At 38.0% G+C, this 72089-nt stretch overlaps 2 protein-coding genes and 2 long non-coding RNA genes across 4 annotated transcripts; all 4 read left to right on the top strand.

Annotated features, from left to right (window-relative positions):
• Positions 1-4145: 4145 nt before the first annotated feature.
• Positions 4146-8359, top strand: LOC140329419 (adhesion G-protein coupled receptor F3-like). The gene is made up of 4 exons (XM_072409674.1): positions 4146-5550; positions 6995-7036; positions 8209-8267; positions 8356-8359. The coding sequence occupies exons 1-4, from the start codon at positions 4168-4170 to the stop codon at positions 8357-8359; spliced, it is 1488 nt and encodes a 495-aa protein (XP_072265775.1). The 5' UTR covers positions 4146-4167.
• A 3929-nt stretch (positions 8360-12288) lies between these two features.
• LOC140329410 (adhesion G-protein coupled receptor F1-like) lies at positions 12289-26794 on the top strand. The gene is made up of 6 exons (XM_072409661.1): positions 12289-12312; positions 13832-13888; positions 20033-20296; positions 22797-22967; positions 25111-26484; positions 26771-26794. The coding sequence occupies exons 1-6, from the start codon at positions 12289-12291 to the stop codon at positions 26792-26794; spliced, it is 1914 nt and encodes a 637-aa protein (XP_072265762.1).
• A 309-nt stretch (positions 26795-27103) lies between these two features.
• On the top strand, positions 27104-29741 carry LOC140330025 (uncharacterized). The gene is made up of 3 exons (XR_011920574.1): positions 27104-27152; positions 28979-29032; positions 29692-29741. It is a non-coding gene; the product is annotated as an uncharacterized lncRNA (long non-coding RNA).
• A 22459-nt stretch (positions 29742-52200) lies between these two features.
• On the top strand, positions 52201-53444 carry LOC140330172 (uncharacterized). The gene is made up of 3 exons (XR_011920656.1): positions 52201-52312; positions 53184-53226; positions 53352-53444. It is a non-coding gene; the product is annotated as an uncharacterized lncRNA (long non-coding RNA).
• Positions 53445-72089: the final 18645 nt, after the last annotated feature.

The following is a 72089-nucleotide window of genomic DNA, read 5'->3' as shown; positions in this document are numbered from 1 at the left end:
TGCCCCCCATGGGCCTAAACAGAATCTTATGGATATGTGTAGAAATATGTAGGAAGGTACAGCTCTTTTTTAAAGTTGACCTGAACTTACAGGGGAAGATTTGCTATGTTACATCTAGAATGTTAATTGTACCTAAGGCATATCATAAAACAATGGGCCTGATATATTAAAGCTCTCCAAGGATGGAGAGGATGCACTTTCATCAGCGGAGCTGGGTGATCCGAAAAATGTGGTAAAACTTTATTTAATATTACAGTGGCATAGGATAGGCAAGGATGTCTACCCATACCAAATAGTAGCAGTTAAAGAAGTTAGTTTCCAATCGAGGTGAAATATAATGACCCAATATAGATACTGTATATTGGAGGGCAGTTACTGGAGTTGGTATAGATGCCCAGTTGTATCAAATATGGTGGCAAAAAGGAGAGAGTCATTCCTAGAAAGGGTGAAATAGATATGGGTATGTAAGTTATATTAAACCATTCAGTTTAGCCTTTCAGATCGTATCATCTCAAACTATATGTATAATATAAAGTTGGGAATCACCATTTCTTTTTCATGTAAATTTGGCAATGGTCCAGTTCTGAACTAAAATATTTTCATGTTTTACATTAGTTATGCAGAGTGTTAGGTTATAAATATACTATACAGCTAAAAGCTTGTGGACTCCTGATTATCACAACTATATATGTTTGTTGAACATTCAGTTTTAAACCTATGAGCATTAATATGAACCCCCCTGCCATCTATTTGTGAATATAAATGTTTCAACACTTCTGTGAGGGTTTCTATCAAAGTATGTTTCATGTCTGTGTCAAATATGCCAAACAGCGCATTTGTGAGGTCAGGTTGGAGAAGTAGACCTGGCTCACAACAGGCATTCTAATTCATGTCAAGGTGTTCAGTGGGGTTGAGGTCAGAGCTCTGCTAAGGACACTTAAGCTCCTCCACATCAGACTCATCAAACCTTTACATTATTGTGCTTAAACAGGAAAGAACCATGTCTAAACACAAGGTTTGATGAGCACAGTATTAAATATGTTTGTGTTCTGATTCAATAACAATGCCCTTTGCTGGAAACACCAGAAACGCAATAATTTGTAGGAGTGTCCCCACACCTTTGGCCATATAATTATTGTGATGGTTGGATGTCAGCAATTCTTACCATATAGCTTAATTACAAAGAGTGCATTGTCTTCAATCCCTTTTGTATGTTGTCATAACTTTTCTTTTATTAGGTGTTAGCGCAACTTTGCAGGAGTTAGCAGAAAAAGCCACTAATGTAAGTTGCATCTTTTTTTTTTCTTCATCCAAAACACTTAGCTTTAGCATTGTGGTTAGAACAGGGTATTATTTCGGTGGTTGGCTAACATTAAAAGAAAACTGTCAACCATTGGCCTCCTATCTCATTATCTCTTTGGTGAGCACAGATCCAGGCTAACCGAAAAAATGTTTAAGCTTTAAATAATGAGGGTCACGTCACCAGTGCCGGGGACTTCCATCAGTGTTGAAAAAAATTTGCATTTCAACTGTAAAAGCTAAATTTCAGTCTTGTATTGATATGGGTTTCTCAAAATGTACATTTAGAAGCTGCATCAAGTCAAATAAAGCCTGCCTCATATCTTGGCTGGAGAACATCTAATATCACCACTAGTAATATCCTTTCCTCTCCAGCCTGAATGTCCCTGACCAGCCCCTTTCATTCATTAGATTTTTTAGTTCTTTCAGCCTTAGGCTTAGCAACACATGTGAGTGGAATATATAGAACAAACAGAAAAGAAAGGGTTTTTGGCAAACAAGAATGTATTGTAATCAGTGATACAGCTCATAAAAAACAATACATTGCATAACAGTACTCGTGAGCCACCATACAAGTTGTGGTCCCGTGCAGTACTGTTTGGGCCCTGGAGGTCCTTATACATAAGTCATCTTCCGTTGTGGGCGTGTACATATCTGTATCTTGTATTGTTGCAGAAAAGTATCAGTTCATGGAAATTGAACGTAAATTTGAGGGTATAGTCATTTTTGTGAAGTGATTGCAACATAGTTACAAGAATATCTTGAGGACCTGTCCAAATATTTAAAATATTGTCAATGTAACAACGCCATAGAAGTATATGGTTAGAGTATTGTTGAAATTCAGGTTTGGAGAGGAAATATTCCTCCCAATGGCCCAGGTAAAGGGTTGCATATGATGGGGCACACTTCGTCCCCATAGCGACACCTTAGGATTGCAAGTAGGTACAGTTGTTGAAAATAAAAAATTACGGGTGAGAATAAACTTGGAGTTTTAGGATAAATTGGTTGTATGAAAAAAGAGATACATCCTCTGTATATAGGAAGGCAGCTATGGTTTCCAATCCCCTGGAGTGGGGCATGTTGTCGTACAGGGCTTCAACATCTGCAGTATCCAGAGGTGTATTTGGAGGGACAGACATATCATGTAGTATTTGAAGTAATTGAATAGTGTCTCTTAGGTAGAATGGTAATTGGGTGACAAGTAGTCTAAGGTAAGTATCCACTTGATCACTTGCCCTGGATGATATAGTCAATCCCTGCCACAATTGGGCTTCCTGGAGACTATAACTGCATGCATATAAATTCGCTGATGTACCGTTATCCCTGAGAAAGCCAATAGGTGAAACGCGTCGGGTTAAAAGCTGTCACCATGAACTGATACTTTTCAGCAGCAATAACAGATACAGATATATACATGCACACAACGGTAGATGACATATGTAAAGCGCCCTCCAGGGCCCAATCAGTACTGCACGGGACCAGAACTTGTATGGTGGCTCACCAGTACTGTTATGTGATGTATTGTTATTTATGAGCTGTATCACTGATTACAATACATTCTTGTTTGCCAAAAACCCTTTCTTTTCTGTTTGTTCTATATATTTTATTTATTACTAAAGGGTTGGCACACTGTTCCCAAGGACACACAATTTATTTCAGCTTGAACCCTCCACTCACTCTCCTACTTTCCAACACATGTGAGTGTCATTACAGCTTGTTGTCCTTAGAAAGCTAAATGAAGAATCCTGCTGGCTCCTTCCACACCAGCCATGATCTTCCTACATAGTACAGATTTAGTGAAAATGTCACAGGATCTAAAAAATGAATTTCATTAGTATTCATAAGGGAGGGGAAGGAATAGCTATAGGTATAAGGTATAGAAAAACCAGGGAAGGAAAAGTATTAGCATATTATTTTTCATCTTTATAACCTATATGACTTGTGTTACTTTAGAAATCTGCAGGACCTGATATTGTAGAATCTCTTGCCAATCTCATCACCAAAGACACACAGGCTGTGTTCAGCGAGAATGACGTAGAGTTGGCCCTAAATATTCTTGGCAATATTACAAATAATGTCATGCAATCAAATAAGTCGTTTGATGTGAGCACAGTAAATGTGAGTATATTATTTTACCTACTAGTTAAAAGTAACTAAATTTGATATGGTTTTTCACTTTAGCAGCCCTCTGTATAGCAGAGCTCAAAATCAGTGAAGGAGAAAGCAACACAAAGGCTGGAGGAGATACACTTTCATTGCTGAAGCTGGGTGATCCAGCAACATGTGATGGTCCTGGTCCACATTTGAAAACATTTGCTAACAAATAGCAAATGACTTTTAAGAATTTCATTCCAGGTTCACTGATGAAAGAGTATCTTCTCCAGTCTTGGAGAACTTTAAAAAATCAGGCCCAATGAGTTAGTCAAGTGTGCTGCAATACCCATGTGCTAACTAGGGCAATGCCAATAAAAGTAGAGGGCAAACTGACAGAGCTTATTAGCCTTCTGCTTCTTATTTCACTGTCATCCACAATCGTTTGGGTAAGGTGAGGGACAACACTGTAAGTAACTTAACTACAATTGAAAACAAAGTTCTACACCGTCAGACACGGCTGTCCTGTATGGCCCAGGATAGGGTGAACAGAAACACCAGTTTTTGGCACAGCATACATGTATTGTATAGCTTTTATCCACACATTTAGCTATTTGTCCGCTGTTCAGTTTTAAAGGGGAACAAGAATTATGATTTAGATGCACACAAGTTTTATTTGCATACAAGTGTGTCACATTCTACTATTCTTTTATACTTTTTATACTTTTACTGTAAACAGTTTTGAAAACAGTACATTTATTTTCAAGAAGTTAAAGGATGGTCAGAAAATGTTACAAGTATTTCACCAACTTTAATTTCTTGCAGCAAACTATTTCAGTAGCCGGTACGATATCCAAATCCATCGGCGCACCTGGTGCTCAAATACGACTGCTACAAACCGTCGAGAACGTCTTTCAAGGAATGAAGTCGACAGAAAAATCATTCAAAACTGTCATAAATGATATTGACTTTACCTGCAATGCCTACTATCCTAATAATGTCAAAAAGGATGATGATGTAAAGCTTTTGTCAGGGGCCACCGTCACCCTGTCCACAGACAGCTTGGCTAAGTCTTCTGGAAATGTCATTAACATACTTTCCATGGTCTATGAACCAAAGCCTGGTAGTTTTAATGCTTCCTTAGACAGTTCTGAGAGCTCCGCTTATTTTTTGACCAGTCCGATATGGACAAATGTTGTATTAGTAAATAACAAGAGTGAACACTCTCTAAATGTTTTTATGAAATTCAAATGTAACAACAAAACATGTGATGAGACTGCAGTGTGTGTGTTTTGGAATTTTGATTTGAACAAGTGGTCAACAGAGGGTTGTAAAACTATATTAGTTAATGGGAGTACCCACTGTGACTGTAATCACTTGACCTCATTTTCTGTCCTAATGGCGGACTCTCTGCCAGCAGACAACCACAGCAATCAACTATTGGATACAATCACAAAGACTCTGCTCCCGATCTCCATAGGGTCTCTTCTAAATTGCATTGCCATACAAATCATTCTTCTTAGGCAAGCCAAGAGTTCCATTGCTTTGTATAGACACATTTGCATTATGCATATAGCCGTGTTTCTGATAATCAGCAATATCTCTTTCATGGCATCCAGTCTTTTTGACGTCACCGCTTATCGCTTTTTGTGCAACGTACTCACATTTGTTACTCATTTTTCCTTGCTGGCCTTCTTTTCCTGGACATTAGTGCAAGGTATATTTTTGGTGTGTCAGTTACTCTTTGTCTTCCATCACTTTACCAAGAAAGAATTTTTGTTCCTCACTGTTGTATTTGGATATTTATGTCCATCTTCTATAGCCGGAGTCACTTTTGTGAAGTACTATCCTAATAGGTACCTGAAGAGTAATGCCTGCTGGTTGGACAGCAGATATGGTGCTACTCTTTTCTTCATTGTCCCAGCCATCATAATTATGGGAGGAAATATTATAATCCTAATTATTGTGATTGCAAAAGTCCTGACCCCATCAGTCTCTGAAGGGAAGAGTGAGAATGATGAAGTGGTCAAGAAGCTCATGAAAGCTGTTTTGTTTTGCACACCACAGTTTGGATTGACTTGGGCAATTGGGATTCCTATGTACGTATACCCACAAGCTACTGCCTTGCACTACATGTTTGCCCTGCTCAACCCTCTTCAGGTAATTGTATAGAATGATTTGTTTTTTTCATAAAAATATGTAGGATTTTGTACAACAACCTATAAACAGATCCTGAACCTGCATTCCAAGTGCCTGTGAAAATGGTTAGAACTGTTTGTTAATCTCCATACGTGGATTAGTGTATTGCATTCTTTTATTACCTTTGCAATTAGTGGGGAGATCAGAAAACTCCAGAAGCACAAAGCTAATAGGATCATGATCCCATTAACTATCTTAAATGTCTAGTTCACATTCTTTTGGCCGTAAAGTGTAGTTCTGCACTAAAATGTGCGTGTGAGAACTGGTGGAATCATAAAACCTGGCTTAAAAATTTGAGCAAAAAATAACCTTTTTAAACTTTATTGATTTAAAATGTAAAACTCTAATTAACGCATTTTTTCTGTTTTGGATAGAGAAGGATAGGTTAAAACAGGGGTCGGCAAACTCCGGCCTTTAGGCTAGATACGGCCTAGCCAGTAGTTTGTTCCGGCCTAACGCCCCCTGGCCGATCCGTCTCTGGAGCCGCTGGTTGCCGGCCGGATATGCCAGGAGGCAGTAAGAACTACCGGAGCCGCCGGAGCTCTGGTGCCGCCTTCTTGCTGTTGCTCCCCTATTTACCGCGGCCAACGGTAATATTTCAGTCACCGCAGTAAATAGGGAAAGCTCCTTGAAGGGAAATCGCTCTCCTTCGCAATGCATACTGAGGAGAGGGATTTCACTTCAGAGGGCGTTCCCTGGTGGTGGGTGGAGACATTAGGGCGTGACTCAGAGTCCAGCCTACTGTGCTCCCGCCCACCCCTGAAATGGCCTAGTGACCATAAAAGTTTGCCCATCCCTGGGTTAAAACTTCTTATCAAGTCATTCCCTGCTGCCTGTGTTGTGCTGATCCAGATACATTTTGCCTTACATGGACTTCATTGTAGACCTCGCTGATTAAGTCTATGTAGATTTAAATAACTTGCAGATTGAATCTGCATCAGATAGGATGTTAAAAGCTTAATAAAGCTACTTGAAAGAAGTAGAGGAAAAATTGCAGCGTACAGACCAATGCTTTCAATTTTCTAAAGTTAAGGATTTTGTCAATATAGACCAAACCTTTTGGGCCCAAAAGAACATACCATTCTTTCTGGTTGATATTTACATCATATAGTAGATGTGATTCTTCTAATTTCATTGGCATTCAATTCTAAGTCATTTTGTTTTAGCAAGACACAGTGATAGCACACTCTGGCCAAGTGTCCTTGTTTTATTAGAACAAACATGTGGGTTAGGTGACTTTATTTAATTTTTGACATGCTTGTTTTAGGTCTATACTTACAACACCAAGCAAGTCAATGTGGCAGCTCCCATATTTTTATCCTTGATAAAGCTGTTTTAACAGATGTATCAAAGTATTTTTAAATTAAACTAACATATATTATATCCTATTATTTATATTCCATAGGGATTTTTCCTTCTTCTCTTTGGGTGTCTTTTGGATAAAAAGGTTAGTACTGACTTCAAAATCAAATCTTTTCTTCATGACAAAAAAAGGTGGTTGGTCCACTGGTTATCATTTGCTTTCATATCATGATAGGGTAGGACCTGACCATGAATAAACAATAGTTTTCAGTGAACATTTTCTGTATTACCAGAAAGTATTTGTGAGTAGTAGGTGTTGGGCCCTCAAAAACACTGATGTATCAAAAAAATATATGCTTTAAAAGGACATAGATGGTTCTGGCACTTTAAAGGTCCTGATATTTAGGTGTGCTCTATTTGGATTTAAGAACGTTGTTTAATATTCTTGTTTATAAATATGTCTGATATCTACAGCATGTTCTATGCATGTAAGATTAGTCATTTAATAAATGGTCAAAATTAACAATAGTGGGAATGGAATGGGGAAGGGCAATAACAATTAAGGGAGATGAGGAGGAAAAGAAAAGAGAAGAGAAAGTGAGACGACCAAAAAATTGTGCATAGGACAGAAGGAATGGATAAAAAAAGTGGGAAGGATAGGGAAAGAGAAGAACTTATGGAGGACTGAAGGAGAGAAGGCGAGAGGACAAGATGAATAGAAAGTGAACGAAAGAAGAAAGGAGGACAAGAAGGCAGGAGGAAATAAGAGCTGATAATTAGGGAAAAAAATTGGAGGGCAAAGGGGAAAAAATGGTATAGGACTGGAGACAGGAGAAAGGGAAAAATGGAGAGGGGAAGAGAAGAGAGAAAAGACTTGTATATGGAAAGCAGAAGACAAAATGAAAGAAGGGAACGTGTGATGAGAGGAAGAGAGAAAAGGAGTGGAGAAATATGATGGAGGAAGAGGAGAGGAGAAAGCACAGGAGATAAGGAGAGAGGAGTAGAAACACTAAAAAAATGAAGATTTGGTGCGGAGAGTAAAGGAGAAAGAAATAATAGAGGGAAAGAGTAAAAATGAGGAGAGAAGGGTGTAGTGGAGGAGATGACAGGAAAAAGTAGAACAAAGGATTTTACAGGAAAAGACAGGAGGAAGAGAAAACAAGTGGATTGAAGGAGAAGAATGAAGAGAGGAGAAGAGGGTGTAGGCAAGGAAATAATTAATAATTCAAAATATAAATTTTAGACTGATAATTTAGATATATTAAAAAATATAGAGAAATATTACAACTAAACATTTTGTTCTGGTTTACACCCCAGGTAATAGATACTCTAAAGGAAGTCTTCTTGAAAAAGCCTTCCCCAAAAAATCTGCCAAGGTAAATCGGTTTAAAAAAAATTTGGTGTGTTTTATGAAAGGTTTGAAATGAAGTGGTATGAAACTAACCTTCTTTTTAATCTTTTTAGGTGAAAAAGAAAAGAGCCACACAACCTGAAGCTTGTTACATATGGTACAGTATATAATGCTTACAATGACTCATACAGCTTTAAAGAAGATCCTTCATCAAGAAAAACATATAGGTTCAAAATACTCTCTCCTGAATATACTATTTGCTTGCTTTTCTAGCACTTAGTAAAAATGTACTTTCTACACTGATAGACATATGGATAGTCATAACAATATGGTACAGCTTAAGAGCCATTGTAAGGAGACATGGTATTGTTCACCACTGAATGGGATCGTTTTTTCCCACGGACCATCAAGAGGCATAAGGCCTTATTTATTTAAGCTCTCAAAGGCAGGAGAAGATAAACTTTCATCAGTGAACCTGGGTGATCTAGCAAACCTGGAATAGATTTCTAAATCTTCATTTGAAATTTAAGTAAGGGGTGCTTTTCCCTGATCACCAATAAAAAGGAAACTTCTGTAAGAAACGCTAATATAATGCAACATTTGTTATTCTTTTCCCTATTCTACTTACTGTTCATGTTAATTGGCCATTCAGTAATTATTACCACATTTTTCTGACACCTGAAATTTTTATGGCCTAATTGAATACTTGCGTAACAATTTTACTAACAAACATCTTTATTATTTCTAGGGATATTTTTTGAACTATTGCCAGAAGTTACCCAAGATGAAGATCCTGTTTTTGTGTTACTTTAGGGTGGAAATTAGATGCTTTATTTTAAATATGTAATACATGATATATAGACTGATCTTTGACACTTCAGCTTGGGGCCCTCTGGATAGCACAAGCAACAAACCTAGTAAACCTCTTGACATATCCAGACAGTTTATGGGGCAACTACCCATGTACCAAGTACCCTCCCTGAATCCAACCACTGACCTAAATAAAGTTTTTAGAAAGTTCTCACTGCTGGCACCTCTATGGTCCATCTTCCTATCATCTGATCAGTTGGGAATTTCAATTCTCTGACTTCACAGAGAGGCCACTTTGAAAGCATTTCTATAGTCATAGATGAGAACAGGTGGCCATATTCAAAGGCCACCAAATAAATAACCACCAGGACTTTTTTGACACTTAAGAGTCACATTTTTTGTGATTCATCTTCCATCTGTATAATTTATTTGTAACATCTCTTCTATTTTTTGACTTTATGTTCCTCTGGAGCCTTCCTCCTTTTGCATGTTATGTTATTGTCAATGTAATGTCCATATGTTGTTAATAACTACATATCTTATTATGCTTCAATAAATAAAAAACTACTAACTACTTAGCACTTTCAGAAATGTTTTTATTCACCTAACTTATTTGTAGTGATAGTTAAATGTAAGGTTTGATTCTCAAATTTTGCCGAACTCAAATCTAGCATTAAATACATAGGTGTAGCATACGGCTCATTCAGTCCAGCAGGAGGACCATGACAGGTACAATTTATATTGTACATATCTATACCATGGGTGCTAAAATTAACTTTTGCATGCTCAACACAGAGTTTCAAAAAAATTTTTTTAATTTTCTACTGTTTTAAACACATTTGGCAATTGTCTCTCTACAAAGAACAAACCCTACAGAGAACAGAAGTTTGTAGTAGAGTATAACATGTAAAACTTGTCTACATCAAGGTTAAGCTTTGTTTATCTTACATATAAATCCACTGTTTGTACCTCATGATTCTGCCAATGTTGCAGATGTAGCCAAATTTCCTTCTTTGGGTTGCCAATGCCAAGTGTCTTGGCCCTTTAACCCCGTCTACAAACTTTGTGGTCACATCCATCATTATAGGTCATTACCCAAAAGATGCTCTTGCATGCCTCCCAGCCTCCCTGCATGATCCTGCCCACTGTCTAGAAGAGGAGGAGCAATGGTACCTGTGGTCATGTGGCCATCATTAAAACATCAAAAGGGAGTTATAGGTGTTTGTGAAACAGATGAGAAACATGAGAAACAGATCCTTACATTGCTTGCCTTAATGAGACCTGTTCATTATTTACTAATACAAACAGGGTGGGCTGGAGACCTGGGTATATCACTGGAAATAAGGATGAGGGCCTACCAGAAAGTTTTTGTGTTATAGTGGCATTTTTTTCAGGGCCAGGGGCCAACCAAAAGTCTCATTTGTGGCATATGACTGGGAACCACCAGTGTTTTTTCCTGATCCTCCTATTGACTGGACCAACCCTGAATACAAATGACACTGGCACTGAGCATGTCAAAGGGAGAGGTCATTGATAGCCCATTAAAAACTTTCCTATGCTGTCTCATGAATTAAACATATGTTCCTGATCTAACAGTTCTAATTAGAAAAGTGCCAGTCTGTCCAATCTTGGGTAACCATCTTGACCAAAGCCAAGATGTTTGTGCTTGCATGGGTTACAACAGGACACACTTTACAAGAGTGGCCACTTTCTGGCCCTTTTGGACACGTTTGCCACCTTTCTACCAGGAACTCCCCTCTGTGCCATGCTCTCTACCTGTTTCCTGAAACAAACAGCACTGACCTAGTCCCAATATATTATTATAACACTAACCTCTGGCAATGCATTCCCAACATAACATTTGTAATATGCAGATAAAATCTAAGGCACCATGAGAGCAAAATTCTGGTGATTGTATTGGTATTTAGACAACTTAATGGCCACTGTGGGCAACATCAGAAATGATGGCAATACATGGGCAACAAATGGTTGTTGTAGGCAATATATCAATACATCAATCAAGGCAATACAACAAATAGGCAATTGTGATTTCACAAGGTTATAAAATATGTAATTGTGACAATACACCAGTAGTGGTAGCACTATATGAGCAACAAATGGGTAGAAATACACAGACACAAATAAAATGAAAAGAATTGTAAGGTAAAACAGTATTTCAGAAGTGTATTTAGTTCTTCCCCTGTATTGTTAATTTGTTGAATAGAAAGCTTATTAATTAAATTTAATTAAAATAAAAGTTTATTAATTAAAGCTCATTAATAAAACAAAAAAGAGTGATCTTGCCATATTAAAATAGAGTTGTAGAGTATAGCATTATTGCGTCGGTATGAACAAATATATCAAACGGGTATATTTTATAATAATAAGGATACTCATTGGATAAAAATAAGGCAGAATAGAGAAATCAAATCAAATATTCAATTAACTTTTAATTGTTGCATACAAAAAAAGGCCAAGTACCTACTTCCAGTTAAAATATAGCATAAACTTCTATCACAACTTCTATCACAATTAAAATTTGGTTAAGAAATAAAATAATATTTCACTAATATACTTGGAGGGATTTAAAGAAGGAACAATCTGTGTTCCTCAGTTTTGCTATTGACATCATATTGACAAGCAATATCTGAATTTGCCAAATCACAGCTAAAATAAATGAAAAACATATAAACGATAATTTCATTTAAAAGAAAGTCAAACTAGAGCAATTTGAATAAAAAACAACCCTTAGCCAATGATGAAGAGTTTTGTCCTTTCCAACACCCTCCCTGCAGTACCTCTTGTCTGCCACAAGATGCCCCCAGTCTTGTAGGCTGAATGACACACAGCATCGCTCAACTATCAAAACTAGGGACATATGGAGTGTGCAGGGTATATTGGATCTGCAAAGGTACCCTAAACTCACAGCATAATGGTGCTGATGCTATCACGTTTATGCCGCATCAAGGTTTGCAAATTGCCAGAAGAAGATTGGAGGCCATTCACACTGCAATAATTTGCAGTGTGTTAAGAGAGGCCATTGTTTAAAGAGGAACTAAAGTTAACCTTTAAAAAGGCAGGGCAATATTGCTTCTGTCTCTTCTGCAAAAAGCATTCTTCTCTGCATAATTGCTCTCTATCCGTCAAATCACTAAGCTGTATATGCAGTTACGATGAGTTACGTTATCTTGGCCCGGTCAATCAAGATGGCTGAGGATCGTAAAGAAAAATAGAAGATGGTAGCGCCTGGGACGGGACAGGTGAGTATAAATAGGGTTTAGTTCCACTTTTTCTACACCAAATTACTTCAAAAACAAGCAAAGAAAAAAAAAAGCAGCATTTTTGGCAGTGTATAGCAGGGCACCGTATATCACAGCTCTGCAGTGAAACTGTTTGAGGATAAATAGCACCACATCACAGCAATGTGTATTTAGTGTGAACTGGCCTGACAAGAAGTATCAAGGGTGGGGGTGCACTGGGGCGGAAACTGGAGTTGGGATTTATATTCAGTCCTGGATAAGGCTTCATGCTGCCATATCATCATGGATGTCTGACAGTCTTCTGAAACTCAACCTGGATAAAACAGAACTTATCATCATCCCCCCTCACATTCCAAATCTCCCCCTGACATATTTCTAACTGTTAACTGCCCTCCCCACAGGCATGTTGTTTTGGTGTCACCTTCGATTCTGCCCTCTCATTTACCCCCCATATTCAGAACATTTTCAGTTCCTGTCACTTTCACTTACACAACATCTCCAAACTCCGCCCCTACCTGTCCCCTGAGACCACAAAACTCCTTGTACACACTCTCATCATCACTTGTCTGGACTACTGTTACATCCTCCTCTCTGGTATTCCACTAACCCAACTCTCTCCTCTACAATCTATTATGAATGCTGCAGCCAGACTCATCCATCCTTCCCTCCGCATCTCTTCCACTGCATCTCTTTGCAGGTCTCTACAATGGCTTCCATTTCATCTTAGAATCATATTTAAGCTCCTGTGCTTTGCCTTCAAATACCTACACAGTTCTTGTCCCACTTACCTTTCTGACCTGGTGAAGAAACCCCCCCCCCCCCAGCTGCTCTCTTCACTCCTCCAATAACCTACTAATGACTTCCTCACTTATAACTTCATCATACACACGGCTCCAAGACTTCTCTAGAGCCGCCCCAACTCACTGGAATGGTCTTCCTATTCGGCTTGCTCCTACTTCCTGCTCATTTAAAAAAGCCCTTAACACCAATCTCTTACAAGTCACTTACCCATCTTCTTCTGTCTCTAAAACCCTCACTACTCACCCACCATTTCAAATCCCCCCTTCTGTATGCTGCTTCCCCACCTCCTAGATTGTAAGCTCTTTGGGGCCGGGTCCTTTCCTCCTCCTGTATCACTGTATCTGTCTGTCATTTGCAACCCCTATTTAATCTACAGCGCTGCGTAATATGTTGGCACCATATAAATTCTGTTTATTATATTTATTATTAATAATAATATGACAAAATGGTGTGTCATTTGTCTATATTAAATCAATTGTTTTCATTGCTGCTGGTGCTGTGAACATTTGCATAATGTCAATTTAAGAAACGTCCCCTATACAAGGACTGACGATGTATTATGCTAATGGTTTTGTGTTCAGAAACAATCATTAAAATTTGCATTCACTTTTTACTATAGCAGCATTTGGTGCTGTATGCAGCCTGGTCTGTCAGTCTGTACACGGCCAGGGTGATGGACTGGATCAAGACGACCCTTTATTGCCTTATTCTGATTCAGGTCGTCTTCTACATCAGTGCTGATGACTATGAGAACTTTCATGGAGAAGATTATGTTGTGAGTAGAAAAACAACTTTATAATTACTTTATTGGGAGAAATCAGTACAATTTTTTTAACATAAAATACAATGTATTCATAGCCAAGTCATGTAATATTAGAACGTGTGTCAGGTTTTAATTGATGCTTCCCCACTGGAAAGCTCCCTCTAAACATTAAGGCTGATAATGCAATAAATGGAAAAGGCTTTGTGCACCCATGTAAACTGCATTTCCAATGTACTTACCTCTTGCTCTCCTGATCTTTATAACTTCTGCAAACTACATTTCTAAAGTACTTCACTCCTGCTCTCCCAGTCGTTACACCCAACCACCTCTCTGCTCCCTTTGGAGCTCCCCACACCTTTTTTTTCCTAAATGTGCATACACTCATTTTCTACAGTTCAGAGCACAGTTCCAACCTCTCCTCTTCTTCCGCCAATGGTGGGTCAATTGGTGCAGGAAGTGGAAATATATACGTATGACATGATATGGTCCTTTTCTCTGAAGCATACTCTGGTGAGTCCGCAGTGGGCAGGATCTTTGACCCACTGAGCTCACAAGAATTGGACTTAGTGATATTGGACATCATTCAACCCAGAAAATAGAAAAATAGTGTTGGATTGCAGAGGAAAATATCTGCAGGGTAGTGCTGAAGGTAGGGATGAGTATTTCAGCCAGAGCTGTTCTTTTTTTTTTAGGCATGGAGCAAACAAAATATATATAGTGTAGTTACGCTTTACCAATTTCAAGCCCTAATGAAGTGAGCTTTGCAGAACCGTGAAGTGAGTTGGCTCTTCAATAGCTACTGTGAACAATAAATATAAAACAGAAAGTAATGGAATAAAAATTTTACAGCTGTTACCAGAATAGGAGTTGGAGACAAACCTAATGGAACCAGACCAAATGTTTAAACTGATGTTTGCTGATCTACATGATTGTACCAGTTAGCGTTAGGTTAGGGTTAGTGACCACTGCATGATTGTACTGGGTTAGTGACCACTGCATAGTTGTACTGGGTTAGTTACCACTGCATGGCTGTATTGGGTTAGTGACTGCTGCATGGTTGTACTGGGTTAGTGATCACTGCATGGTTGTACTGGATTAGTGACCACTGCATGGCTGTACTGGGTTAGTGACTGCTGCATGGCTGTACTGGGTTAGTGACCACTGCATGGTTGTACTGGGTTAGTGACTACTGCATGGCTGTACTCTGTACTGGGTTAGTGACCACTGCATGGTTATACTGAGCTACCGTAGTGATCACTGCATAGTTGTACTGGGTTAGTGACCACTGCATAGTTGTACTTGGTTAGTAACTGCTGCATGGTTGTACTGGGTTAGTGACCACTGCATGGTTATACTAGGTTAGTGACCACTGCATGGTTATACTGAGCTAGTGATCACTGCATAGTTGTACTGGGTGACCACTGGATCAGCAGGACAACTCGGCAAGTAATATTTATAGTTGGAGGTATAGGGACATGTAGCCCCTTTATTTCTCTTTTCACTGGTTCCCTTCAAGCAGCACCAACCCATGCAATATTCGTCTTCGTCTTCATAATGGACATAGGTTGGTGGAATTTGCACGTTTCAGAGGGGATTCTATAAAAACAGCTGAATACTCAGATAAAATACAGATATGGTAGGTCTTTTACCTGCCAAAGGATTTCCACAAATTTAGTTCTGGGAATAACAAAGTTCTGTCACACAGACAGGTAAATGACACCATTTGCTGATAAGAAATACAGTGGGTTTTATCTCTTTACCCCCTACTTTCTGGACAGTTATTGTGACTGATACATTTAAAGAACAGTAAAGAACAATGAGGTCAACACTTAGCTCCATCCAGTTTCATATCAACACATTTGCATGCCACACATCTGATTGGCAAGTGATCACCTTCCCTATACCAAGTCAAGTTCACATACTTATGTTAGTTGCATAAAAAAGAAATGAATATTATTATACTGAGTACAAAGTTGCATGATCCTCTGTCTTTAAACATGACTCTATTCAATTATTAAAACACAGATGACAACCCTAGGTGTATATAATTTAATTCGCCAATTTACTTTGCAAATCAGTGCAGCACATTATGGAGGATCTGTTTCTCGATTTGAATATGTATTTGTCAAGCGTGTTGTTATTATCAATCTGTCACTTCTCTGTAAACAGTCCCTGAGCAGCGAATGCAAACCATCACACCGTATCCATTACAATGCTAAGAGATATGGATTATTAGCCTCTGCATTTTTCTCTTACAATGTAATTCAACCTACATGATGCTGCATATTTATAAAACAACACATACATTCACAAATTAAACACTGCCTTTTTGTCTTTGCAAAATTCACTTAATTTTTCATCTAGAATTGCTCACACATTTGCCTGACTGGGCAAAGTCCTGGCTAGGAGATAAGTGTGCATAGCTGCTTTCATCCATTCAGATCTGTGTGTAATTTGGTCTCCTGTGATCTCACAACACGGGCTATTTACACCATAGTAGTAACCAAGTCTAGTGCTTTGGTAGTTTTTATTTTATATACATGTGCGCTGCACTATGGAAAACAGACAAGAGCTATTTTCCACAACTCAACACAGTATGCATATACAATATGTGCACCGCACCCATTAATGTATTATCTGTATAATAAGTAAGTACATATTAGATGTCAAGTAATTTACATTTTAATGAACGTACTTGGCCTCATGAGTGACATGTGTATATGCCATGTTAAAAAAAAAAAAAAACATGCATGAAGTTGAAGTGCACATATCCAGAACCATTACATTGATTGTGAGAAAGATGGCTACAGGTGACATTCCTGGTAGGACAGGAAACCAGGGAAAAGGAGAAGAGCTACAAGTGGCATCCACAATGCAATGACCAAGACTGGGTGGAGGGCTGCCACAGTGAACATTGAAGTAGTTAGAGAGAATTAGATAAGCAACATTTCACTTGTAAATTACCTACAAAATGCTAAGGCTAATAGGAATATGAAGATTTGCCATTGTAGTCTGATTGTGTTCATGGGCAGCTCAGTTGGCTCACTTTGGCCTTTGCAGCTCTAGGCCACAGGCTCATATCTCAGCCAGGACACAATCTATAAGAAGTTTGTATGTTCTCCCAGTGTTTGAGTGTGTTTCCTCCCACATCCCAAAAAATATTTCGTTAGGTTAATCAACCTTCCATTTAAAATTGTCCGTAGACTTTATTAATGACATATGACTATGGTAGGGACATAGATTGTGAGCCCATTGGAGGGACATCTTGTGACATGACTATGGACTTTGTAAAGCACTGCGTAATATGTTACATTGTTAGCCATGTTGAAAAAAGTTCATAAATCCATATAAATACTGGCTAATAGTAATCATTTCCCAGTAAAACACCTGCTGGCTTAATCTATTGAAAGGGCTGATAGAGGTTCAATGAACAAATATGAGAGGCTTCATTGCTTTTAGAAGGGCGCCAAGCAACTTTTCTAAAGGTACAAAATCATTCAGGCATGCCTAAAAAGTGGCATATTTTGGTAACAAGAGAAGAAAGTGTATTTATCCTTTAATGAATAAATATCCCACATAAAAAAAAACACCGTCTGGTGTACCAATTACCAGCCGAGGAGGTCTTAATTTGTCCTTCTACCCAGATCACTGCATGGTGCCAATTGGCATATAGATAAAGAGGTCGATGCGTGCAATGAGCGCTATTGAATGCACTGACTTTGGTCCCTGATGGTGATATGTGTCAGAACAGCTAGCTGTACTCTATACCAGGAGTGAATGTGGCAGCAACACAGAGACACAGCAAGCAGACTGCTGACACCATATGCAACTGGGTGACAACAAAGAAGCATTAAATGCGGACAGCTGCTCCCTATAACATGAAGTTTCAAAAATTGAAATTGACCAGTATAGTTTTAGTTACAAGGTCAGAAAGTGTGGAAAAGTGTCTATTTGGCACTCCGTAGTTATGATGCCCAAGCATCCCATAAAACCCCACTCCCATCAATCCCTCAGAACACAAACTTTTTATATTTCTAATAAAATATTAATGGAAAGAAAAAAATTTCAGTGATATAGTTACAGCTATTTGAACCTCAGGTCTTATTTGTATACTAAAACTATTTTGTCATATTAACTCAATGTCCTTTATTTAGGACATTTTACCTAAAAGATGATTTAATTTAAAATTTACATGATAAAAGTACTGAAAAGCAAACTGTAAGCAAAATGGAGGAAACATCAGAAAATAAGGGGGGAATGCTCAAAATTATACTCAAAAACATTGCACAGCGCAAACTCAGATTTTCTAATTTGTTTGTTCACAGATGGAATACCAGCCATTAGATGAAATCACAGAGAAGAACGAAACCCGGAACAGGAGATCGACATGTATGAACAGTAGTCAAAATGAATAACAATAAACAATAATACCAGAGGTTTAGATTTAGAAAACACTGCTTAGTAATAATTCAGTATGGAAGGATTCTTGATATGAGTGGTGTTTTGAAAAATTAGTACTCCCATCTGTAGGGATCCAAGCTAATCATTTATTAAAATTCACCAGGGAAACGCAACACATTTCAGGGGTTACAAGATTTTGTGTATTATAATCTGCCCAACTTCTGGATTGCACCAGATGTTCCTGATGAATTGTGATACATTTTTAGTCTGGACCTTTATAAGCATAATAGTGCTACAATTGCTATTTTTTTTATTTTATAATAATAGTGCTACAATTGCTATTTTTATTATTTTATAATATTAGTGCTACAAATGCTATTTTTATGTTTTTTTAAAGCATTTTCTTTTTACTTTATTCAGCTTTTTTATTTTTTATTTGTTTTTCTATGTTTTTTAATTCTCCTTGTACTATTCTAACTGGGAAAAAAGGGTTAAATACAACTAATATCAGAAGAGAAAGTAAATATAAATAAAATATATATAACAAGGAACATGTGCAAAGCAATATGGAAAGGATTTGAAGAGCAATTTAAATATCATTAGAACAATTTGGTTGAAATGCTCATTGATGTACATATAAAAGGATGCCTAAATATTTATAGCACATTGTGAAGGATAATTCTATTCTGGTAAATTAGGTTTTTGTTTTAAAAGATTTTATTGGATGATGAAAAAATAAAGAAATGTTCCGATACAATTTTTAGGCATGAAGTTGACAATTTTATTCAAGTACCATTAAAGTCCTGGTGACTTTTGTATTTATTAGCTTCAGTTGTTGGGGACGTGGTACTAGTGACCCTCTGCGTTCATTATTTATTTCAACCATGAGAAGGTTTTGTAAAGGTTTACTGTTTTGAAGCAAATTTTTGCCAAAATTTTGGTGGTGATGAATTGAATTCTGCAATTTTTGCTCATTTGTAGTTACTGTACAAGAATAAAAAAATGATCAGGTACTGAAAATCAGTAGATTACTGGTTAAAATTAAGAATGTGCCATCTCTTCTTCTCTCTCCACAGCACAGATAGGTTTATGCTACTTTCCATTCTTGTTCAATCAGCGCACCTACAATACATGTACTACGGATGGCGGGACAAATTTTCTTTGGTGCAGTCAGACCTATTACTTCGAGAGAGATCTAAAATGGAGCTTATGTACCAGCATAGGTAATGTTTGTTCTGACATGCTGCCAAATTATAAAACTAAAAGTGTAGGGCTCAACATAGCAATCATAGAAGCTGCTATGGGAATCCGGGGCAGGAAGATTTACCGAGTGATTGTTCAGTGATTGTGCAGAGCTGGCAGAAGAACATAGCAATAGGTATTATTTTCCTGCTTACAGTCTTAAGCTGCGTACACACTTCCAATTTTTATCGTTTTACGAACGACGAACGATCGATTGGTCAAAAATCGTTCGTAAAAAAAGTAACCAACGACGCAGACGAACGAGAATAGTCGCTGGAAATGGACAACCGGACCGGCGGATCGGATTGGACGACGATCGTTTACCATCTATCGTGTGTACGGTCGTTCATTGATCCCCCCACCATCCACAACAATAATACAAAATATATCATCAACCACAACCACACCCTCACCGTCCACAACAATGATACAAAACATATCATCAAGCACACCCCCACTATCCACAGCAATGGTACAAAATACAACATTAACCACATCTCCTCCATCCACAAGCATGCCCACTGGATCCACAATGAGCGTCCACATGACATCTTCCTTACCTACAAATCCACCGTACTTAACAAGTCTTCCACCATCTACAGCTGGTGTCCAAACAACAACATCACTCACAACAAGCGTCCAGTCTGTAACAACAAAAGCTTCATCACCACCAACCACAAGTGTGACATCGGCATTGACCTCGACTGGTACACCTACCACAGCAATTGTTTCCACACAAAGTACAATCCCTCCACCATCCTCAAGTTCTTTGCCAGGGTCAGGCACAATGTCTTCTACATCCAGCACACTTGGCTCCAGTAGCTGTAAGTAATTGCATTCCACTACATTTTATTGTATTGACTTACTGAAGGGGTTAAAGCTGTTCACTTTGCAAAGCCACTGTTATTAAATATGTATTGTTCATTTCAAATACCTAATCACGTTGGAGTAAAAAGCTTCACTGTATTTACCAACATTCAGTTTGCTAGGTGAACTCTCCCTGACAGCCTTCAGCCAATCAGTGTGTGGCTCACTAATATACCCAGCAGACATAATTTCCATTTGCTGATGGTTGTCAGGGGCAGGACCCATGTTGAACTAGCTGATTTGGGCAAACATGGAGTGTTCTTTGCACAGTTAACAAACCAAACCTGGCATATTCATGACTATGGGGTAATTTATCACAGGATTAAAAACCTGTTTCCCAGAAAAATAGTTTTATTTATACACAAAACACCACTTTTAAGAAGGTGATCACCGGATTTATCAAGGGATGATCTTTCTGATCCCTAGTGTGTTTGAACCAATCATTCTGATTGCTATATTTGATGTAGTAGCAGTAAAGCGCAGCTAGAGGCCGCTACTGGTACATGTAAGTCTTTAGCCACATTAGTCCTTCATTGTGGTGATACACTTACATGTAACACCAGTGGCGCCTAGTGGTCACTCACCACTACTACAAGTGAAAAGTGGTAATCAGTTATCCATTCATGTGAAAGGACTTTCTGTTCATCAGTTTGGGTTTTAACAAATTACTAATCATCAACATAAGCTGGTCACAGAACAGCTGCCTGGCTATCTAGGGGGCAACTGTTGCCTTCAAAAAACTGCCACTGTGCCAGGAAAGCTATGGGTTCTGGTTGGCTTTTCTTCTCCCTCCTTCTGGTGGACCTCAGATCCCCAGAATGATCCTGGGCTCCATGAGTTCCTGCTCTGGCTATACATGCAATGGAGCCTATAACGCCACCTGCTGGCTACAAATGAGGATATGCATTCTTTCAATGTATAAATGAATAATGACAATTGTGTTTCCAATGATCTTCTATGTGTTCTAAACCAGCCACCAGTATGTACATCATAAACAAGGCCGATCTGCAGCTCTGGATGGAACAAGCTTCTGCAGTAAGTTCAGATTTTTACCTTTTAAAGAATAATGCAATGACAGATCTTTGCAAAATGACATATGGTTTAGAGCTACCAGGAGCAATGTGGACATTTCATATTATTAAAGACTGATTTCAATTAGATAAACCCAGCCAGAAAATTATCAGTTACAGTCATGAGAAAAAGAAAGTGCACCTTGTTTTATATTTAAGGTTAATCAAGTCAATAAATTAATCTTGAGAAAAACATTTTTAAATAGACCCCTTAAAACGTTAGCCATTTTTAGTTTATGTGGATCTTTTCACTCAAGATTCACAGTGTACAGTTTGCCACCATACAAAAATAAATAAAAATGTAGGATTACATACACTTCATAGCATGATCACATGGATTACATGGATTTTTTTCCCAAGAAACACTTACCATAGCGTTCCTTATACTCAGTTTTAAATATACAGGTAGTCCCCGGGTTACATACAAGATAGGGACTGTAGGTTTGTTCGAGAGGGAATTTCCCTCAACTTTTCCCTCAAATTAGGAACTTTTGGGAAATGTAAAGGGGGACAGTTCCTCCAAATAAGGGGCAGATGAGGGGTATAAAAAAGGACAGTCCCTCCAAATCCGGGGCATTAGGGCGGTATAAGGAGGGAAAGTCCTTCCAAATCAGAGACAGTTGGTAGGCATGAACAGGGACAGTTACTTCATATTAGGAACAGGTGTTAGACATGAAAAGTCCCTACAAATATGGGACAGCTGGGGGTATGAGAAGGGACAGTCCCTCCAAATCAGTCAAGTAGGCAGTATGAAGAGGGACAGTCCCTCCGAATCAATACATTAGGGCAGTACGAAGAAGGACAGTCCCTCCAAATCAGTCACAGGTAGGCAGTATGAAGAGGGACAGTCCCTCCAAATTAGTCATGGGTAGGCAGTATGAAGAGGGAAACTCCTTCCAAATCAGGACATTAGGGTAGTAACGAAGAAGGACAGTCCCTCCAAATCAGTCACAGGTAGGCCGTATGAAGAGGGACAGTCCTTCCAAATCAGGTCATTAGGGTAGTATGAAGAGGGACAGTCCTTTCAAATCAGTACATTAGGGTAGTATGAAGAGGGACAGTCCCTCCAAATTATTCAAGCGTAGACAGTACGAAGAAGGACAGTCCCTCCAAATCAGTCATAGGTAGGCAGTATGAAGAGGGACAATCCCTCCAAATTAGTGGCAGGTAATATGCATGCTGATCCCTGTACATAATTAAATGTACATTACAAATAAAAGGGTCCTTAGTACAGCAATCTTCCTGTTAGATGGGGGGAGATGTGTAGTACACGGACACATTTTGTGATAATTGGAGGGTTATGCCCTATTATTCCTCTAACCACTGTCCTGTATTTCTAGAACCAGCTGAATTCAGGAGGACTGGATGTCATAGAGTCACTCTGGAGTTATACCACCGGCCACTCTGATGGGTTCCAGGAAACTGAAATTCCTCTAGTTTTATATATTTTAGGAAACATCACCAAAAAAGCTCAGCTGTCCAATCTCAAGTTTAACGTGATCACAGTGGAAGTAAGTACTGTACAGATCAGAATCAATGGGCCAGATCTATTAAAGCTTCACAAGACTGGTGAGGATAGACTATCATGGGAGAACCTGGGTGATCCAGCAAACCTAGAATGAATCTGGTCCAGGATTTAAAACAATTGCCAACATTTAGAAAATTATGTATTTAAATCTATTCCAAGTTTGCTGGATCAGATCAGATTCATCAGTCTGTCTTTCCCAGTCTTGGAGAGCTTTAATAAATAAGACCCAGTCTATCCTTTCTTTCCACCAGTGGGTGACAGATATCTGGAGCTCACATAATAGCTGAGGTAATGAAACAGACCAAAAAAGCAAGGAAACCAGATGACAGAGGGAGCAGTGTACTTCATGTAAGAGGCACAGAAGAGGGTCTTTCTCTCCCCTAGCTGAACAAAGTACCTGAATTTGTCAGTTATACAGAAGATACCTTGAAGCGTGCAGACAGAACATGTTATTAGAAAAGCCCAACATTCTTTACACACTTTATGTCATCTATGTATACTATATTAAGCGTTAATTGCAACCTACAGGTGTAATACAAACAAATTAACAATATCCCATTCATATAATATTCTAGTAAAAATATTTAGTTCATTAACCTCCCTAGCGGTGCATTTCTGACTGGATTTACATGTCTAAAAGTGGTACATTGTTTTTCATGAAAATGTATTTTACAGTATAATAAAATAGTATGAGTATAATAAAGTTTGAAACACAAAATCATGTAAAAATAATATATTAAATATATAAATATATATTTTTTATTTTTTTTAATTTCTTAAAAATAAATATTATACTCCTACTAATATATTATACTGTAAAATAAATGTTCATGAAAACAATGTATTGCTTTTACACATGTAAACCAATGTATTCCATTCAAGACAGTTATTTTGTATTGAATACAATACAAATGGATTTTGAATTTCCCGCCCCGCCAGCAACGTACACACGCACTGACGTCACCGGGAACTCCCAGGTGACTTTTCGTGTGCAGAAGACGCCAGAGGTAGAAGAAAGAAAATAGGGATCGCGGCGATGAATGACACGGGGTGCCGGCAGATCAGGTAAGGCTGTATTTACTATTACTTCCCATAGGTTTACCTACCCCCGGTGTGACTCAGGGGGACCGCTTTCAGCAACTTTTTTCTACCCCGAGTCACACTGAGGGTTACTGCTAGGGAGGTTAACACATGCCTACACACAGGTTTTTGTCATGCGTTGCTACACGTATTTTCTTAAAACTGTCTTTAAAATTAAAAAAAAAAATCATACTTACTTTGACTTCGGCAGAACCCTCGATCCCTCCACACCTGACCTCGATTCAGTCCTGCACTGTCCTGGATTCTGTCCTCGTCCCAGCCTGGAGGAACCACCAGGTGTCACCATCTTCTTTCTTCTGCTTACATCACCTAATCGGGTCGGGGATCGGGTTATGTATCATCCTGTAAATGTGAAAAAAAGTGCTGAAAAGTGAGATTGGCACTTTTGTTTCTTTGCAAGGAAGAGCCCAGAACTTGGACATGTGCAGAAGGAGCAGCACAAAGCTCTGGGCTCCCATTCAGTCTTTACTGCTGCGGCAGTAAACACACAAGGAGAGGAGCTCCCCCACCCCTTTTAATAAAAAAAAAGTTAATTATGAAAAAAACACATTTTTCCTTTTTTTTCAGCTAATTTTTTGGCACTAGTTCATATATGTACAAAACATAAAACAAATCAAAATCCATGGTAATGCACATACATTATGCCTTACCATGCATCGTATCAGCAGTTGCCAAGACGCAGGTTTTATTTCAATAGAAAACAGTGAATAGGGCTCTAAAAAAGTGATGGTGATAAAGGTATACTAAGAAAATTCCGAACATTTAGGTTTTTTTAAAAAATGTAAAAAAAATTGTATTTTTTTTTTTCTTTGGTGTGGTTATCTGACCACTATTTACATTGTCTCCTAATAATAAGTTAGGGTTGGAGGTTGGAGTTGGGACCACAGATATGATAATGCTCCCTCGTTAAAGATGAAGGTAAATCTAATGGAAAAATGGAACATACATAGGAAATGAAGACTGATTAATAAATGCTTTTAATAAGAACTAATGAATAGATTGTTATTGTGTTTTTAATCACACAGAAAGTGCTGTCAATTGCTGACCAGCTGATGACGAATATTTCTTCTTTGGAGCCCTCAGTCAGCCTGGAGTACAACTTTGGTCCTGAGTTGCTAGAATGTCTTGAGGGTATCTTCTCCGTGATGTCAGTCACCTATCAGCCTTTAAGTAAAGCCTACAAGAACTTTGATTTTTTCTGCTCCGTGTCCTCTTGCAAAGATCTGGAAGACAATAGAATCCTTCACCTTGACTCGTCGAAATCTGTGTCACTGAAGAATGAGACCAACAATTTCTCCTCTGGATGTTACATAAATTTACTTTTCATGTCCTACAGTCCTAAAAACTATAGTTTTACCAGCCTGTACTACAGTAACACAACAGACCCAAACTCCTATTTCTTAGCCAGTGAAATACAGATTTATGTGATGAAGATAAACAATGATATCTATCACATGGCGAATATCAACACAACCTTTACATGTGACAACAGAACATATGACCAAAGTGCTGTATGCGTCTTTTGGGATTTTCGTTCTAATAAGTGGTCATCTCAGGGTTGTGTTACCCAAGTTGTCAATGGATCCACCTACTGCAAGTGTGGTCACCTGACCTCCTTTGCGGTCTTAATGTCTAACTCCGTACCGGCAGATACTGTTGATTCAGTTATACTGGACTACATGACTAGAATTGGACTTATTATTTCCATAGTGTCACTCGTTGTTTGTATAATGATACAAGCGATCCTTTTAAAACACTCTATGAAAATGGCGGCTCAGTACAGACACATAGCCATCCTCCATATGTCTGTGTTCCTCTTAATTGGCATGATCTCTTTCCTAGCCTCCAGTTTCATCAATCACTCTGTTCAAGATCAGCTTTGTATAGCCTTAACCTTCTGCAGCCATTTTTCCCTTGTGAGCTTCTTTTGTTGGACCTTAGTTCAAGGCCTCTATCTAGCATCCCGACTTCTCTTTGTTTTCCACCATGTTACCAAGACTGAGCTTGTGTCTGTCTCTGTTGTGCTGGGATACATATGTCCGGTGGCCATAGCCGTGGGAACATTCCTGTTTTTTTTTCCAAAAAACTACCGGAGGGAGAAAGCTTGTTGGTTGGATGGCACATCTGGTGCCAATCTGGCATTTAATATACCCGTGATGGTAACCATGTTCATCAACTTCATAGTTCTTGCCGTTGTTATTCAGAAACTTCTGAGGCCATCAATCTCCGAGGGGAAGAGCGAGGATGAAGAAGTGGTGAAAAAGATGGCAAAGGCCGTTCTATTTTGTACCCCACAGTTTGGTTTGACATGGGCTATTGGGATTCCTCTCTACACTATCTCAGCAGCCCAAAACACTACAGTTCTACAGTACATTTTTGTGATCCTGAACCCTCTTCAGGTAAGTTTCGTTGAAAATCTTAGAAGAGATAGAAATGTTTTCACTTTATTATGTTTTTAATTCAGGATACATATCATTTTTGCAACCAAAGCCCTTAGGCCAATCTGTAGTAGTAATAAAAGGATATACTGTACACTATATAGTATGTAGACACACCTTTAAATCAGTAAATTTAGGGGCTTCTAGCAAAACATACTTTAAATACTACAGCATATAAAGACATTTTAGATTATTGTGTGCTTCCAATTTCATGGCAGCAGTTTGAGCCATGACTTTCCTGTTTTAGTATGACTTCCAGTCATCTTCATGAAGACATAATTTTGTGGGTTTGGCAGGAACTCACGTCACGGAATGAATGGTATAGACTGCATGAGTGCTTTCTCATTAGGAAAATATATTTCTGACTTAGGGCACCGTTGTTTAACAAGTGCCTTGTAGATTTTGTATTATTTGCCTATCTATTAGTGAAAGCCCGACTCATTCCACAGGAAGTGAGGAAGTAAGCACAGCCATAGTCCATTATATGTTCATTAAAAAAACACTATGAGCTAAAATGTTAGAATATAAACCATTGTGCCACGATAAACATCTATTTCATATACATGCTTATTCCTTTGGTTCTGCAGGGGTTCTTCTTGCTGCTGTTTGGCTGTTTCCTGGATAAAAAGGTAAGTTTTTTTAAGGCAATGTATTGTATAGGTGGTCAGGTGATTTTTATGAAGCTGGGCTCCAGTTACTACTACACAACACTACTTTAGTGACCTTTTAGGCATCAGTGACCCTCTGTGCTCCAGTGACCTCATAATTCAGTGACCCTGTATGTTTCAGAGGTCTTTGGTGCTTCAGTTACCTTTTTTAACCCCAGTGACCCTGTGGTTGGGTGACCCAGTAGCCATATATCCTTGTGCATGGGTGGCCTTTCGCTCCTGTGATTCTTTATGCTTCAGTTACCCTGTATTCTCCAGTTCCCCTGTATAATAGTGACCTCATATTCCAGGGATACTTTGTGCTCCAGTGACAATGTGCTTTAATGAGCCTTTGTGCTCCAGTAATCCTGTGCTCCGTTGACTTTTTTACCCCAGGACTGTATTTTACTTATCTCCATAATTCAATGACCCTTTTTACACTAGTAACCCCTATAAACCAGGGATCCTTAGAGGTCCAGCGACCACTTTGCTCCAATGACATTAACTTCTAGCAACCATGTACTTAAAAGGAAAATTAAGAAATGTTTTTTTTTTTTTTTTTGCAATTTTCTTGAAATTTTGCAAATCATGTTTCTCAATTTCACTCCCAAATATACTATATTCTTGTATATAATTTGATTATCTTTTATTTCTGCAAAGTGCAAGTACAAATTTTCTTACTAGGTTTCATTTTTTATTCCCTAAGACTCGTAGAAATACCTTGAAATAGGAAAAAAAAGAGCACGGTTGCATGACTTCTCCGGGGGTGTCCACTGTAGACCACTCCAAGGTCCAACATCGGTCCTTTTCTGGATGATGATGTCCAGGACAGACGATTGCCTATAAAGTTTCATACACAATAAATCAGAGAATGTAAAAACTGAAATTAACGTAATGTAACCCAAGGACAAAGATGTCACATATCGCTGCTTATTAAAGCTTAGATGTGGTGACTAGTTTTCTTTTTTTGATAATTTGATACCCTCATTTTCCGATAGTAATCCTTAGAGTACACAACTTCCTGTCCTAAAATGACAACTCACATTGTACTGTGCATACAGAGGAGCAGCCATTTCACCCTTGGACAGGACGAAAATTTTAGGACTACAGAACATTTTTCCTCTCACCTCCATGACATACAGGGGACATGTTTAGCAATTCACAGAGTTAAACTGAACTAACATCATTACCTAGAATTTTAGTGCAGCATTACTAACTGACTCCTAAAAGTGAAGCTGGCTAAGTTTTTCAGCAATTACAATTTCTGGCAGGATTGATAGTAATTTCTTTGTGTTTTTCCTTTTTCATTGATATGTTTGGTTGGAGATTCCTTAACTCTCACGTTCAAGTCCATAGAATGTAGTAAAACTTACAAAAACCTTAAAGAATTTCCAATATATTTCATAGAAATTGTAGTTCTGACTTTCAGCCTAGATTTAAAAAAAATGCAGAAAGCTTCCAATATTTCTCATGCTGATTGGAAACAGATTAGTATCTATATTTTTGAATACTTTAAACACATTTAAAGAATGGGAAAAAAGTAAGGTTTACCTGTCTGCGGAAAGAGTTCTTTACTGTAAGATTTAGAAATGTTATTACAGTAAGGTTTACATTCTCTATTCAAGCCTTTTTTTTATTTTATGTATGAAAAAAAGAATTTACTTATATTTAAGTAAAGGATATTCATCTGAGCTCTCCTTGCCCTATCCTATCCGGTTGTAGGTTTTAGCTGTGAATGTCGTGTACTCCATAAGGGAGCCAATTCTGCATTCAGACTGGAACAATCTGATTTTGTATTTTTGCCTCAGGTTACGGATGTTCTCAAGAAATATCTTTGGAAGATTTCATCTCCAAGCAGTTTGGTAAGAAATTGTGTAAATTGGTTCTGTTTGGTGTAACTGGAATTTGCCATGGTTCTGTTTAGAGGCCAATTGGCTGAACTGGTCCAAAAATTCTCGATTCTTAGTATCCTGAATTTTCAACATGATGGAAGTCAATGAGCAAAACATTCTTGTGGTTTGTTATGGTATGTGTAGAGTAATACCATAGGCCAAAAACACCCAAATGGCATGTTCTTCCTATATCTGAGGAACATAGTGTACAGCAATAGGAAGGCGTTTTGTGCGGCTTGGGAGGAAACAAAAGATGGAAAAATAAACATACCACTTTAGAACTGTACAATCTGCGGTTTACAAATACAGTATATTAAAACTAAGGGGGTGTATATATAGGGGTGTACTTGGAAATATTTCCCCTGTCAATTCACCTGAAATTCACTCACAGGTGTTCAAGTCTCTGCATTTCGGTGCCAAAACAATGACACATTCTGTCACCTGAAGGCCAATTGTTAACAGTGTGCACCTGTTACAATAGAAAATGCTATGTTTGAACCAATATTATGGATGAATTTAGAGAGAATCTAAATCTATCTCATATCTATCTATCTATCTATCTATCTCTATCTACACTCTATAGATGTACAGGATATAAACTAATCCAATCCATTGTCTGTGTTTTATAGGCCACAACAGTGACCAGCACCACCTGAATACCTCTAGCCAATACTGTACAGTAAGTACACCATGAATGTTGTTACATCGTTTTTACAGTTCATTATTATTATCATTTTGTGAACAAATGATATATTGGGTGTTATTTAGCATTCCCCTAGTATACAGTATGGTGTTGGGCAAACACATCAATACAATAAATTATCTATAGCAATGTTTCTCAACCAGGGTTCCTTCAGAGGTTGCTAGGGATTCCTTGAGCAATGAGCAGTTTGTACCTCTCAGGTCAGTGACAGTTCAGTAAGGGTGACATTCTTCCCACTGGCCAGCAATGTAAGAGGAATTCTTCCCACTGACCACCACACTAATGTACTATGAGCTGTGAATATAGTAATAATAGAAGGGGTTCCCTGAAGACCTGAAAGTTCCTTATAAGGGGTTCTCCCATGTTAAGATCAAGAATTACTGATTTATAAAGTGGAGAAGTTGTTTAGGTTTTTGCACATGGCAAGTTTTTTTAATAGGTTGTTTGTTTTTTGTCTACTTATTGGAAATAAATTTTATTGTACTTAATTGTACTTAATTTTTTATGTCTCCATGACACAATCTGTATACTGTTTTGTGCTTTTTACACAATACCATACCCACTATTATTTCACAATAGAGAAATAATGAAAACAATCTTATCATATAGCACACCACTGGTCTCATTATACCACTGAGCAAGCACTATGAAAACAATAAATATAAGCCCATAAACACTTTGTAATTTTTAAATGCCACATCCCGTCCTAAATAAGGAACCTTTCATTGGGTGATATATGTCAGATGCTGAACTGATGTGTCTGGCAGGTCAGAAAAATGTAGAGAAAAGAGAGGAGATTGCCGGGTGTTTAAAGAAGACCCTGTATTTTCCACTTCCATTTGTCTTTATCGAAAAGACAAAAATATACATACAATAGTAAAATATAAAGGTTGTAATGCTTGTATAATATACCTCAGATAAATATACAAGACTCTTATCATGACGTATTTTAGTATAGAGTACGAAGTTACCTAACAAATTTATACTTTAGGTTGATTTAAAAATACTAGTTCATAGAGTTGTCACTCATAGTCATGGTTTACAAAGAAAGAAAAATTGGCAAGGGGGGTGCAGAAAAGAGCCTTGTACTTGAGGTACTCTAAACTTTAACCTCCTGAAGTTCATCCAGTCCTTCCTTCCAGAACATGAATGGTCCACTTTTCACTCCCTGTAAGAGACAACACTGTTCTGTCTGCCGTAACATAATTGCTCTGCTGCGTTGTCACCCTGTGGACAGTTATTGAATGAAACTTGAGTTTTTAGTAGACTTTAATTAGAGACAATGAACAGCACAGATAATTTTTTTCTTTTGAAAGAAGGGGTTAAGCTATAATAAATATAATAAAAGTGTAAATAATGGAGGAGACAAAAGGAAGAGGTTTGCGGCTCCAAAATACAGTTTAAATATTAATTATTTATTGATACATTCTCGTTTCATACACGATTACACAGTTTACATAGTATCCAAATAATATCCCCAGTCCAGTAGCATAGTCACAGGGCTGGGATATGTAGTACTAGACAAAGGTGTTCTAACCATTTAAGTATAATAACCATTTTAGTTGAAAGATTGTCCCAACGCGTTTCACCAGAATCGGCTTCCCCAGGGGTTTGGTAACGGAGTGACTATACATTGTTTAGATGGTTAGTAGTGATGATCAGCGTTGATGTTAACAGGTAAAAAAAGGGGAATTGGCAGTACTATACACGTCTGGTAGAGCCAATAAGGATTTAATTGCTATTATAGATGACCCTCATCATGGGTAGAGATGTTTATTATTCAAATTGTCAGCTGGGTAGTATGCAAGTAATCCATCCGGGATATTCAGACTAGGGCTGTCGGAGAACAGCAGTATTCCAAATGATCTGGATGGGATGCAGTTAGGAGTTTCCAGTGTGATAGCCTGGAGATGAGAAGGACACTTATAGCTGGAGCCATCAGTATGTAATTATTATTTAAACTATATTTTGGAGCCCCAAACCTCCTTTTGTCTCCTCACTTATTTACACTTCTAGTAAAAGCTAGACAGCCTGGCCTGTTACAGGAAGTGGCAAAATAATGTGTGGCCTTAAAAAAAACTGGTAACAAACTATCATATTAGTTTTTTTTTTTAGTTTTGCCTATAGATACCCCATAGATATAAATATGGATAACCCTAACCCTCATCATTAGGTTATATTTAGTACATACCTCCTTTTTGTTGCACATTGATGAACCCAATGCATTTTACTTATTTTCCACAGTAACACCTGGGATACATGGTCAATGGCTCAGAAGATACAGCTGTAAAATGTGGTCACCGCTAAAAATTCTGTAGGGTCACAAACCCTGCAGAGTTTTACTCCAGGCCTGGAAAACAGAACCTGAAAAAATTGTTCTCTTGGATCAAAATATTTGCTGCCATCATTTTCGAGACCTTTTAATTACATTTATTGTTTTTTAGTTGCCTGACAGGCTTATATCTATGATATAAATTACAGCCAGAAAGATTTAATAAATACAGTCTAAATATAGGAAGCTTGTGCACTTTATTCTTGATGTCTTTTGTGTATTTCTTCTTATTGTGATCTGTACAGTACCCCAGCATGAAACAATTCCTTTACTTTCAATAGTTAGTGGAGGTTCCAGTTTCCCCTAAAGATTTTAGATAAATGCCAACCCCTAGAATTATTGAAATGTGTATAAAAGAGAGAAGAGGGCAGCAGGGTTTTTTTTTTTTTAGGCAAAGTATATTGTGCAATTGTTGTACATTTAACAACAACATATGATTGGTTATAATCATTCAAGTAGATGATCCATAGCCTACTTCTATAAGTGGGGTGTAGGACCTAATACTAAATAAAAATGCTCCTGGAATAAATTTATCTGTTGACCCCACACAGGAGTGAGGTATACAGATTGTGTCATGGAGACATCAAAAAAGGACAGTTATTTCCAATAAGTTGTTTGTTTTTTGTTTACTTATTGGAAATACCTGTACTATATTTTTTATGTTGCCATGACACAATCTGTATACTGTTTTGTGCTTTTTTACACAATAATATAGAGAAATAATGAGAACAATCTTATCATTTAGCGCACCACTGGTCTCATTATACCACTGAGAAAGCCTTTTGGCGAAACGTGTTGGGACTGAAATCAACCCTTTTTTTTCTCCTTGAGCATTCACCCCTGTATGGTGTCAACAGATAACTTTGAGCATTTTGTTTAGAACTAGGTCCTACACCTCACTAATACAATTTAGCTTTGAATCTACTTGAATGATTGTAACCAATCACATGTTGTTGTTGAATATACAACAATTGCACAATATACTGTACTTTGCTAATCAAAAACCCCTAATGTGTGTTATACACAATTAATTCCTTTCCTTTATCTGTAATACAGACCAATCACTCCTGCTCCCTCTCCTTGTGCATGGTGACAGGTCTTGTACCTGCCCTCTGTAATTTTGAGCAGGCTTACAGTGATATCCGGCATTCAGGGCACGCAAAGTGGATTTTTATCATTTTAGTCCATTGAGGTATATATTTAAATAAGCTGTTCTGCCCAAAGTTCAGAAATCATTCTCATTTACTTTTCCAAAAAGACAATTCGGTTGCTTGCTTCACATCTCAGAAGATGAAGCATTTCAAAGCAGCTATATTTGGTTAGCTGTAAGGTTAAAACATTTCCTAGGATTTCTTTCATTATAGAAAACCAATTAACAAACTACTACCTTTCTTTGACAATCATATAGGACACGCTTCTTGCAGGTTCGTAACTCCAAATCTTTGAAGCCTGACAGGGCCAAACTGTTAGAGGGGGCAGCCACCATGTTCTTTAAATTTATTGAGAGGATACAACCTCCTCGTAGATCTGTGTTCCACCCTGGCATTCATCACCCTGGACCTGACTGTATTCATCTTGTGGCCTGGGCTGTATACCCATGTGTACATATGAATAACCCCGGGAAAGAAACCATGCAAATAGTACAGCAAATTGTTCTCTGCATCTTGAAGGGTCAATACGCTAAAAGGTAAAGATTCAGTAATTCAAATGACCTGGGTTCATGGCTTGTCTTGTAGGTTAGCAGTAATATAGTCATAGTAGTTACATTAGAGTTTTTGGTGTTTCTGACTTACCATGAAGTCCAAAAAAGACATTTGAACCTGCTAGGAGGGAAAATGGTCCCATGTCTATGAAACATCTGAATTTGATGAAAGTGAATTACTCTTTAAAACCTCTTTCCGCATTAATAAAGACAGGGAAGTGTTGCAGGAACATTGCAATCCCACATTGAAAGACTCTGAATCTGTTCACAATGTTCTATTTGCATGGTTTCTTTCCCGGGGTTATTCATATGTACACATGGGTATACAGCCCAGGCCACAAGATGAATACAGTGACGTTAAAGAGAGACAATCATTGGTGAATTTCAGTTAAATTTTCTTACATTAAAAGCTCACACACGAATAAACTGAAGTTGTATTTTTTTGGCTTGTAAAAGCAGACCTATCACCACACTTTTTACTTTATATATAAAAGGGTAGATAATCAAAAATTTCCAAAATATTTTCTTCTTAAAAGAGGGAAGGCACCACCACCGCGGCGTTTAAGACTGAAAGGGAAGCCCATGGCTTCCTGGGATACAAACGTCATGTATGCTAGAAGGTTTCTTGCTGCTCCTTTGACTAAGAGCATGTGCAGAAGAGGCTTTCCCCACAATGTGCCATTTGCACACATGTGCAGTGAAATCGCACTTTTTTTCTTACACGAACCTCACCTAATCTCACGCATGTGCAATGCAAGATTGGGTGATGTAAGCAGAAGCAGGAAGAAGATGGTTGTACCTGCTGATTCCTTTGCACTGGAATCCAGGACAGAAAATAGGAGCCAGCTGTGGAGGGACTGAGGGCTATGCAGAAGTAAAGGTCATTTTTTCTTTAAATAAATATTTGACACAAGGTACATTTATGATTATTAATATGCAGGGGTTCCAGGCTTTTCTATTTAGCAAGTAAAAGGACCTACTGGGGAAAATTCCCAAGATTGTCACATGTGCTTTGAGAGATAGAGAGAAAGAGATAATAGGTGATAAAAACAAACTATTCCCACCAGAAAACCACATATTGAACGCTTACTGTAATGTTCATAAAAGTAAATAAGTGGCTTCATAAGCAAATTGAGCCACAATAGGCCTAATTTAATAAAACTCCCCAAAACTGGAGAAGATCCTGGAATGGATCAGATCCAGAATTAAAAACATTTGCCAACAAATAGCACAAATAGTAAACCTTACCAAGTTGACATTTCCTTTTCTAAAGCACAGTGTTGTTATATCACAGTGCTGCTAATCTCCTGCAACTAAAGTAATTTCCTGTCCACATACACTCCACTGATGCCTGGACAACTGGTGTGGGATTTCCCAATGGTGAAGCAGTGGATCATGCTAAAAAAAAACTTTTTAAAACTTGTGTTTGAGTTGTGTGTGACAGAGTCAAAAGGTTGTGACTCAAATTTAACATATGATTCAGGGAAAATGTTGCTAACCGGGTACCCCTAATTCAAGAAATACTACCCATCTATTGATAGTGTGCCAAAGCGTTTTATGTACAAATAGTTGGACCTTACCATAGATTAAAGGAAAGAGAGAGGGAAAAGCAGGCTTTTTGGTGGCACGGATATTTAACTCTTATATAAAAACAATACTAACTTTATTAAAAATACAAGATTAAAATAGTACATATAAACAATGAGGTATAAAAGCATGAATGTCAAACATTCAAATAGTTCACACAGTACTTGGTAGTAATGTTGAATTGACAAACTTATGTTGTAGCAAAGTGTTACACAGTGGGTCTGATCCCGACGCGTTTTGCCCCTATGGGCTTCCTCAGGGGATAAGGAGACCCTAAAATTACATAATATAAGGGATTGACCCAGTTTAGGAACACGTAATATGTAGTTTGTCAGGTCAAAGTGAACATTCCCACTGAACAGGCCGTTAGAATATTAGTTAATGTATATTGGGTATTCGTTGAGGAGTTATCCAAATTCAAAAGCATTTACTAGTATGCATACATTATTGTGAATGTTACTGTGAACAGCTGGATTATACAAAGATTGCTAAGCACTTAACTTTCAAGAGATGCTTCTAAGATTTGCAACAATACACATAAGTGATGCTCAATGATCTTTTTTTATTGAAGAATCGTTGTGATATAGTGGGGAAGAGCGAGCCGGTGGCAGCTGTCCAGGAGGAGCTTTCTCTCTCTCCTTTCCTTTAACTACAATAAAGTAAATAAACAACGACCTTCACGTCAGGATCCAGAGTTAAAAATAGTACAAAACTTCTTTTTAAATGGCATTACCTTCTTAAAGTTTACATGAAATGTTGGGAAATGTTGGAGTTAAGGTATACCTTTAGTGCAGTTGGGTTGTTTCCTGGATACCATTGAAACTCTGAACACGTCACCCTCTGCTCTTTAAGTCTGAGAAGTTTGGTGAGCATTTGCATTAACTCTACATGAATAGAGAGAAAGCATCATTAGATACATGTTACGGTATATGTACGATGGGTTGGTTGAGAGCTGGACTGCACTGCTTGCTTGTGTCACTAGTGGTGACTTGCGATCAGATAGAAGAACATGCGGAAGATGGACCTGTGAAGGTAGGTAGGACTCAGATAGTGACAAACAGTATATGTACTTTGTGTGAACCAACGCTTCCGAAACAAACAAACCACATCAGTTGTTAGCTTGCCCCATTACTATTCTGTATAAGGCTAAATGTATCAAATTCCAATATAGATAGAGGTCTCACTGGTGACTTGCTAATTAGTGGGAAATGCATCATATTAAAACTTTACCCCTGAAAGGTGCCAAGGAATTTTGTGGCTTCTTTCATTGGCTAAGACACCAACTGATTAGCAAGACAGGACTTGAAGTCTGCACGCATTGGATTATTAAGGACCTGGCAAGTTCTGCGGTGCCAGAAGAGTTAGGTGTGCACCTTTGGACCCCATGTCCAAATCTCCCCCGTGGTCTGCTTGTTCAGCTAAATTTATACCGAAGCAAAAAGGGAACATTTGAGAACATTTTTTAATGTTTTATCTCATCAAACCCTCCACCTTCCCTGACAGCAAACTAAAGATGGGTGTACTAAGGCAAAAGGCCCAATATAATAAAAGTATCGTCAGCATAGGTTTTGCAATGTAGTATATAATACTATGCCTAGGTTTGACTTTCCACAGAGAAAAAAATATTAGGAAAAATGTGCCTACAAGTATTAAGGATTCCTGGGGGACAACAGAAGTAGTTTACAAGTCATAACCATGGTTTCTAAATGGCAGACCCTCTGACTGGGATTGTAACCCCTCTCAACTATATCCAAATCTCCAAAACAAAGTTTGCCTTTACATACATTTAAAATGTGAATTTTACTCAGATACTGGAGATAAAGAACACCCAACGGTTTCCTATGTATTTTTGAGACTAAGACACACCTATCATGCCCTTTATGAAGAACTATCTACCTACTGTATAAATAAATTGTGGGCACAGTCAGGGTGGTATTTACCATATTAGTACTTTTCAGCCAGTGCAACAAACCATTTCTGAAGACGTGCTGCTGCTTAAGGGTTCTCAGAGTGCAAGGAGCCCTCTTGCTGCCATGTAGTCCTGGACACTGCTCCTTTGAAGCTCATTTCAGGCTATCCTTTCTTTCAATCCAACTGTTTATCTATTAAAGAGTAGCCAAGGCTGGGGTAGAGGTGTGTCAGAAAAGTCTTTCTTGCACAGGGATCCTTTGATGATGTTGTGCACCACTGGTTGGAGGGACAATGCCAAGCCTTCACATTTTCAGAAAATGCTACAAGCTATTTATAAAGTAAAGCATGCACAGATGATTTAAACTCAATTCAGTGTAAACTTAGTGGATTTAGGTCCAAATTCAAAGTTTTGTAAAGTTTAGGAAATGTCAAATTATGTTGTCTCCTATTTGTTGTTCTGTGAAATTAATAAGTTCATGTGAATATAAAGGAGACTTTTTACACTTCCTCCAACATTTACATAAAAAGTGTAAGACACAGGTGCATCGGGTTCAACCACATTTGAGGATATATTTTTTACTACATTTATTTCATGAAGGGGAAAACATTGTAAAAAAAGGGTATTAGCATTAAGACATACCCCATGCCTTATGATGTCTAGATACAACCCTGAGAACACCTAAAGTTGTCAGCAATAAAGTCAGGTATTTTCACCTTGATGTAACCCTGAGGTCCCCAACAGAAATACAAATGTAACAGGTGATTCAACCAGACCTGGTGGACTGACCCTTCCCTGCTTCATAAGATCCAAATTTCACACCCGAACCTCAATGTATTTCCCATCCATTAAAAAATCTTCACACACCGATGGTAAAAGCAAAATGTACGCTAGCCAGAATCTCAGCATTTACTAATAGAGGACGGAATAGCAGTGTTATGATTATGGGCCTGATGGTTTAGCCCGATATGTATAATAAACAGCGGCTGCCATTCAGTGGATCCTTTTTTTATTTTACTTGGCAAATCTTTGATAGAAAATAATAGGACAATGGGGTTAACTTATAAAGTTGTGAATCTGACATCCTGCAAACATTTACTTTTTAAAAATCTTCCAGGAACATGCATTTTCAATGAGTGATTAAGCCGTATATAAATATAAATTATAGAAATATTTATTTCAATATGTAAGCATACCTGTTCCATCGCACACAATATAAAATCTTTTGTTATCATGACTTTCTGTAAACTACAAATTCCAAAAGCCATTACCTAATGACTAGTAACTCATTGGCCCCTTTACTTTGCAAATAAGCAATGCCTAATTGGAAAGATTTGAATGGTGTTGATTTCCTCTTAGTACATTTTTAGCAGTTTTACGTCTTTCTATAGATCTATGTAAAGCACAATAGGCAAAGTGCTCACCTGATATCTAGGATTCATCTGACAAGTCATGGGTTATTCCCTGTACATTCATATTTCACTTTTCTTGGGGCCAACGCTGGTTTTTCAAAGGGAAATAGTAGAAGAACACTATGGGATCTGTAGTTGCAAGGCCCAGAGTCCAAACTAAAATCTAATTCTTTACCATAAATATATACATAAGTATATGGTATATATAAATACCATATATACATATGGAAAAAATTGTTTAAAATGTATATATAGCCATTCCGTAGTATCAGAGTCCTGGAAAAAAGACAGCAGATATTGTAATACTTCCCTATAAAAATTTAAAATAAAGTTTATTTTGGACAGTTTAGATACCCAAAGCAGTGCTATGTGCCTGGTGCATTGTAAAGTCCCTGTTACATTTATATATATATATAGGGCTAGTTAATTTGAGTGCTGTTGAATCTACCACTAGGACTTAAGGAGGAAAGTCAGGAAGAAGGTCATAGAAAATTATAGAACCCAATGTAATTCCATAATCTATGGATCAACTATGTCTATGGGGTTTTTATCGTTTTTAATCTGGGATATGTTTAATAATAATATTATAATTATTATTATTATTATTATTAATATTAATAATAATAATAATAATAATAATAATGATGACACAGGAGGAGAAGAGGGCCTTTTCCCGAAGAGCTTGCAATCCAGGATGTGGTAAAATCCTCCACAATAGGAGAAGAAAATGTTTATTTCCTTAGAGGTTGAACTTGATGGACTTATGGAGTTTTTTTTCATCCTGACTAACTTTGTAAATTGATATAAAAGGTGTTGTTCTGGACTATAAGGTGTGCCCCTACTCTCTATTGTTCAATAAAACCACCAGAACGAAGAGTCAATGCTAACCTACCAGAATGAATGTAGATAGAAGCTATCACAGACAAAAAACCTACAGAAATGTGGAAAATATCTGAAAAAAATACCAAACCCAAAGAAGACACTGCACCTTGTAGGAAAGAACGATGCCCACTCAGCCAACAAAAGTAATATTCTGTTTCTTGACATAGTTTCCAAATGGTCATATCACTTGTTCAAGCTGTTATTTGGTTGAATATTTCACGTTGTGTGACATTTTCTGCTGTTTATGGCACTGTGACTCATAACTGACACAATTTACAATCAAGTCACTCACGAAAATTCATCAAATTTGCAAATATTGATATTTTTGTTTGATTTACAGGAGGACTATGGACCTTTAAGTGATGCTCATCAAAAGAATGCCGCAAAGAACAAGAAATCAAGTATGGGGTACAAAAACAGAGCTCGGAAATAGAAACTAGAAAAAAAATCGGAGCCTCAAAGTCATTGTAGAAGGCTAAATGGTTTTTAGTGACCCTATTAGCTTACAAAACAAATCAAAATGAATGTGTTCTGCAATAGAAGAGCACTTAGAAGAGTACTCCAGAGGCGAATATCTCCCTTTCTGGATTAAAATCCAAAAAACTCTTCACCTACAAAAGCATTGAATGTCTACTACTTATAGTACTTTCTATTGCTGATTCCCTCCTCTGATCCCCATGTCTTGTAAAGATGTAGGGTTTTGGAAATGGAACCAATGTGTGTCACAAGAGTTACAGTGCTTTTCTATTTCAGGACACTTTAATCTTGATTTAGTTGGTAACCTGAAGGGTCACTTAAGGGAAGAAATGGTCTTTAAAGGGCTCCTGAAGTTTATGGTTATTTCTTATAATTATCATTTATTTGTCCTTTCCAAATAATATAGTTTTTCTTGGAACATGTTACTAGATATTGGAGACGGGATGGACTTTAAAACAAATCTGATCTAAACTTTCTTTAATGTGATCTCATATCTGCCGTGTTCTACATACCTAAATATCACTGTTTCACCTTGCTGGACAGATCTGAAGATTGTGTTGGCCCTGTTTATAGTATCTGCCATGAAGCTGACCCTTTCTTACTTTCTTCTCCTTTTCTGTCTTTGACCTTCTAATGTAAGTTATCAGATGGTCTGTGGACTAATGTCAGTCATTAACTCATAAGAAACAAAAATGAATGTGTGAAATTGTTTTGTGAGGGGGCTCAGCTATAGGTTTGGTTTTCAAAAGCATTTCTAAATTCAGGTTTACTGAACTCTAACTCTAACCCTAATGATATTCCAAACCATACCCTCTTTTGTTATCCACCAAGCCAGATGATATCTAGGTCAGCAACAATATGGTGTTCATAAAGGTCTGACAGTGATCAAAGCCAGGTGTAAGTAAATTTGCCTAAGCACTCCGTTTTTTAAGTTATAGGGCTATTAATATAAAACTTTTATTTGTAGAACAATTTTTGGACGCTACCAGTAGTAAGTCAAATTTTATTAGGCTTGAAAACCTTTTATCACCCCACCAGAAAGCTACCTTAGCCCTAATGAGCATCAGTATCCTACCCTATTTTATTTTTATCTTTATATGGGAAACTAAGTCACATTATTCCATTCCACAGGCAGAGGTTGATTAACCATAATGGGAGGTTTGAACATTTGTGATCCCACCTCCCCTGTAGTATTTCAATACCATGGGGCCAGGAAGCACTTTATGATGCCATGGGATTGAATTGTATAGTTAGAACAGGATATCCTCCCTTACTTTTGGTTTACTTATGTGAATGTTGGGGTTTGCTCCTTAAATTTGTTAAGATAGAAGAAGCCATTCGAGTAAGCAGCGAAACATAATCAACAACACAGAAGTAGTCCAATTGAATGTGATTACCTACTTCTAGATTTCAAACTATTTTTCAAAATAATTGAAAACAAATCTCTTTGTTCCTCTTCTATTTTTTTTCTGGCAGTCCTTATTGGTACCTGCATTTTCCCCTTCTCTTTCAATGGAAAGGTCTATTACCGATGCACCAATGATGGTGGAACAAAGTTTTACTGGTGTGGTCAGAGCTACAATGTTGATAGAGATTTTCTATGGAGTCTGTGCCCTACAGCAGGTATGCACTTTGTAATAAACTCATTTTTAATAAAATCAGCATAGGAGCTTATTGGTCTGATCCTAGTCTGCCTTCTCCTATGTTTGGGAGGATAACCTGGTTGAAGCATATCCAGCATCTTCTAGCTCATACATCCCCAGCCTGCCCATTTCACTCATTGGATTTCCTCTTTTTGAAGTTTAGAATGCTCAGTTTTTCAGAGTCCTCATGAGAGAAGTACCAAGGCAGGGTAATGTGTTTTTATCATAAAACTATCTACGGCACCCTGCCAGCCTCTTCCACCAACCACGATCTTCCTGCATTGCATGATATATATAACAGATGATATGTTATGATGAGTTCTTGTTGTGCTTACAGAACAGGAAGTGAAATTGCAATACACAAATCAGGACACAATAAGAAAAACAACCTTTGTGTATAATACCATCATTACAGTATGTAGCATTTTCTGTATTTATCAATTCATAATAGGCTTCACCGGAATATCAAACTGTTCTCCTTCAACCCTTGTGGATATGACTTCATATTGCCTGATGATGCCTAATGACCCAAAACTGGCCTATGTGTCTACGCTGTGCAGAGTACCTGGAACCTTCAATGGAGGATATATGGAAATGTTTTGTTCTGGGCCTAGAAAGTAACCATTTTAGTTTATTTCAGGAAAAAAATTACTTTTAGTTTCATGACAATACCACGATAGAAAAACTCTATATATGGATAGTAGAGTCACAATAAATATTTCTCCCCTACCAAGTTCTTGAGAGAAGTCAGGCACCCCATCTGGTAGACACAGGCAATCAACAGTTTGAGAAGTGTCAGAAGACTGTGTCCATATTTAGTGATTCCTTCTCTGATTTCTGTGTCAGTGCTGTTCCTGTACTAATGTAGTAGTTGGCATAAAAAATCAACGGAGCTCCGTCATGGACACGGGTATCCAGAATTCCATTCATGTCAAATGCTGACGACTTTGGGCCTGATTTATCAAAGCTCTCAAAGACTGGATAAGTTAGAATATAATGGGTGAGCCTGAGTGATGCAGCAAACCGGGAATGGATTTTTCAAACTCATTGGTAACTAGTTGGCAAATGTTTTTTTTCCGCTGACCAAATCCCATTCAGGGTTGTTGGATCACCCAGGCTCAGCCATGATAGTCTATCTTCTGCAGTCTTGGAGAGCTTTGATAAATCAGACCCAATGCTGGAGCCTAAAGCAATGCAAGGAAAGGAAGGTGGGAGACATGGATCATTAGATAGAAGAGTAAGGCAGTATTTCTACTGCAGAGATGTGGCAGAGGGTCGCTTAAGCCTACTGGCCTAATTTTTTTTCTGGTCTAACTAAAGGTATAAATTTCTAGACCAGGAGGTAACAGGGGTGGGGGACTCTAAACCAAATCTGTCTTTCTAAAGTAAGATTAGTGTACGTCAGTATTAAAGTCAAATATATTCATACTGGGTCTGATTTATTTAAGCTTTCCAAGAAGATGGACATTCATGAAGATGCTGGGAATTAACCTGTCGCAGAATTGAAAATATTTGCCAACCAATAGCAAATGATTTTTAAGAATTTCATTCCACGTTTGAAGGATCTCCAAGGTTCTCACCCAGGTTCTTCAATCTATCTCCTCGGAGAGCCTAAATAAATCAGACCCAGTATATATATATTGACTTTAATACTGGTGTACACTAATCTTACTTTAGTATCTTTACTTACCTGTGATAGTCCATCTTCTCCAGTCTTGGAAATATTTATTAAATCAGGCCCATTGTGTCTGTAGGAAATTGTGCCCACTCAACTTAAAGAGTATTTCAAAGTTAGGTATTGATGTCGGATGAGAAGCCCAGGTTTACCATTCAAAAATATCCTATGGATGTTTATTAGTATTGATGGCTCTATGCTGGGCATGCAAGTTTCTCCACACCAAACTGGTGTGTGTGTGTATGTGTATATGTATATATATAAATATATATATATATATATAGATATATAGATATATACTAATGTATACAAATCTAGTGTAAATGTTCCTTTACTATTATACAGGAATATCAAACCCGTCATCCTTCACAACAACTACAACCCTGTCTACATCAAGCTCAAAACCATTCCCATTTTTTAGGCGGTGGCTTTTTTCAGCATTAAGAAAAAGAAGAAACTTCTCACTATTGAATCTATCACAGTTTACAGCAAGTTCAACTCCTATGTTTTTAGGAAATCAACAATCATTCAGTTTTGGTAAATATTATACAACTTCACAGATGGGTTTCCCATTATACCCATGGTCAACAACTAAAAGTTCCTCAACTACAACACGGTCATCAACATCATATTCTACTCAGTTACAATCCACTAAAACTTTACTTATGACATTACAAACACGTACTTTGTCTGGACTTTCTGCAACAAGAATCTCAGATACAACATTTCCAGTGTTTGATATAAATGTGTCAACCGCTAATAGTGTTTCTGATACTTCATCTGTTACGTCACTTCTATCGACAATGAGTTTGTTATCAGCATTAAGTTCACCTCAATCGTCTAGTAAATCATCTGTGACATCAGCTGTAAATACAAGCAACGTAGATACAACTCGCAGTGACTTTAATGGCACATCTTTATCCCAAACATACATGACCTCTCAGATGTCCTCAGGAACTCCACAATTATCCTCCAGCACACAGTTTTCCACTTCCCAGGCTACTGGCATCAGTATTGGTAAGAAAATATTTCAGTTAAGGTCACATACACGAGCATCACATCAACACTGTTTTGGAGAAAAATTTTGCTGGAAAGAATTTATTATTAAAGTATTATTGGATTGGCCAAACCCTCAGGTGGTCTTCAGTGTTTGATAAAAAGGTTAGCAGAGAACAATGGACAAGTCATTGTCTGTGGTCTCTCTGCAAACGATCTTTTCCCCATTACCAAGTCTGGTTCTGCATTGTGTCTCCATGTGAAGTTGGCCATCTTAACAGAGCTGGGGTTTGGACTTTCTTATGTTATAGTTTTAAGCAAAGTGATCAATGAGCAGCATTACCAAATGAAATGGTGGGTGGCATCACCAAACCTTCTGAGACTGGTAGTCAAAGGTAGAAGAGCCTTAGATGATCTCACACTGTAGATAGACAGGAGACTGTAGAAATAGGAATTCCTAGCCAAATGCATATTCTAGGAAGTGCACAGAATTTTATGGGATAAATGTAAGACAGTGTACTACTTAGTATTCAATAGGAGAACCCGGAGGATACTCATCTGTCTTCGTCCCATTGTGGGTGCCATCCTCTGCTTCCTTTTTTTTCTTCCACATCCTGACCTTTAGCCGTATTGATGGGACGGGAAAGGCTGATGCATGCACAGCTCAGCGAAATAATTTTGACAGATGGGCTGTAACCAGGCAGGTAAGAATACTTTGCTTATCCTTTTTATAATAAGAACCTGCCTGATGCTATAACATAGGTATTATTGACTTTTGGAGTTCAGATCCACTTTAAACCATCTGAAAGTGTCTGTGCTTTCACAGGGGACTATAATGGTTCGATCGCTGGGGTGAGTTCCTGGCTCTTTACACCTGCTGTGCCCAATATGAAGGGTCTCATCATCTGTGTACTGATTTTCCAGGTTTGCACCTCTGCTGTGCCCGTTATGAGGGTTTGACACTCTCCGAGTTCCTGGGTCTGCAATCCTGCTGTGCCCTTTATGAGGGGTTCACATGATCACTATACTTAATTCCTGGGCCTGTACACCAACTGTGGTTTTTATGCATTTGTTTAAAAAACAAATCGTTTTTAATTATGCCTTTATCTCATTTGAGTCCTGAGATGTTTTGTTTAACAAAACTTCATATGCTGAAAGCCTTGCGTTTACAGAATACTGTCAGCAAATACAAGAAAATATTGAGAGGACCCGAAGCATTTGTTCTGCAGGAAAACGAAAGGTTAGTTCTGCAAAATTGCTTTATTTAATATAAGTAATTAAAAGTTAAGATTGTCTTCAAATTCCTAGTTTATTTTTCAAGTATAAAGGTACACATTTGCTGTTTCCTAATTCTGCTGTGTTTCAATCCCAGGAAATTATACAACTATCAATGATTTTAGCAATTTGCAGTTGTGGCTGGCTTCATTAGTAAGTTTTGTGTCTGTTTTGTCCTTAACCTGAATTTGAAAAATTTGGATCAAATTAACGGAATGGGCCTGATTTATTGAAGCTCTACAAAACTTGAGAAGGTAGAAGGTACTATAAGGAGAGTTACGCCAAACCTGGAATGGATTTCTTAAAATCATTTCTCTTAGTCAACAGAGGTTTTTAAACCTGGACCAGATCTATTTCAGGTTTGCTGGATCACTCAGGTTCTCCAGTAATAGCCTTTGTTCTCCAGTTTTAGGGAGCTCAGTGGCTAGTACTCTGCTTCTGGTACACTTGGGTTGGATCTTGTTCAGAACACTATTTGCATAGAGTTTACACCTGTTTGTGTTGATTTTTAAATAGCTTGGATCTTTTTATACATAGAAAAGATGTGCTCAGTCAGCATTGTATACATTTGAATATAAACTGATCCGAATATAAACTGAGGTACCTTGTACCTGAAAAAAAGAAAACAGAAAAACTATATTGACTTATAGTATAGTAGTAGTATTATTGTAGTATTATAGTAGTAGTATTGAAGTATAACCCTAAGGCACAAAATATGGCTGTGGCCCATCTCATTGAAAACAGTGATCAAAAGAAATGAAAAAAAATATGTGTGAAAAAATTATCTGCTGTGTAATATTTGTCATCCCTTTATTTATAAGGGGAAAAAATAAAATTACATGGGCTCAGTCTGTGTATTGTTTGGATGTTTTAGATGGTTACAATGGTCTATCTTGCTTTTAAATGATCCTTTGTGCATTATTGTTGACTACCAGTAGATAGTGCTGTGTCCTTGTGTAAAGAATGTAACAACCTCTTGTAATGTCCCAGGCCAGGGGTCTGCAACCTGTGGCTCCGGAGCCGCATGCGTCTCTTCAGCCTCCTTGTTGTGGCTCCCTTCGGCTGCCGTGGGGAGATCTCTGATGGGGGATCCCCTTCCTCCCAAGACACTGTGGAGGAGGGGGATTCCCTATCCGGTGTTCCAATGAAAAAAATCTACCAGTGAAATAAATCTACCACGGGGCGTGTACAAATGGGTGTGTACAATGGCATCCCCCTCCTTTGAACCCCAATTCCTCTGGAATGGGGAGATGTACAAAACCAAAAATGTAGGTGGAAGTGGGGGACACCTGTGACTAACACCCCCTAAAATTGAATTGTTAGGCTATCATCAGAACATAAAGAACTCTGCCCATCAAAAAAATCTACCGTTACACATTGCTGGAGGCACCTGAACCCCAATTTCTCTGGAACAGGAAGGGGGTACAGGTGAACAAAATTAGAGGTGCAAGTGGGGGACACCTGTGGCTAACACCTCCTAAAAACTCCACCCATCAAAAAACCCCTACCCTGTTACACATTGTTGGAGGCTTCTAGCACATAAACCCCAATTTATCTGGAAACGGGGGTGAAAAAAAGGTGAGGTGCAAGTACGGGACACCTGTGGTTAACACCTCCTAAAAATTCATAAAAACTTCACCTATCAAAAAAATCTACCCTGTTACACATTGCTGGAAGCATCTAGCATCTGAACCCCAATTTCTCTGGAACGGGGGGGAGGCGCTACAGGTGACCAAAATAGAGGTGCAAGTGGGGGACACTTATGGCTAACACCACCTACAATTGAATCGCTAAGGCATCGTCAGAAAATAAAGAACTCTGCCCATCAAAATAATCTACCCTGTTACACATTGCTGGAGGCTTCTAGCACCTGAACCCCAATTACTCAAGATTGGGGGGTACTGGTGAACAAAATTAAAGCTGCAAATGAGGGACACCTGTGGCTAACACCCCTTAAAATTTCATCGCTAAGGCATCGTCAGAACATAAAGAACTCTGCCCATCATATAATCTAGCCTCCAGCTTGTAATGTAACAGGATGATACGTTAGAAGCTGGAGGCTTCTAGGGGCATAGTTCAGTGTTTAATTTATTTCAAAGTAGGCCTACACATGCACACTTGTTGTAACAGGTAAAATTTAAAAAATATTAAAACTTTTAAAAGTTTATAAACTGTGTTATGTTTTGCGGCTCCAGACTATTTTTCTTTAGTGGAAGAGGAGGCAAAATGGCTCTTTTGATAGTAAAGGTTGCTGACCCCTGTCCCAGGCAGTTGTTACACACATTCATTGGGACACAGCACCATCTAGTGGTGTGACCTAAGTATTATCTGAGATTATTTTTTAATGGTGTTTTCTGGTTAAAAAGCTGTGGCTTATACTATACTATACTGTATATATAAGCAATTTTTTTATTTACAGAATGTAGTTAAGGAAAAGGGACAATTGTGTCATGCAAATAAAATTGTATACATTTTTACTTTTAGAATGTATTGAACTCTGAAGGTCTTGGCACCATCCAGTCTCTCTGGAGTTACATCACTAGGTCCTCTGTCAGATTTTTGCCAAGTGACATTACATTGGTTTTAGACATCTTAGAGAACATCACAAAAAATGCAGAATTATCTGGTCTTCGGTTTGACGTGGACACTGTGGAAGTAAGTGGCACAACAATTTACAATAAAGCCTAATGTTTTTTATATATGCATATATATACACATACCAAGTCTTGCCATGAACAGATTTGTTTCCTATTAGTTCCTAGTATGATAATAGCTGACCTGATCCTTATTGTCCCTTTATCTTCCTGTTGGCTATGATATGAATAGGCAAATAAACAGACAGGGGCTAGTAAGTGCTTGGATAAAATGCACAATGAAAAGCTTGGACAGGGCCTTCTATTCCTCCCTTGCCATAATATATACCTGTATGTATGCAGCTTTGCCATCTGCTGCCCCCATGTATCGTACAGCACTGTGTAATACTCTGGTGCTTAGAAAAAAAAGCTAATATTATTAGCAAGTCAACAAAACATTAATTTTATACCTGCATACCTCTTAAATGATCTTTTCTGCATTATTGTTGACCATCAGTAGATGGTGCTGTCTTCTCATATAAAGTGTGTAACAATCTCCTGTAATATCCCTGGAAGCATGAGATTGTTACACTCATTCTATATAACTTTTGTACTGTTGAGTTGGTTATGATGGTTTAGCTAATGGTGAAAATATTCTTCTATTTACAGAAAGTACTTGCAATTTTTGACCATCTTAACAGTGCCCTCACCTTGGAGTCTGTAGCCAGTATGGAGAAGAGTGTTGGTCCAGAGCTCTTGAAATGTCTTGAGAGCCTCTTTTCTTTGATGTCAGTTACCCATCAACCTTTCAGTTTATCCTTCAAACACTTTGACCTCCATTGTTCAGTGTACACCTATGAAGACCTAGAAGAAAATGGACACATGTATTTGGGTTCTGGAAGCCTGCTGTCACTGCCCAATATTAGCACCAAGTTTCCTCCTGAGTGTTATGTAAATGTTTTGTCTATGAATTACAAACCACCCAATCAAACCTTTAACAGCCTGTTTGACAGAAATGAAGAGACAATAAATTCCTTTTATATGCCCAGTTTCATACAAACCCATGTCATGATCCTAAATAACAAAAGTTATCACACAGCCAATATCCAAATGTCCTTCATGTGTGGAGATCATTCTTGTGACCAGACAGTTGTATGTGTGTTCTGGGATTTTCTTCTGGATAGATGGTCAACAAGTGGTTGTGTTACTCAAATGGCCAATAGATCCACCATATGCATCTGTAGCCACCTGACATCCTTTTCTGTTTTGATGGCAAACTCAGTGCCGGAAGGAACCTTGGATTCTTGTATTCTGGATTACATTACAAAGGCTGGACTTTCAATTTCCATGATTTCTCTCATTTTATGTATAGCAATACAAATCATTCTCCTGAGACACAACCAAAGCAGCGTGGCATCACACAGATACTGGACTATCCTTCACATGTCCGTATTCCTGTTAATAAGTAACATCTCATTCATAGCTTCCAGTTTCATTGACCCAGAGGTTCAAGACACGTTATGTGTTGTTTTCACCTTTTGCACCCATTTTTCCCTAACGGGTTTCTTCTGCTGGAACCTGGTACAGGGTGTCTTTTTGGTCTATCGTTTGGTGTTTATCTTCCAGCACGTCACCATAAAACAATTTATCGCCCTCTCTGTTTTATTGGGTTACATCTGCCCTCTAGCCATAGCTGTGTCTACTTTATTGAAGTATTTTCCAGATAATTACAGAAAGAAAAATGAATGCTGGTTGAAGGGCCCCTCTGAGGCTTCATTGGCCTTCACTATCCCAACAATAGTTATTCTAGGTGGAAATTTTCTTGCGCTCATCGTTGTCATCCGTACATTTCTGAGGCCATCTGTATCTGAGGTCAAGAGAGAAGATGAAGAGGTGGTTAAGAAGCTGGCAAAAGCTGTTTTCTTTTATACCCCTCAGTATGGGTTGACATGGGCTGTTGGGGTCCCTTTGCTAACAAATCAAAATGCAATTTGGCTACACTACCTGTTTGACATCCTTAATCCTTTACAGGTACATGATAATCAGATTGTAATTAGTTAAGGTCCACCCTTCTCCATAATTTTGCAAGAACTATGATAATATACACAAGGAAGAAAGATATTTGGTTTGAATACAATATGTTTTTGCAACAGAACCCTAAAACATTGCTCAAAAGCAGTTCAAATGCAATTTTTATGTGTTGAGGTTCCTTAAGGGCCCTTTCTAAGTCAACAGGTTTCCATAACGTAACATACATCAAAGCAAAATGCATATGGAAGTGAGTAGGCCGTTAAAGTGTAACCATCCCAAACCTTTTTCTTCAGTTGGGTATAATATATGGAAGCTTGAGACTTTCTGTAAGGTTTGTATTGCTGTCTGGGTCCCCAATGGGGAGATTTAGATACACAAGCTGCCTTGAAAATAATAGGAAATCCAAGATTGTTGAGTTACACAAACAGTGGGGTTTTGGGGAAATCCTCCAGTTGAGACACCTGTGACAACTGTCTTGCGGATATCATCTTACTTTGGAGAGATTTCCCCTTCCTTGTTATTAAACAATTACATTTTGGCTACACATATATTTTAAAAAAGCCATGGACTCAGAACTGGTAATTTATGCCATAGTAGGTTGTATAATGTAAAATCCATAGCAAACCCAAGTTTGACACTATGCACAATGTGATACAAAAGGTGATGCCCCCCAACACTATGATATTGCTAAATGTGCAAAGATTTTATCAAATTTGAAAATTACAAATATTTTTTAATATTTTTTTAAAAGTACATTATTTCCCCTAATTTAATAATGTATTATCTAAATTATATTACTGATTACTAGGGGTAAGAAAAAGCAAGCCAATCCAAAATTTAGAAGAAATGGATGGGTACAATGTTGAGAGCCTCAGATTGACTCTTTAGGGCACTTTGGGATCTCCAGTGTGAAAATGCATTGGTGACAGCTCCTGGCTGCACAGCAAACTGCTGCTATTGGACGTGGAGAGGCAAACTGCACCACTGGCACCATGAGTTGCGTGCGGCTTCATGCCATATGTCGCTTATGCAAACCGTGCCATGATCTGGTGCAGAAAAAGGGTCCCAACCACTCCTATTCACTTAAATACGGGAGACTGGGACTAGGTTGATCCTCGGTAAAAAAAACCCACCTAAACAACAATGACGACCCAAAGGGACATTGAACAATACCAAACTTCTTCTAAATTCTATTCAATGTACAGCACTGAATAATATGTTGGCGCTATATAAATCCTGTTTTTTATTAATAATAATAATTTTGAAGTTCATATTCACAGAGTTATCCTTAAAATCCTGACACAAAATTTTACATTTACAAAAATATGTCAGAATAATCACCTCAAACCTTTACTCTTGCAGGGAGTCTTCTTACTTCTCTTTGGATGTCTCCTAGATAAAAAGGTTAGTATCTTTTGAAATTTGTAAAGACAAAAAAACATAAGTCAGCAAAAACATGAAAACCATGGACAAGTGCAGTTGGGCACATTGCTACAATGGTGCCTGTAAAAGTGTGAGATAGATTAGGCAGCAAGTGAAGAGCTGGTTTGTGAAGGTCACGTATTGAAGGCAAAAAAAAAAAAATTGGCAAATGTAGGGATATGATAGATATTAGTAGGGGCCAAAATGGAATGGCTGGGCGAATGGGGTCAGAGTAAATGAAATGAAAATTTTTTGTTGGTGTTCCCAGGTACAGTGGGTGTTACCTATCAAATGTGGTCCAAGAAAGCACAAATGGTATGGTGCCAGCACCATGGGTGTCCAATGCTCAGTGATGTGGTTGTAACGGCTAACAAGTCACAAACCACCTTTGACGAACACCAGCCAATGGAAACACCATATGCTTTGTTCTAGCAACAGGCTCAATATTCAGGTATCGATTATCCCAACCAAATGGTTGGCAAGGTACACATCGGTTTTTGTTTGAGCCAGGTCAGGGCAAACCTAGAAACAAATCAGACTTGGACAGATTCACCCACCACTATTTCATATGTTGTAGGTGATGCATCTTGTGCGAAAATATTTGCTGAGAAAATTAGCTACAAGTAGCATGGTGAGTTAAATCATATTATATGTGTGAATGTATTACATATGGCACCCAGTCCAATAGCAGCTTCTTCTTTTGTTCAGAAATTCTTTGTCTCTCTCCACTGCGTGTTCCTTCAATGCAGGCTTTTCTCTAGTCTTGTCAATTTTCATGATAAAAAAGGACATTTTTTGTTCCTAATTCTAAATACATTTTATTATATTAGCTTGTATTTATACAATAGCACTGACATATCACATAGGAGTTTACAAAGTCCATAGTCATGTCACTAATTGCTTCTCAAAGGGGCTCACAATCTAAGGTCCCTACCATAGTCATATGATATTAACATAGCATAAGGACAATTTTTGAGGTAAGACCAATTCACCTAACTGCATGTTTTTAGGGATGTGGTAACCCACACAAACACGGGGAGAACATACAAACTGCTTGCAGATAGTATCCTGGCCCAGATAAGAACCCGTGACTTAGCACTGCAAAGACAAGAGTGCTAATCACTGAGCCAACGTTGCTGTCCATTGGTAAGGTAGGTATGTACTTTTTGGTACATACCCATTTTCTTTCTTCTTGTCTATGTAAAGGTAATTATTAGGTTAATCATATACCCCACTTGGATATTCATGTCACATAGTCTAGAAAGCATCAGGTTTCACGCAATCCACAAATCTCACAATCACTCACCACTGCAGAAGTGAAGTACAACAGCAGATAATCCAGAATATTGAGGAAGTTCTTTGTTATGAAGGGCCATGTCAGGACATTACGGTGCAAGGTAACAGGAGCTACCATCATATTCTACCAAAACCAATCAATTACTATATACATTATATATATCGGAGTTATCAGAGCTGAAAAAAATGTATTCTGTTTCTTTAAGGCAACAACATTGAACACTTATGGATGACTTGGGGTATCACAAGGTATGTAAGACACAGCGAGAACGGTCTCTGTATTACTTCCTAATGCAATCTGACTGAATCCTGGATCGAATCTTGGAGTTAGGAGTTTCTGTTAGGAGTTTTGTTCAAACTTGTCTTTTCTGCAGGGAATTTTTGACAAGATGAAGAGAAGATATTCTTTGAGGACAAATCATTTCCTGATCGTTTCAGAAGACTTTATGTACCTGCAGATATCTGAGGAACTCTTAAGCTGTATCAATATTTAATATTAATAATAATAATAGTATACTGATAATACCAGTGTCCTTGTTTTCTCTTTCTGTTCTAAATGTTACTGCTTAAATTTTTTTAACAGTGGAAAAAGTATGAAAGCATTAAGTGCTCCGTTAGTTTTATTGTTTGTTTTTTTATTGTTGTCTAGAGAAATGTAGACAAAATCATGGCTACATTCACTAGTGGATACTGTTACACTTGGGGAGACATGACCACTAGGGGGCGATACGGCTTGCACGAAGGTGGTGTGAGCCCTGAGAAGAGCCCTGATTTATGCTGGAGAGAATAGACTTTCAGCAGTGATGCTGGCTAATCAAGCAAACCTGGAATGGATTTCCTAAAAGTCAAGGTATTTGTTAGCAAATGTTTTCAATCCTGGACCAGATCCATTCCAGGTTTGTTGGATCACCCAGCTTCACTGATGCAAGTGTATTCTCTCCAACCTTAGAGAACTTTCATAAATCAGGGCCATGGAGTCTAAGCAGTAACCAGGTCTTCTTCAGAGCCTCTAGTGGTGAAGATGTTGCGCTGGTTCTTGCCAGGTTGCGTCTTGGGCACACCAGGGTGGCCAGTATAAAACATGGTACAAAATCACCAGCCTGAAAAACTGTCAAGCAAGGCCGGGGTCGAAGTAGGCAGCAAGCAAGAAACGTCAGGTCACAAGCCAGGAGTCAAATACCAGGAAATAGACACCGGTGACACAGAGACCACTGCAGACACAGGCAACACCGGAGACACTGGAAGCAACAGGAGGCACAGGTGACACAGGAATATCCATAGACAGAGAGGAACCCTGGAACAGCACAAGGGAACTGGCTGGGAAACAACAGACTGGAAAACAAGGGGTTAAGACAGGAGCTGGACAGGAGAAACACTGAATTATCCAACTGGTGTACAGGAAATGCTCAGCGGGACTCGGCACTAGTGGAGACTTGTTGCATGAATGCTGAGTGCTGTGTCTGAGTTAGCGCAATAGCCAGGGATGATTAAGAGGCTATTTCCTGATTGGCTAGCGGGATGGGTGAAACTGTTAAAACTTGGAAGAGCAGGCACGCCCAGGGTCAGAACTGCCCTCATTTATAAGAGAGAGGTGACTGCGCTTTACACATGATACTACCCAAATATGGATATTGTTGGTTCCATTTTTCCAGCTATGAAAGGGTGACCTCTAGAGCCAAACGGATACCCATCATACACAAACAATGAACACATGTACATGACAATCCACACAGAACAATACCTTCTATTTTCCCAGATCAAATATGAAAATATGAGATGCAAATTTAGGTATCCGCAAAGCAAAGACAGCTCTTTATATTCTATATTAGGGCATTTCTTTGAACATTATAATTAATACAAATAGACAATGTTGTTTGGTGGAAAACTGCTGAGCACACTAAAACAGACAAAATATATTAACCACCTGACAAACATTGTGCAGGTCCTTATTATACCACTGCTCTGACCCATTGAGCTGTGGAATCCACATTACCTTCTGAAAGTGTCTTGTGATACCCTGCATCAAAATGTTAGCCTTTATACCACAATGCACGCTGCTGCCATCTTTTCCCCAACTGAACCAACTGGCCACCCACATGACCTAAAAATGAACATGATCCATCAGATTAGGCCACTTACTTTCATTGCCCCATGGTCCAGTTCTGATACCTAATTTTAAGCACTTTCTGTGATAAATATAGTTCAGCATAAGCACTCAGACTAGTGTACACAACCCTCTGGCTACACAACCCTTGTAAGATACAATGCTTTCTCATGGCCAGTTTTTGTTTTACAAATTTGTAGTAAAGTAACTCTTTTGTGGGATCAGACCAGATAGGATATTCTTATGTCTCACAGACATCATTGAGTGTTTGCTGACCATGACCTTGTCCATGGTTCACCAGTTGTCCTTCTTTGGACTACCTTTGGTTGGTACTAACCACTGCACACCAGGAGCACCCCACAAGACCTGATGTTTGGAGGTGCACTGACCAAGTCATCCAGACGTAACCAGTGGGCTTTTGCCAAAGCCTTTTAATGGTATGTAAATTGATTTATTTTTTTTTTTTAAAGAAAATGGCACATCTTAATTAATATTACCAATGACTTTAAGTCAAAATCAAGCTGGCATAGCAAATTATAAATGCAAATCATAAAAATCCCATCTTGGCTTTGACTTTATGAAGAGGTCAGATCCTTAAACTTTTCCATTTTCCCTGTTATTATTATAACACCACACCTTCAAAGACCAACTGTTTACTCCCTGCCTAATAAATTCCATTTCCCCATGTCAGGGGCCATTGTTACTGAATAATCAGCATCATTATTACCTGTCACTTCACTGGCTAGTAGCTTTCATGTTTGGATGCTTTGTGTATATACAATGCATTTACATGCACAGGCAAACAAGTCCATTTCCTTATCCATTACATGTTTCATATTATATTTATATTAGTTCTGCACAGGGGCCCAATGTTGGCTACTTTCACAACTAAATGATCCAAAATATCAACATATACCAATATCAACCCATCACCTCCCTTTCCTCTACATATTAAATAGGTATGTCTGCAAACAAGGGCTTCCATTCTACAGGTTTTGGGGGCCATTACCTGCACGCACATTTTTAGTATTTCTCTAAAACAGCAGTATAGTAATTAAGGTGTGGTTTTCAATGTAAAAAAAAGTTTCTGTTGACATGAAAATCCTATGTGGCCCTCAAGAACTGGAATTAGACATCCCTGAAATCAATGAATAAATAATATGTGGAATTTATTTGATACTGCCTGGTTGCAAAAGCTTAAAACTGCTAGAAAGTTGATGTACCCATGGCTAGCATTATGCAATAGCACAAAAAACTCACTCACCTTTACTTTCACAATTTCAATCCAACTGGAAGTTTCCTGGATCAGAACCCTGCGTTGTTCCGGTATACTCCTTCCCGGTGCGGTGGAAGCACCTGGTATCGCCACAATCTTCACTGTGCATGCATGAGATCAGCATTTTTTTTCATTGAAGAGAAGGTTCAGCCAGAAGAAATAGAGTAGCCAGAAACTTCCTGAGATGTGTGGCGTATGCTGTGGCAATCAAGACAGAAAGGGTAGGGGTTTTACTCTTTTTTAAAAAATTCATTTTAAACCCCCACCCAAAAAAAAAGGTCAATTTTTACCTTATATAAAAAAGTTGTCTACCCTTTTATGTAAGGTAAACATTTTAGTTTAGGTCTGCTAAAAATTCTGTGAGGACAGTTTACCTGGTGGTCTGGAAACACCTAATCCCGAGCCTATGGTTTGGCAAACCAGGGACAATCAACTCCTTCCATCAACAGACATTGACCTTCGGGCCCCTATACCTCAACACATGCCACCCAATTGCCTGGTTTACCTTTAACTTTGGCCAGTCCTCACTTTTATTGCAGAACTGGCTTCCATTACAATCTAAGTATTCGACAGATAGGACATTTTAACCATATCTGCTATCTAATGTCCATAGATAGTGCCCCTGATTCATCAAGCAGAATCGGATTATCGGTCGCGCATTCGTATTAGCGATCCGGTATCGTACGCGGTCGCGCTATTCAGCAACGGAAAAAGCTTGCGCACGGAGCCGCGCTTATCCGACAGCTTTTTACTGGCGATCTTGCATTAAAAGTCACTGTTGCTGGCCGCGCGTACGTTCGCGCTTCCAGCGAGCGCGGATTTCATTGATGAATCAGGGGCAATGTATAGATTTACTTTTAATATTAACCATTGTCTATTATGTATCTAAACTATGCAATATATTGATGGGGAGGTTTAAGGGACTCAGGAGCATGGACACATGATATCTCAACACTCAACAATGCTTTGTCAAGAATTTCCATTTTTAAGCTCAACTTCCTCTTTTTCTGCAATGTGAACTGTCCTGGCAAAGTAAAACTCTGGATAAGTTCTGAAGAGCAGTGCGGAAGTCACATTCACCTACTTACTCTCAAGATTTAACATCCTTTATTCAGACAATATTTTACAAGTCATCAGTATTCATGTTCGAGGTCTGACTCATCCTCTTTCTTAGGAATGACTTTCTTAGGAGTCATGCTGCATTGTCTCCTGATGACAATGATGACCAGCGATGTGGAGGTGAATGGAGACCTTTCATCTGTAAGTAGTATCTAATATTCATCCATTTATTCCCAGACATTTGGTGCTCTGGGTGCACAAAATATTGCCCCTTTTTTTCCCAAACACCTCTACAGTTTCACTCTTCACCCAGTTCTTAACGTAGAAGAAACCACGATTGATTTACAGAAGAACCCTTCCAGAAGAACCATTCCAAGAGTTTTAGAAGGAACCCCCAAACCACACCAATATGAGTAAAGCAAGATCCCCTAAGCCACAAGCTTATATTGTTTAAGACACTGATAGGAGGCAAACCCTTAACACCAACACTGCAAGACGACAATGTTGACTACTGCCATTTGTACCTTTGCCAGCTACTTCATCAATAATCACATATGTGCACCATATAACTAAATGATTGATGGGCTTGGGATAACATCATTGAAGGCTTTTTCTTATACTTGTTTTTTTCCACAGAGCTTGTGGTTATCTGTACATGGAAGGAGACTTCCGTTATCTGGTAAGTCAACCGTAACCTTGCAAAAAAAACATTTTGGTTAGTACACCAGTGAGTTTTTTTTATTGCCCCTATTGAGAGTTTTCATTTCACTTGATATATGAACAATATCCCATCATTGCAGCACTGCATGAAAGTAGCATTTTGGTGGGGAAAAATGGACAAAGCTTCATAGCCAAGGAACTTACATAGAGAATCACCTTGTTTTTCCTTATCCAAAAACCTAAGGACAATAAGAACAGACGTAACATAAGCAATAATGAGCCCTCAACATGTACAGTATATATTCATGTATAATTGGCCAACTGAAAACCCCAAATTATTACTCATTTCACTTTTGTAGTGACATCCAGATGGGTCAGATAAGCCTGTTCCTTCCTAATTACCTACAAACTTTAATACAATTCTCCTAGTTTATGGTGCCCCTATGATGTTCACAATGATGGACATTCACACTTACCACAAATACATGCGTACAATATCGGATAGATGCCTGCCAAAGATATTTAGGCAAAGTACCCTAAGGGCCTATTTAGACCTATGCTCTGTGATAAACCCAGGCATTTTCCCATGTGCTGGATTCTCTTGTGCTGGTGCCATCGATGTTCTGTGTTAGGTAGGCCATTTACTTGAACTGACTAATACTTGAAAATACTTTTCTTTCCCCCTTTTATGTCCCAGTTGCTATTTATTGTTTTGTGTTGCAGCTCATGTATGCTGAAAGGGTGTGCTGGAATTCTATTTATAATAGCACGTTTATGCTAAAAAACATTCAGTTACATGTGGGTGAATTGAGCTTTATAAAGAAAACAAATTATTTCTAAAGGTTTTATATCTGTATTATTGTGATTATTATTTATATATTATTGTAATGGTAGTGAAGTGTTCAGGTCCGAATTTGGACTACACAAGCAAACATCGGTATGTCTACAAACCTGCAACTATACTTGTTTAAAAGGTACAGTTAAGGTTTTATATATTGTATTAGTCAACTGAGTTAAATGACATTCAAGTCACAAAGCTATTGAGATTATTTAAAGAAAATAAGTTATAAATGCAATCTTTCAACTGAATTATTTTTCATAAGGGCATAAATATGTAGAACAACATCATCTTATATATAGTTGTACTGCTAAATTTGATATCATTTGATTGAAACTAAATATATAAAAATGTATAAAACTTTATTTTGCAAAAGCATAAGTACTTTTGATCTTTAAGCACTACCTAACCTTTAATAAATTTCTTTCAATTTTTGAAGCATAAAAATCATATTTATCAGATTTTAAATTCCGCCAAAATCATCCACAATACTTTCAATCATTAAAAATTGTGCTTATCTATAATTAGATAATTAGATTGGCGGTTGCCAACCTTTCGGACCTCACAGACCACTAAATTCATAATTTAAAATCCCACAGACCAATAATATGAATTTTTATTTAAAAAAAAAATACATTTGTAAAATAATGATCTTCCTAATGGTGAGGACTGTGGCGGCTCTGATTCATTGATCAGCTCACGGTTAAGTGAAGTATTACTATTGTTATTATTATCATTAGTTACATTATCTTTGTTATTACTAAAGTAATGCAAAATATTTGTTTGCTTTTTCTCACTCATTACACTAGGGAGTGCATTTTTTGTTGAGTTAGATCTTACACTTGTTTTTTACTGATTTTTGGGTGATGAATCCAGAAATTACCCCAATTTTTTGCTATCACATCCAGTTTTTAGGATACAGGGTAACCTCCATTTTTGTCAAACATACAAATTTTACATACAATGAAAAAATAATGAAATAATAACTCGAATGTACTGTTTGTTTGTACTCAAATGGCTCATGTAGAATGTTTGGATCACCTGGTTTTAGGGCAGATCTTGGAGGCCAATTCCTTTCCACCCAATGCCTCTTGTGAGCTCTGCTGTCCCACATGCACAGATAACAGGGATACTTGGTGTATCCGCGTGCTGACCAAGAAGGAAGCATATCATTTTAAGGTCAACACAGATGACCCAATTGTGTTGGTGATATTGCAATAACTCAATGACTTTCTTTATGTCTGCATATTCTTCACAAAGAGAAACTGAATGACCTAAATGTGTTGCCATTGTGAAGGACACACTTTAAGCCCTGCTTTGAGCTATCGATAAATAGACGCCATTCAGAGTTAAAGATTGGAATTCCCAATTCCTTCATTAAACCAGGTATGTTATGGCAATACACAAAGCCACTGTCAGTTCTAAAGTACTGCAGAAATGCAATGTCTCTGGTTCGAAAGTATGATACCTTCCTTCCTTTTCCAAGTAAGTTTTTCTCAGGCAGTCTTGATGCTAGGACATCTGAAGCCTTCTTCAATAGTCCCAAATCACTCAACTCATGCTGATCGAGTCCTCTTCAATTTCAAACTCTTCATCACTGTTGTCACCTAGTTCATCACCATAATCATGTTCTTCAAGAGAGGGTAGTGTAACGTAAATCGGCACTGGGATTTCAACTGAATAAGCCACTGGGCGTATGGCCGATGGTAGACTAGGATACTCTATGGTATATGTATTGTTCCTGTTATATCCTGAAGTTTCACTATACAAAAGTAAGAGTCACTAAAATGATCTCCTGGCTCTCTCCAAACCATAGGTAGACCAAATGGCATCTTATCACCTGTTCCTTTTGTCCACATCCGTAAACCCTCGACACACTGTTTGCAAACCTTATGAGGGGCCCAAGACTTATCTTGATCACCAAGTTTACCTTTGAAATATGCCAAATAGGCTTGCACTACAAATGTGCTGATGTTCACCCTCTGACTGGGAATGGTGAAACTGCCACAGATATAACAAAATGAATCAGGGTTGTTTAGGCACTTACAACGAGAAACAGCAGAGCCAGACATGATCTGAAAGAATATAAAGATGAAAATTGTCATTCAGAATATATAAATTTATTAGAATTTTATTTTGTTTCATTATTATTAAAACATAAAAATTGCAAATAAAGTACAACTTTTTCTGTGGACCACCAAACGGTTCTTGCAGACCACCAGTGGTTTAAAGGTAACAGCTCATTCCACACAATATATACAACTGCTTTAGTAATTATACGTAAAAAAAAAAAGACATTTTGATGTTTACTGTTTTTCTTTTAGTATATGACAACAGCAATTGCCTGGTTTTCGTCATCCATGGAGAACTTGCCTTGTACCCATGTAAAAATAATAAATGGACTTCAGCCGGCTGGTGCTCCATATCCCCCATGAATACCAGCAGTTTGTTACAGTGGATGCACTGCATTGGTTCAGGTAATATATAGATATTACGGGTGAAATGCATGCATGGGAGGACTGAGATGCTATGTAAGATCGCATTTGCTCTCTAGGTGAATAATAATAAGGCATTTTGGGCTGGTGACCCTGGTGGTGGAATGGAGGTGATTCATCATTCAGACATCAAGCAGGACCAGTGGCACATGTCGGGCATTTATTTAGTTAACTGATGCCTTTTCTGTACCTGGAGAAAACTGGACCTCGAGATAATGGCCCTGATTTATGAAAGCTCTCCAAGGCTGGAGGAAATACACTTTCATCAGTGAAGCTGGGTGATCCAGCAAACCTGGAATGGATCTGGTCCAGGATTTCAAACGTTTGCTTGCAAATAGCAAATGATTTTTAAAAATCCATTTTATGTTTTCTGGATCACCCAGCTTCACTTCTGAAATTGTATTCTCTCCAGCCTTGGAGAGCTTTCATAAATCAGCCCCAAAGAGTTACAGCATGCACAGAAGGGACATTTTAATACAATAAGGGGGCGGAAAATGCGGAACTCATGCATGCACAGTGGGATCGGCACTTTTTTCTGACCCTTTACAGCAAGCTACATCACACAATCTCACGCCTGCGCAGTGCGAGATCGGTAGTCCTAGCCAGAATATGGATAGCAGGACGACACGGAACTCAGTTGAAGACATCTCCAGCAGCAGTTTAGTTGCCAAGTATTTATTAATCATTTTTTCATTGTTCATTGTTGATTCATGAAAACACATGAGAAGAATTTGTTAAATATTTTTATTCTCAATAACCTTAAATATCAGTCGGTGTGTGCAGGCTTTCTGTTTGAGCCGAGGCGGGTAATTCAAATCTATTTGTATTCCATTCAATACAAAAAAACTGTATTGAATGCAATACAGTAGATTTATACGTGTAAAAGCAGTACATTGTTTTTCATGACATTTATTTTACAGTATAGTATAATAGTATGAGTATAATATTTATTTAAAAAAATATATTATATAGATATATATTTTTTGTTTTTTTATTTATTTATTTAATTTATTATTTTGACATGATTTTGTGTTTCAGACTTTATTATACTCATACTATTATATTATACTGTAAAATAAATTTTCATGAAAAACAATGTACCGCTTTTAGACATAAAAAACTGGACAGAAATGAACCGCTAGGGAGGTTAATTGCCACCCAATTTTAGCTAATTTGAGCTCTGCATGAGCATCCAACTGAACAGGGACAGGTGAGTATTGATAGGTTTAGTTTTACTTTGAAAAACGGATATTTAAATAAACAAATTTTCTTGTCATTTTGCTTCTCTTTTTGAATTTCTGAACGGTGTTGGAGAAAAAAAGATTCTTAAATTTAGATGGAAATTTACAGTGAAATGGACTAAAGTGGTAATTTTCTATTTCAGGATACACAACCATTGCAGTTTGTTCACCCACCATCAGCATTGGCAGGGCATCCAGGAGATGCAAATTGAACTTCAAGAATGTCGACCATCTTTGCATTAATGACCAATGGTGTTCAACAAACAAATCCTTTTATGAGGAGCTAGCAGATACAAACAGCATGAGCCAATTAACCACTGGTAACTTCGTACACTTTAAATCCATAGAGAAATATTTACCGTAACAAGCCATCAGTTTTATAAGAAAGTTTTCCTGCCCATAGTGCCGATGCTTATCTGTACTGTGCAGTGATCTGTCCTTGTCTTCGCAGGTTCCCAGAACGTCTTTGTGGGTAATTTGCCTTTTCTAAAAGATTTGGTTTCTCATAGGGTATGTTTTTATTAACATTGAAATAACTGTTACTATTATCAATGATGGTTATGCTTCAATTTTTAAATGTCCAATGTTTGTAGGTAGGTCATAGTTCTACTTATTGATATACTATTAGAAAACCAGCACAAGATTTTGAAAGCATGCAAAGGAATGGGTCACTAAGGTTTGATGGGTTGTGAAACCACAACGCAGAACTGACTTTTGGATAAAAATCCCCATTTCTACCAATTGACTGACCTATTGTTGAGTAGACGTAAGTTGCTCTTACCAATCAGGAAACGGCAGGAAGAACACTCTGGTACCCAGTTTGTACCAGTCAAAATTTTTGCATTTGATCAATATTTGTCAGATATTGCTAGTGGGACCTGAAAAGTTTATAAGCTGAAATGATTTTGTACTCATAAAAATGCAGAAGAATTACTTATAATATATTGAGCAGCTGTGGAGAAAAAGTAAATGTTAGAACTAGGATTAACTAAATTAGTAATTGAAACCGCTTTTAAAGTGCAGTCTGCTGGTGAATACCTCCGTGTGAACCTTCATCTACATTGGTCTTGCTTAATATTTGTTGGGGTAATATATTTTTACAGTAAGGCCGAAAAAACATATTAGACCTGATTTATTAAAGCTCTCCAAGGCTGCAGAGGACAGTAAAGCTGGGTGATCCGACAAACCTGGAATGGATCTAGCCCAGGATTCAAAACATTTGCTAGCATATAGCAAATGTTGTTGAACAAATTCATTCCAGGTTTGCTGGATCACCCAGCTTAACTGATAAATCTGTATCCTCTTCAGCCTTGGAAAGCTTTAATAAATCAGGCCCATTGTAACACTTACCTCCTTTGCTATATCGTCGGCTCCTCTCTGCCGTGCATGTGGGTAGTTTTGATCCAAGGCACGCTTTATCTTCCAGGTTTATTGTGCATTGTCAATCCCACCTACCATTCAGAAGATAGCTTCTTGGTGGTCCCTAGCTATTAAGCTAACTCAGACACAACGCTCAGTGTTCAAGCAACGTGTCTCCAGACTACTGCCGAGCCCCTAGCTCTGTGGAAGCATTTCTTACTCAGATGTTTTCAAGTCCAGCTCCTGTTCCAACCACTTGTCCAGTGTTGTCCTTGTGCAGTTCGTATCTTGCTTTTCCAGTGCACCCAATGTCTTCCCGTGTCTCCTGCCTTCCTCTGTGTCTTCAGCGACCCCTATGTCACCCGTGTCTCCACTCTTTTTCTATGTCATCTGTGTCACCTGTGTCTCATTGTCACTTTCTGTTACCAGAACCCCGGTTTTGTTTCTGACCTCATTTGTTTGCTGCCTGCCTTGACCATGGCTATAATCAACTACTTCCTTGCTCATACACAACACAAAGAATGCAGAATTACCTATTTAGCTTGTTCATTTTACAACAACCATACCTCAAAAAGACTGGGTCTTAATGGAAAAATGTATTTTTTGTGTTGTTGACAAAAATATATTCTTTTGCCAACAACCCCTTGAAAAAAATGATACTGGATTGCACTTCTCAGTCTTCTTGTTGAACTAATCTACCTGAAGCAAGTTGCCATATTGTTTGTGAAAATGTAGGTCTCAGAAGGTATGTCTTATGCACAAAGTAACCTTGAACAGAACAGAAAGCAGGATGCCTGCGCAATGGAAGACATTTGGTCTTGGTAGGTGCTTCCTAGAAGAAAAGACCCTCAGCTTGCATGCTATGGAGGAAATTATGAAATCAAATTCACAATTTACTTTGGAAGCCCATCTGGCTAAAGTCAAATATTTCTGATTCCAATATTTACCTTTACCCATGTGCTACATGATAGAAATGATTTACTTACCCATTTTGATTTTCTCTTCTAGATTGGTATATCCATTGCCAGCAGACCAATCAGCAAGAGCTCTTCAATCATCAATAAATTCAGATTAAATGAAGATGTCAGCACTCAAATGCTGAACCATATTAAGAATGTCTTTTCAAATATAAAAGTAATGAACCAATTGGTTAACAAATCCTGTGCCAATATGGAAGGACAGTGCTTGGTATTCAGGTGTAATGCTTTTCACAATGAAGCTTCAATAAAGTTATCTCCTCCCAAAAAAGTATGTGGTATTCTCCGCGATGGTTTGGTCAATGTTTTGGTCATTGCTCCCCAGCTCCCCAATGAAACCTTCAGTAAGCATAATGGCGATGGAGAAGACACAATCCTAACCTACAACTTGGTCACTGATATGCTGTCACTTTTTATGCTCTTCAAAAGCACCTTCAACCATACCCTATCCAGAAATATGACTTTCAAGTGTGATGTAGGTAACCAGACCGCTATATGCGTATCCTGGGATTTCACACTGAACCAGTGGTCATCAAAGGAGTGCCAAACTCAGATGATCAATGGAGCCACCAATTGCTCCCACAATCTCTTTGGACAGTCCTTCTCAGTACTCGTGTCAGAAACTGGACCACCTTCTAACATCACACACTCCAAAATTCTTGATTACATCAGCAAGACTGGACTTTTCATCTCCATCATTTGTCTTTTTCTTTGTATTTTATTATATGCCATCCTTGTCAGTCAAACCAGAACTTCAGGGATGGCTTCCTATCAGCACGTTGCCATCTTGCACATGTCGGTGTTTCTGATAAGTGACTTTTTCTTCTTTGGCCTGAGCTACGTAACACCAAAAGACCATCCAAAATTGTGTCTATTGATTACTTTTAGTCTCCATTTCTCCCTGCTGGGGTTTTTTTGCTGGACATTGGTAAAGGGAATTGTTTTGGCATGCCCATTAGTGTTCATCTTCTACTACATAACTAAGAAACAATTCCTGGTTCTCACCATTTTGTTGGGATACTTGTGTCCAGTGATCATAGCCTTGGCAACATTACTCTGGTTTTATCCATGTAGATACATACAGGTCAACTGCTGCTGGTTGGAGTTCAGGTCTGGAGCAATAATGGCCTTTATTGTGCCAGCAATTATCATTATGAGTGGAAATTTCATGGTTCTGGTGGTTGTGATACGAACATACTTGAGACCCCCAGTCTCTGATGGGAAAGGGAGAGATCAAGAAGTGGTTGGGAAGTTAATGAAATCTGTCCTGTTCTGCACTCCTCAGTTTGGACTGACGTGGGCCATTGGAATCCTGCTGTTTTTAGAAGACAATATAGTACTGCACTATATGTTTGCAGTGCTCAATCCTCTGCAAGTGAGTTGCTAAGCTTTAAATATTCACTGGAAAGAACACTCCAGTTTTGTTAAAAATGTATATAAGATGTCTAACTGTGCTACATGCCTTAAATTCAGAAATGTTTTTGCATTTTAAAATGAAACTGGCTGTAATTAAATTAACATTTAGCAGTTTTTTTGTGGCCAGACTCTCTCGCAATCTTCAAGTCCTGGCCAAAAGTCTACACAGGGTTTGAGGTCAAATTATTAGCCTGCTACATAAAATCTGGCATCCGCTAAATCCATTTATTTTATAGGTTTATTGCAGTAGCAGTTTGATTTATTTATACAGTACAGGGATGCCATGGATGAATTGTTTCCTTTTTGGACTCTGCCACTGATCATTGGATTATAGTTAATGCTGACTTTCCCACCTGAATTTTCCATGATCACCATTTACAGAATAGAAGCAGCCAAGAAGCAGCTTAAAACATTACTGTTACTTTCCTTCAGCAAAACTGGAGTTTCACTTTAACTGTGTGTATTACTGGGTTGTGATTGTTGTAACTGTTATTCATAGTGATTCTCCCACCTTCCGGGCCTGATTCATAAAAGGTGTATCCTGGGGAGGATACACCTTTATCTGTGAATCTGCGTGATCCAGCAAACCAGAAATGGATTTGGTCCAGGATTGCAAACATTTGCTAACAACTAGCAAATTATTTTAAGAAATCCATCCAGGTTTGCTGGATTACCCAGCTTCACTGTGGAAAGTGTATCCTCTCCAGCCTTGGAGAGCTTTAATAAATCAGACCCTCTGTCTCCCTCCTTTTCTCTCCTCTTTTCTCTCTCCCTCCCGTCCACCCTCTCTCTTTCTTTCTCCATGCCCTCTATCTCTTTCTTTTCCACCTCCCTCAGTCTTGTTCTCCTTATTCCCTTCTCTGTTTTTGTTCTCTCTTTCTTTCTCACTCCCCCGTCTCTATCCTCTCTCCCCCATCTCTAATTTATTTTTTTCTCTTTTTTCCTCTCTTACTTCCCCCACCTAATTTCAATTATTTGTCTACCTCTTTCTTTCTTTCTTTCTTTCTTTCTTTCTTTCTTTCTTTCTTCTCTTGCTTGCCTCCTTCTCCCTCACTTTCTGTATCTCCCTTTGAGTCTCTCCCACACATGAAACATACTCAGGTGAAAATGTTTTCTGGTATCGTTTTTTAGGAAATATAAGGAGATTAACAATATAAATAAATATTAAGTTTTTAGAAATAAAAGTATATATAAGAATATATATATGTAAAAAGCCCATTGTCTATATACACACAATATCACAGGATATGAAGAATTTTACATAATATATATATATATATATATATATATATATATTTTTTTTTTAATGCACAAACACTGACATTTTGCTTTGTTTAATGGCATAGATTGTTTATGCATTGAGGTCTATTTATAAAGCCTTGAAACTGACATCCAATGAAATATTCCCTGGTGGAGAATCAATTACTGCCATTGAAGCACGTGGACTTGGAAAATTCTCCACCGGGGATTGTTTTGGTGAATATCGGATTCACTGCTTTATAAATAGTCCTCATTGTTAGAATTATTTTGTTACGTCTTTGAGAACATTTGTCTTCTCGTCACAGGGCTTCTTTATCTTCTTGTTTTGCTGCCTTCTGGATGCAAAGGTGAGTGAGCTTATTAGAACACGGTTCTACAATGCCAACCACACACAAGGGTATGGTAACTGTAACAATGAACTATTATTTGCAGCTTTTGGTTTCGTAAATATTAAAAGCAGTTTGCCATATCAGAGCAGAAAAATATACCTATTAACCATGTTAGCATTTCCAAGCTCTCCTTGTCATTTGCCTAGTTCCTGTTTAGAGATTAATTACCCTATAATTCCTTTTCTTGGGACTACAGAAGAAATAGTCTTTGTGTTGTAGAAATAGGACAGTAGGTGGGTATAGGTAGTTTGGTAAATGACAACTGGGCAAGATTGACACCACTCAGTCCACAAAAATGCTGCTTGTTGTCAGCACATAAATGGAAACTAGGGATAAGGAGTGACGTTCCAAAAGTTCAATTGGTATTCTTCTGCACTTGTAGGGCCTTTAAAGGGGTGAAACAAGGGGAAATGGGAAATTTTCCTCCATAGAGCCTGTAATCACATAATAATTGTTCAATTCTAGGTAAAGAATCTTTTTAAAAAGCCTGGACATTTGACACCACAGGTAAGGTCACAGAAACTGAATAATGATAAGTATATTATTTGTAAGATATTGGCAGGAAAAAAGAAATTGTTCTTAGAAATAATAGAATGATCCAGGTTACCTTTCCCCAAACATTCTACACCATAGGTACTCTTAAATTGGATTTAGGTCTCAAGGAACCCTGATATAATGAATTTGTTTAGGCTTGATCAGAAGAATATTGTGATAATTGGGAAAGAAGCCCTTTACAATGTTAATCAAAATTCCACCGTTCTGGACAGCTAAAAGATCACTAGTGTCACCCTAGTGGCTCTGCCTATTGACATTGATCCCACAAATCAGATGGGAGGTCAATCAGCCAAAGCTCAAGGAACCCCTAACAATCACCAGAAGAACCCTGTTAAGCCATGGAACCCTGGTTGAAAGTGAATGTTAATAGAAAACTTTACCTGAACATGGCAATACAGGTAGAAGAAAACCCAGACACCAAAAGAGCAGATGACAAAGGGCCTATATAAATAAACCTCTCTAAGACTGATAAAAAAAAACTCATTATCTCATGACTCATGACATGACATAACTCATATATACAATAAAATCATAAAAGAACCAATATGGAAAGGTCTCAGAATGAAAACATTTGCAGACTAGCAAATGATTTTTAAGATATCTATTCCAGATGTGCTGAATTACCCTGGTTCTCCAGTCTTGGAGAGCTTTTTGGGCCCAAAATGTCTCAGCCAACCTGGAAACTATGCATAGTCAGGTCAGGGACTGGGCTAAATGGGTACAAGAAAAACCAGACCAAAGTAGAAGTAGCAGAGTAGAAGACCAAATATCACAATCATCTGGGAACTAGATGTGAACTTCTTTTGGGTGACTCTATGGGGAGGCAGATAGGAGTTGTAAGTCAGGAATGTTCAAGGTCAAAGTTCCATCAACCAAAGGAATGTACTTTTGAAATCAAGCTAACCATCATTGATAATCAGATATTGATTCCTTTCCTTCTATCCAAAGATCCAATAACTGATCATCTGGTTGCAGTCCTATTCACCTTATATAGTGCCTTGTTGAAGTAAAAAAAACCAAGCCTTGTCAAATCTACAACCACATTGCTATAAAATCGGCACCAGCACACGACCTGTGGAGACCCAGAACACAATAGATTTTATGTTCTCCTCTATTTTTGGAACTAAAGCCTTTTCTTCATCCTGATTAGTCAAATGAGTTATGTCAATATTGAGGCCATGGTTACAAATAATAAATATTCAGAAGGTTAGATAAGCACATGACTAACCACTTGTGAAGTTTTCTGTTTGATGTCCAAAAAATGGCAGCTGGAATCAACCTAATTGAGATAAAAAACTGTTATTTAAATATATCTAAACTTATGAACAAAAAATTGTACATTGAGCGTTGTCACCATAAGACAGGAAGTATGCTGCTCGCAGGGTCACTACTTAAAAATGAATAAGCAGAAAAAAGAAAGCTAATGGAACTACCATATCTAGGGACTAGTGAGTTGCATTTATTTGCATTTTATTATTTTATTTTTATGTTTTTATTTTTTCGCATTGACAAGATTTTCTTTTTATAACCAAGTGGAAAAACCTAATGATTAAACTGATTTAAAAGGTATGTACACACAGGCTATTGTGTTACATTGTTTGCAAGTTGTTAGTGTTAAATGTCCTTAGGGCCTTCTGTGAGGTGGAACCTAAGTTTTGAAACCCACAGTGGACATGGCCTGTGCATACAGCATAGAGGTTTTTACAATTTTGTCTTTATTTTTATGGTTAGCCACCAGTCTGGTATTAGTTTCTTGTGGGCCTCATATAGCAGTGCAGCAGTGTGAGAGAAAGAAACAGCACAAGGAGCCAATCATGTGCTAACAGGGAGCCTATCATGTGATAAGAAGAGAGACTATAGTAGCAGAAAGATTAGCTTATTGCTGCTGCTTAAACTTTCACCAGCCAGTCATCGGTTGGGGGTTCGTCCGGGACATTCAGGGCTCAGGAAGTAGGCCATGAAAAGTCTATGGGCAGAAAAAAAGTACTGCGGTGGGAATCTCTAGATTTTTTAATAAAGAGCTTTATTTATAGTATATTATAAAATTACATTTTTAATAATATCTCGTTACTTTCTTCAGGTGACTGAAATGAGCTGACCATAATGTACGGAGTATGACATCTATATATCTGAAGCAGCTTTCTGTAATACCCGCACTGCAGTGTAATCACACACCAGATATAAAATGCAGCCCAGCTGCTTTCCAGGAATTCATGTCTTATTTATTTATGCTGTGTATGCTTTTTTTAGCATTTGCGCAACCAAACTAGAACTAGTTTTAAATATAAAAATCAGCAATCTCAATTGCAAGTTTATTCTTTTAATAAATGGACATGCATTGTTTCTTATTTCTGTGAAAATTAAAAATTGAAGCTGGGCAATCCAGCAAACCTGGAATGGATCTGATCCAGGATTCAAAACATTTGCTAGCAAATAGCAAATGATTTTCAAAAATCCATTTCATGTTTTCTGAATAACCCAGCTTCACTTTTGAAAGTGTATTCTCTCCAACCTTGGAGTGCTTTCATAAATCAGGCCCTCTGTCTTTTATACCTTCTGAATAGTAGGCAGCTAATTTCAACACATATAGCTGCATGCTTGTTTCCTGTGTATGACTGAAGGTATTGAAACCAAAGGCCAGCTTTGCATGTAGGCAATATTCATTCTTTAGAATAAGTCCTGCAATCACGGTTTATATTATCTCTCAGTGACAGGTCCACTTTAAATGTGGTTTAAAAGTGCATATATGGTGATTTTTCTTCTAAAGTTAGAGCTTGCACTGAAACGTGTAGGAATGCTTGAGCCTGCATAATTGCAAATGCATGCAGTGTTGTGTGTTTTGTAGTGCAGGTATAAGCTGTGTGTCTGCCCCCTTTGCATTTCATTTCAAGATTTGGTATTGAGAAAAAATATCTGATCCTACAGAGTATGAAGACAGCAGTGCCTTAGGTGATTTTATACTGCAGACACAACATGGAGGCTACAGAACAGGAGTACCCCTGCACACCCACATTTTATGATATGCTCAACTAGCTTTTGGAAGGAATTCTAGACATAAGGAGACACTTGACATGTGCCATTGTCATAATTTTAAATAAAGTATATTCAAAGACCCAACAGTCCTCACATTGGGAAATAAGCAAGCCAAAATTATTCATGAGTGATATATGAGTGTTGGTTTTTGCAGTCAATCTGAAACTGTTGGTGGTCACTATTTCTAGCTGCGCACTAGAGGGCAGCAAAACAGCTGCAATGAAGAAAATTCCATGTCCCATGATTCCTTGCACTGAGTATTATGAATGGGGGTGGTTACCTTTGTAGTCTTAGCTCTCTATATAGCACAATATAGGTGGCTACAAATGAAAACCATCTAAATGGAGCAGGATTAGTAGCCCCAGGGTACGCAAAGATAGAAGGGATTTACGGGAACCGACTGAACACATAGGCTCTGATTTAATACAGCTCTCCAAGTCTGGAGAGTAT

The sequence above is a fragment of the Pyxicephalus adspersus genome, chromosome 4 (genome assembly GCF_032062135.1).
Source record: "Pyxicephalus adspersus chromosome 4, UCB_Pads_2.0, whole genome shotgun sequence".
Classification (NCBI taxonomy): domain Eukaryota; kingdom Metazoa; phylum Chordata; class Amphibia; order Anura; family Pyxicephalidae; genus Pyxicephalus; species Pyxicephalus adspersus.
The sequence above is the reverse complement of the archived record's forward strand: the minus strand, read 5'-3'. Positions and strand labels throughout refer to the sequence as shown.

Bases quoted from the DNA above. Each gene is read 5' to 3' on its own strand.
- LOC140329410 (XM_072409661.1), top strand. From the start codon at position 12,289: ATGGTAGCGCCTGGGACGGGACAG. The intron at 12,313-13,831 runs GTGAGTATAAAT...ATTCTGATTCAG, and splicing joins TAGCGCCTGGGACGGGACAG to GTCGTCTTCTACATCAGTGC. The intron at 22,968-25,110 runs GTAAGTACTGTA...TTAATCACACAG, and splicing joins TTAACGTGATCACAGTGGAA to AAAGTGCTGTCAATTGCTGA.
- LOC140329419 (XM_072409674.1), top strand. From the start codon at position 4,168: ATGGTCAGAAAATGTTACAAGTATTTCACCAACTTTAATTTCTTGCAG. The intron at 5,551-6,994 runs GTAATTGTATAG...TATATTCCATAG, and splicing joins CCCTGCTCAACCCTCTTCAG to GGATTTTTCCTTCTTCTCTT. The intron at 7,037-8,208 runs GTTAGTACTGAC...TTTACACCCCAG, and splicing joins GGTGTCTTTTGGATAAAAAG to GTAATAGATACTCTAAAGGA.